At 40.3% G+C, this 71,820-nt stretch overlaps 3 protein-coding genes across 9 annotated transcripts in view; 1 reads left to right on the forward strand and 2 right to left on the reverse strand.

The window, feature by feature from the left end:
- LRCH1 (leucine rich repeats and calponin homology domain containing 1) overlaps window positions 1-3,242 on the forward strand; it is a 116,492-nt gene extending 113,250 nt beyond the window's left edge. For 2 of the 4 annotated variants that reach the window (XM_017815027.1, XM_017815030.1), the window contains one exon: window positions 597-3,242. In XM_017815027.1, coding sequence (XP_017670516.1) covers window positions 597-710 — 114 coding nt within the window. In that variant the 3' untranslated portion in view covers window positions 711-3,242. The remainder of the gene's footprint in view (window positions 1-596) is intronic. The other 2 variants (XM_017815026.1, XM_017815028.1) reach the window with 1 other exon arrangement.
- Window positions 3,243-5,136: 1,894 nt separating this feature from the next.
- Window positions 5,137-17,124, reverse strand: ESD (esterase D). 3 transcript variants are annotated; one of them, XM_017815031.1, is made up of 9 exons: window positions 17,074-17,124; window positions 15,467-15,542; window positions 14,649-14,737; window positions 12,783-12,881; window positions 9,973-10,097; window positions 8,861-8,980; window positions 8,285-8,383; window positions 6,421-6,588; window positions 5,137-5,362 (listed from the first exon to the last, which is right to left on the reverse strand). In XM_017815031.1, the coding sequence occupies exons 2-9, from the start codon at window positions 15,532-15,534 to the stop codon at window positions 5,282-5,284; spliced, it is 849 nt and encodes a 282-aa protein (XP_017670520.1). In that variant the 5' UTR covers window positions 15,535-15,542; window positions 17,074-17,124; the 3' UTR covers window positions 5,137-5,281. The 3 variants fall into 3 exon arrangements, with proteins under 3 accessions (XP_017670520.1, XP_017670522.1, XP_017670521.1); XM_017815033.1 differs by lacking the exon at window positions 17,074-17,124 and adding an exon at window positions 16,677-16,829; XM_017815032.1 differs by lacking the exon at window positions 17,074-17,124 and adding an exon at window positions 16,503-16,584.
- Window positions 17,125-29,554: 12,430 nt separating this feature from the next.
- Window positions 29,555-57,534, reverse strand: HTR2A (5-hydroxytryptamine receptor 2A). Of its 2 annotated transcripts, XM_017815182.1 has the most exons (4): window positions 57,436-57,534; window positions 55,960-56,632; window positions 51,716-51,916; window positions 29,555-34,113 (listed from the first exon to the last, which is right to left on the reverse strand). In XM_017815182.1, exons 2-4 carry the CDS (start codon window positions 56,372-56,374, stop codon window positions 33,314-33,316), a joined length of 1,416 nt encoding a protein of 471 aa, XP_017670671.1. In that variant the 5' UTR covers window positions 56,375-56,632; window positions 57,436-57,534; the 3' UTR covers window positions 29,555-33,313. The 2 variants fall into 2 exon arrangements, with proteins under 2 accessions (XP_017670671.1, XP_017670670.1); XM_017815181.1 differs by having other exon boundaries at window positions 55,960-57,459.
- Between the last annotated feature and the right edge of the window lie 14,286 nt (window positions 57,535-71,820).

Raw genomic sequence — 71,820 nt, forward strand, 5'->3', positions numbered from 1 at the left:
TAGGTTTCATCCTGGCTATGATTGCTGTGTCCTTATGGTGAATAAAGTTGATTCCTGGATATTTCTAATACAGTGGTAATACTTGGAATGAAACACTTCGCCCATTGAATGCACAACATTGCACACACTTTTCTGTAAATACTAGTGCATAGCTTTCAAGGTGCATATCCTGAGACCAAGCCCTACCTCTCTAGAGCCCAGTGGTAGAATGTTTTTTGACAGAACCTGCCTTCTGTCCCCAGACTCACACACATGTAGTAACAAGGTGAATGCTATGTTGTCTTGCACTGTAGGCGAAAGTTCGATGTGTGCTTGCTGGCCCTCGCCTTAGTTAATGTGTTTACACGCTGTAATGACCACAGAACAGGTTGGTTTCTGAGGCCCAGAATATAGCAGATCTCTCACTGACTCATAGGTGTAATGAAAGCAAAATCAGAAACTTTCTGTCAAAATCATAGGAAGTTCTTTTTAATTAAAAATAGGAAATGGTTCCTGCTTGCTGGGCTTTGTGTTCCAAATGTGATCATGTAAAGCAAGGGTTTGCAGTACGTATTGAGTATCCTAATCTTTACTCCTCTGTTGTTTTTTTTTTCTAGGAAAAGCTCTGCCTACCACATCACATCCTAGAAGAAAAGGGCTTGGTAAAAGTGAGCATAACAGTTCAAGCATTGCTAGATGTTACCACAGTGAAACAAGCTTTATTCACATGAAACTACTCTCTCTGCTGTTACCAGCTCCACTGTGCCATGAAAGAATCAAAAAACTGCCCGTCTGTTCAAACTGCATTGAAAAAAAACCCAATACTCCAAGAGTATTCTTACACTTTAAATTTTAAAACCATGTTTCAGACTGTACGTATGTGTCAAACTACAGAGCAGAAACGAAACAGAAACATTTTCTAGAAGAAGTTGGCGCTTCACTGCTTTTACACGTCACTTTGTACAGTACTTACTAAAACAACCACCTCTCTGCCACTTAAAAATGTGTGGAGCACACAGCTGTCTTGCAGCAAGATACCTTCGTATTATTAAACTAAGAATCGCTGTAATCATTTGGGGGGAGGGAGAAGGGAGAGTAAATCAGACTGCTACCATGGTAGGTTTTTCTGCAGTTGCGTCAGGCTATTGCCTTTTAAAAAAATCCAGACATAAAATATTTATATAAATATTATTTATTAGTGAGTTGTTATTCATCCTTTGGATGCAGAATGTAAATTAGGAAACTGTATTTTATTACTGCTTTTTTTGTGGTTAAACACTTTATTTTAATATAAATACTTAGTTATTTTTTATTCTACTTGGTGTGCAGTAGCTCTAGATCTTCGTAAATTGTATTTTCTAACGTAAGATAAAAAAAAGCAAACAATAGGTGCTTTTAATAAAAGAACAGCTAGCTGGAATGGAATTCTTTATTTCTTGAATCTGTGGAACATTGGTAAAAAATTCCATTCTGCCTTCCACTGAGTTTCCTACATTCCAGTAGCACTTCTCCCCTCACTCCACTAAATCGGCTGAAACTGAGAGCACACCCATTTTATTTGTATATAGATGTTTAAAAACAAACAAACAAAAAAAGGAAATATGTAAACTTGAACAATAAATGTGAACAAATATTTTTGATTGCTTATTTTACTATGCACAAGACATTTAACTTTTGCCACAACAAAATGAATGATGTGCATTAGGATCATGTGTCTTGAAATATAATTTTGCACTGTAACTCGATTTCTTTTAAACACTACAGCACTACAGAACGAATACAAAAAAATAGCACGAGACCATTAACAAGATTTACCAGGTAGACAAAAAATTAATTTGTTTTCTTCAGTGGTTCCTTCAAGAGGAGGTAAAATGACTAAAATTGCCAAAGGTAGTCTCAAAGATGGGATCTTCCAGATCTAACCCACTGCTGGGTACAGTGCTTCTCCTTAAGAGTCTCTGCAGAATTAAGCACAATGTTCTGTAGTGCACGTTTGCAGGATCAGACCTCTAATCCCACATCAGCAATAGGAAATAAGGAAGATTCTTCTTCTTTTCACCACTTTATGTTTTTTGAAGAGATTTTTAAAAGCATAATTTATAACTAAGACATCATGCATTTTAGATTAAAAAGATCCAGCACAGCGATTCTTACAGTATCTGCAACATCCATTTTTCCTTCATACGAGAGGCCAGTGATGGGACTTGGGCAAGCAGGATGGGGAAGCTGCACGTGGTGAAAGGCGAGCTGGTGGGGGGCACACAAGCAGGTAGTTGGAAATGCGGAGTGGTAAAAAAAGAGGCAATGTGGTGGGAGGGATTAAACATTTAAGCAAGAGCATGTGGAGAGAACTATCATGTAAAGACTTTATTGTAAAGAATGATACACACTTGTCACTACCAGATATCCAGGCAGTTTCATGCCCGTTCACAAACACTGCATTCAAACCCACCACTGTTCCGATGGCAGATTTTTAATGGCTCACATGGTATTTGAATGCAGACCACGTGCTTTGATACCACAAATTGCTGCCATGCTGGTGTGTGGTGACAGCAATGTGTTAGGAGGAGGAAAGTGGGCTCACAGACAATGAGACATCCAGTATGCATGGCATATCCAGTTACTTCAACCAAAGCAAAAGCATTAATTTTATAGAGGGAACATTGACTTAAATTGTAATTTTGATTGGCAGCTAACTTATTGTTTCCTTTAAAATGTACTGTGCACTTTAACACTAAATGAAAATGTATTTTAATATTTTACAGAGCTGCACAAATATCTGTTTTGTCAAAAGCTAAAGCAATGTAAAGAAAATTAAGTTTTCAAGTCAGAGTTTATCAAATTTTAAAAGCATTCAAGGATGGAGTATAAAAATAGGAATATTGATTTCTGCAGCTTGAGGAATAAAATGCAGGTTTCCTGAGTATTTTTTTACAATGTATATATGTCAACATGAAGCTTTGTAATTATTATTTTGACAAACCTTGTTTTTTCATAATTAAAATTTGTTTTTCTTCTGATAGTGTCTTTCTGTATTTGCTTGAAGTTGGCTGTAAATAAATAGCTCTAAATATTTTGTAATACAGCTTTTTTTATGCAGTCTTAACCTGTATGGCTAAAAAGAGAATCTTCATGAACCTTTGTACAATATTTATATGTGCAATAAAACATGCATGGCAAATCTATAATATCCTACGCAGTGAACATAATGTATATAGAAAATCTTTACTGTAGTTACAATTAAACTATATTATTTGCAGAAAGCCTTTAATGACTATCCCTGTGATTGATGGTTTCTTGTGAGAGATGGTATTTGGAGAGCTTAACATTGGGAATGATGGGTTTGGGGATGGAAAAGGTGATGATGTGATGCAAATAAAGGAATCTTGCAGCTAAACTAGGAATAGGATCCAGCTGGTAACTGTTACGTAACTGCAAACGTGGTTCCTGCACCTTTGCTGCTGCTGTTGTTAAGGTCTCCTGCCAGTCCTTTAGTGACAGTGAATTATCTGCCCTCTGCTTCCAGGGCTGAGTGGGCTCAGGGAGACTCCTTCAGTTTGTTCCTGCTCCCATTGATGTATTAGAGTTGTTCATTTTACTGCTTCCACTTCTCTGCACAGGGCAGTTTTTTCTCCTCCTTCCCCTCCTCCTGAAATGTAGAGATTATTCTGCAGACTTGTGCTTTGGCAAACAAAATCTGAGTTTATTCTGGCTAATTTTATCTGGCTAATTCCTTTATTCTACTGAATCCGAGCAATAATGCAGTAACACCTTCAGACCTGGGGATAACCCAGTGCACCAGGGCTGTGCTGAGCTGCTTTGTGCTGCCCCTGTCTGCAGAAACAAGTAGTAGGTACTGCTTCTTGTAGGTAGGACACACATACGGCCTTCTCTTTCCCATGCAGGTTTCTGAAGTCTCCCAAGTACAGATTGTGCTAGATTCTCATTTCTCTAATGAAGTATCTTTACCTTAACTAGGTGACTTCATGGCTTTATTTTTCCACATTCGGTAGTGGATTTGGGAAGGAGAGAATCTTTCTGCAGTAATCTCCTTTTGGAGAATTCTTGCAATGCATACACTTGCATATTCCTAGCCTTCAGAGCTCACCTCACAAATAAGTAGATGCAACACTGATAAAAGTCATTACATAATTTAAGCCTGTCACCAGCAGAGAAATGTAAGTTCCCAGCATCAGACTCCCTGTAGCCCAGAATCTAGAAGAGGCCAGAGACACAGAAGAGCATTCAGCACTGCTTAAAAAAGGCAACTGATCCTACATCTATCCTACTATTTCCTCTGGCAAGAGTGAGTCAAGGTTTGAGCAATGATTCAAGTCCTACTGAACTATGAGAAAGCAGTTTACAAGTGATTACTCGAACATATGATAAACAGCTCACTGGAACAATCTGTGTTCTTGTCCAAGGTAGCTGGCAAAATTATATCACTGGGAACTATTTTAGATCTACAACTGTCAGGCCTACATTCTGCCATCTTTTGTACAATAAGAACACACACTTTCAACAATGACATATGAGATCATCTAGACAGAAATTGCTTTTTTCAGATCTATTTAGTAGTTCCCTGTCAGTCCTGTTAAATCTAAGGAACACAGCATAAGCCTTTCCCACTCAGCAATAATCAAAGGAATGGAGAAAATAATCCTCCTTTACTACAGACTGCTTCCTTCACGTGGTTTATAAGAAGTCTTTTCTTTTAAGTATCATCCATTAAATACTCCAGATCATCTGTTTGATGTCGTAATGCACAGGACAGTAAACCACTGTGCACAGAAAGCTTCTGTCTGTATTCTCCACCAGACTTTGTCTTTGGAATATATTCAGACAGGCCAAGGAAAAATACACCTACCACTTCAGATTAATTAAGTAGCTTGATAAGTTATGCCGCTAATGACTTCCTTCACCATTAAGGGATGAGGTGAACCCCAGTAATTAATTAGCTGAAGGGACACCCTGTCTCTGCACAGTTGCACTAGAAACTGTCTTGAGGTCCCACCTACATACCCACACTCATAGCCTGAAGCTGACTCATCTGCTGAATTACATTTTTACCCAGAATGCAGCATGCACCTTCATGGTGTTCAGAGAGTTTTCCAAGCACGGAGAAACATTCCAAATACTTACTCTAAAGCACACACATCAGATTAAGGGGGACTTTTATTTTTCTTAGCAGTACAATCAGAAGAGTTCTATTTTACAAACGTTACTTCAGCAAATGATTTTTGTTTAGTTCATCTCTATCCCTTGATTCACGTTGGACAGGCAACACTCACATCCAAGTGGTTCAGGCATTGAGGTATTTTGCATGGTGTTTGATGTGATCATTAATAAATGTAGCAATGAAAAAATAGCTGTGATCATAACCCTAGAAAAGAACAACAACAAAGAAATCAGCAAACAACATAAGGTTTGTAATAAAGAAATCATGCTAAGCTCTCTTACAGGAAAGGTAATGACTCTCTTGGTTTGATCCATTTTAAGAAACACCTGGATTATGTCTAAAAATGGTAAAGAATATCCAACAGGTTAGGTATATATGGACACTAGAAAGCTAAACAAACAGAAAGTACCTTAACCTGCCCAAATCTGGGCCACTAAGCTAGAGAGGGGTGTCAGCTCCAGACTGAGATGCAATCAGAGAGAACAGTTCCCACTGTCCTACTGGTAAAACATAGGGCATATGGATAACACAGCCCGGGTCTGAATTACCTCTCCATCCATACTGCTAAAATGATGTCAACCTCTGAACCACTCCCCTTCATCAGCACTAACTCTAGGTGCAGGGTTTACGATAAATCAGAGAGGACAATCCCTCACTCTCCAGACCTGGGCCCCTCACTGGGTCTGGCTGGAAGTTGTCAGTGGCTTACAAAGACTCCATTGCTCTCAGGACAGTGTTGTTTTGGGTCACTGCACTATAGGAAAAAGCAATCCTTCCACCCAGGTCCTTAAGTGATTCTAAGATTTTAAGCAGTTCCACCCCTTTCCTGATTTACACAGACACATGCAAACTAAATCATCATGAAATTTTATGTTGAGCACAATACCCACAGCACAGAGAAGAGATCCAGCAAAAGGCCATCTGTCACTTTGCTTGTACAGTGACTGTGATACTTAGTAAAAATGACTAATGCTGTGTCTTCAGCCAAGCACTGGCAACTCGAGCCACCACCGAGGGATCGGCCTGTACAAACTGGAATTGTGACGGCACCTAGTGGTGAAGTGCAGCTAAATCAGGTGGATACTGCATCCCTTGATGGCCGATACAACAGAAAGTGTCACTTCCCACCCTCTTCCTTGCTTGGCCAGGGACAAGAGTGAGAGCATGTCCCGTTAACAAGATACTCTCTTCACTGCCTGCTGCATAGATCCAAAAATCACAAAGCAAGAACCCAACAATCAAGGGCTGCAGAAGCAACTTGCCTGCTGCAGTCTGAAGACTACTGGGATTTTTTGCTCTGTGCAGGCAGCAATGAAGTTATCAGGCAGTAACTGGCCTGCAGATAGGAACTGGTCATCTTTGCCCTGATCAATCAAGATGTCAAGACGAGGGCCTGAGTAGGCCTTCACAAGCTGTGTAGCATCATATGCCTGCAAAAATAAATGAGAAGCAACATCCAGTTACATACGTGCGGCTGGACCCACTTTGCTGACTTCAAGAAAAGAATGGCACGGAGAGGATACTGGGCAGCATGATCAGGACACCAAGTTACACTTTGGAAGAGCAAAAAACTAAGGAAACTCCAAGCAATTGAAAATTAATACCCATGGTCTAAAAAGGGCAAATTGTATGATCTACCTAATTTCCAAGTTGGTAGTTTGACTGAACAGAATCCAGCCCAGGAGAGTCAGAAAACAGCAGTATAATCAGTACTGATTCACACCCCTGTTCAGACACTAGATCCTGCTAAAGAAACTTGGTATCTTGATGTAACTACTTTGGCAGCACACATCATAACTTAAAGGCTCTAAACATACGTGTATCAAAATGAAATTGTGCGTGGGGAACATGTTTCCTTTGGGGTCCTGTGCTTGGTACATGCTCAAAATAAAAAATTCTTTTAAAAAGACAGCAAAGTGTTTAAGGCTGTGGAGAAGACTGGTCACCAACAAACAGCAAAGCTGAAGTCCTGCACCAAGGTATCAGAGCCATCCTTCCAGGATGCCTTTAGATCCAAAAATGACACTACAATGGAAATGGGAGCTTGGGCTCAACCAAGCATTGTGGCCATTGTATAAAATGATCCTGCACATATTTACATGGCAATCTTAAGCCAAAATACAGAAATCAGAGGTTGTATATCTGTGCCAAAGGCAGGTCTAAGTCTGTTCCTGATGACTGCTGTTGATCTAGTGGACTGGGTTTACAGAAGAACAAAGCAAGTTAAGAGGACAAAAAACAGGTTTTGTTTTGGGGGTTGTTCTGTTTTGTTTTGTTTCACAACAAATAAATTAAGTCTAATCAAGTCTAACTGGTGATTTCTAAGTATACAAGCTACTCTATTAGCAATTATAAAAGCAGCTAGCACTTTCCTTTTCTGTAGTGTTTTAATCAGATCTGGATGTCTTCCTAGCAGGTACTTCAATCAAATTTCCAAGGGATTTAACTGCAGCTTGTGCTTATTTACAAGGAAATCTGAGTACCTGGTCATGATGATCCCTTCATCTTAGTTCTAGAAATACAGTGCAATGTTTAATCTGAGATTACGAACACTGAACAGCTGCCCAAATAATGCAGTAGCATGCAGATAAAAATTCTTGTATCTCAGCCATTCATATATGACTACTTACATCTCAAAATTAAGGCCCGGGAGCTAAAACCTAACTTTGTCTAGTTTAATCCTGTTCTACAGGATATGAATTTCCAAGTATCCAATGGGCTCCTCTTCCAGCTGCCTCCCACAGGCTGCCCCTGAAGATGCCATGAGGCTCATCAGTCTCTGAACAGTTTGCAGCAGGCTCTTTTCAGGCTACTACAAAAATCAACTGATCATAAATCAACTGCTCACAATTCTTCTTAGCACAGATTTTTACATTTTCATAAACCAGAGAGGAATGTAGTCAATTTGATGAGAGACCTCTATCTCATTACATTTTTATAAGCACCATCAGGCAACAGCAAGTCATACCCACCAAAAACAAACAATGCTTTTCCATGCTTAGGGGTGTAGCAAAACAACAGCACCAGCTCAGGGGAACCCCAGAGTTTCATTCCAGACTCCTGCTGCAATATATTTACAGATCACTCGTTCATGTGTTATTCAAGAACTGTGGTTGCAACACATACCTCCCACTTGCTTGTATCTGGTCCCAGATATCCACCAAAGGCTTTCTTCCCCCACTGACACTGAATTGGGTTGCAGATAGGAGCAAATGCTGATACAGACTGCTCAGAAAGAAAGCATGAAAAAAATACTATGTAACAATGAACTCCTGAAACTGAAACTGTTGATACATTTAATGCTGTAACAGAACTCAGAATTATGTTTTCTTCTGCCACATCTACAGAATCACAGAATCACAGAATCAGCCAGGTTAGAAGGGACCTCCAAGATCATCAAGTCCAACCCCTGATCCACTACCACCATGGTTACTAGACCATGGCACTAAGTGCCACATCCAGTCTCATCTTAAAAACCTCCAGGAGCAGAGAATCCACCACTTCCCTGGGCAGCCCATTCCAATGCCTGATTACCCTCTTGTCTTACTGATAGCTGCCTGGGAGAAGAGACCAACCCCCACCTGGCTACAACCTCCTTTCACCTAGTTGTAGAGAGTGATGAGGTCTTCCCTGAGCCTCCTCTTCTCCAGGGAAATCTCTATAAGCATTAGTATACCTTATATAACCTATACTGTATCTTACTTTGTACTTTCCAGGATTCTTCAGAGCAAGAATAAGAGCTCCATGACCTCCCATGGAATGGCCAAAAATAGACATCCGTTCAGAGTCAGTTGGAAAATTGGCATTTATTAGTTTAGGCAGCTGTAAAGGAAACAACAGTGTAATAAAAATGTTAAAGCAATTTGAGTGTGTTTAAGAAAAAAATCACACAACGAATTAACTAACCAATTAACTAACACATTTTAATGCCATGAAGCCACTGAAACCAAAGGTACATCTGTGTTCCAGCCTGACATCTGTGATCATGGCCTGAAAGCAACCTGAACACGACTGTAAAATCAAAAGGAAACAATGCAACAAATAATAAGTAACTCAAACTATCTCTAGAGAAATCTATCATAACCTTGTAACACAAGATGTGGGAATTTCCTCAGAGAAATTACTTGATAGAGACATAAATATGCATGTGCTCCTGTAAGTGACCAGAATGGCAAATTTTTCTTGGGATACTATTTTTCCCCATATTCCCATTAACTCTGGTTTTATCCACACGAAACATGTAAGAGTAAACTGGACACTCACCTTTCTAATATACATCTCAAGGATCTCCTTTTACACTCAGTATAAGAACCACCTCCCCACCCTCTACAAGACAGCAAAAACAGTGTGAACAGGCAATACAGCTGAAGTACTGGTGCAGTGAAACGCAGTGGGTTGTTTCACAAGCAGCAGAGCAGAGATTTTACAGGAGCAGAGAATGCACAGGTAACAAACTAAGATCAGAAGCACAGGCCAACCCTGTGGCATCTCCAGCAGGAAAGCAGACTCAAGGAGTTCCTGCTCAAGCCCTGCCAGATGTTATCATCTCTGTGCTGTGGTTCTCTCTCTTCTCAGTTCTATGACAATATCTGTTTGGTGAGGAAAGGCCTAACAGCTGGATAAATCCAATCACTGAAACAATCAGGGATTCAAAAAGAAAAAATACATTCTTTTTATAACAGAGAAAAGCAAGAAAATGACAAACCATCCACAGGCTATCGAAATCACCTTAAGCAAACTTTGGTGCTAGGAACAAAGAGTATGACTGAACCGTACCCCTTTACCTTACCCAGCATCAACAGGAGCCAAGTTACCTCATCTTTTATGTAGGAATACATTCTATAGTTTGTTTTCCAAGGATCTTCAGTGGCATTCACATAAAAACCAGCACCAGTGCCAAAATCCCAGCTTTCATCTTCTCCTTCAACATTGCAGCCACCTAGAATGAAAATTCTTTCTACAGTTACTGTCCTTACTACATGTTCAGAATTGGAGAACCTGCCATACAAATCAGAGACTTGGGACTCAAGTTTCCCAGTCATCATATCTCTACCCCTCCAAATATAAAACAATTCAGATTTTCATTCATTAGTACAGTGTTTTCAACCGTTATTTCAACAACCCTTTCAAACAACCCTGTTACATAATACCTGCATATATATCAAACTTCTAAATAGTTTCAGTATCTCTTCATAACTAAATATGACATACAGATCTCTCCTAAATTACTTCTGTAAAGCTTTGTCCAATTTACCTAGGGACTTAATCAAAAGTTGTTATTTGTTAATTGGCCCTATCAGCTTATTTCAGTCTCTAGGCCTCATCCTATCAAGTACAAGAAACTACGTGAGAAACCGAAACTGAAGAAAATTCCCTTTCCCCCAGAACACGTATCACCAAATAGTGTGTCTAGGCCAATTTATGTGCTTCAAATAATGTCTGCTGACCTTCCTTTCTAAGATTCTAGAGAATATTAACACTGTTCCTGTAATTTCTTAAGTCTATACCTCTACTTTTTCTGCAATTCATTTCATTGCTTCCACCTATATCTCTCCATGAAACTTAAGTAGCTGCTTCTTTGAATAACTGCAGGGTTGTAACCTCTTTTCCAAGGCTACGCTTTCAAACTAAATTTGCAGATGTGTCCTTGAAAGTAATACATCCCATCCAGTCCTCCTTTTGATTAGTCTGTGATTTACCAGCCTGGTTTGCAGAACAGAATGTAATATTTCAAGGTATATGTGGTAGGAAAATAATGGCCTCTCTTTCTCCAGAATGTTCCTAGTTTCTGCAATCCAAAATTACATGGGTTTTTACCACTGTCAGATTACACTGCAAACCCATGTGTAATTTGACAGTGCCTCATACTTTGTGTAAAGATACCTGCCACGCTGTCACAGCGTGAAATCAGATTTGCACAAGGATTCAAAGTTGACTCTGCTCCAGACTGACATGCCCTTGAATGCTGAGTGATTTCATAACTTAACAGTCCAACAGCCCCAGGGACTCAGGGCGCTTACACAACATGTTGGATATAGAAAGTCTATCTTCGGTACCTCGGAGATAGACAAAAACTCAGTAAGTCCTGCCAGGCAATGAAGGCAATGCTCATTATCCTAAAAGAAACTTTCATGAAGCCTTGAAAAACCAGAAATTTGAAAAGAAATCTGCATAATACTGCTCAGCACACCTGCCTGGAAAAGCAAACCCCTTAAAAGAAGGAAAAGTAAAGTCTACCAAGGCCTGACAGAGGGTCTGTAATGACAGGTATTTAATGATTTCATGCAGTCTTTTTACCCACCAGGTACATTTCCTAGCTCCTGGAAGATAATTCTCATTTAGGCATAACTACACAGTTAAAAGGCATATGTAAGCATTTTCACTGCACGTGCTCAGATCTCTTAACTAATGATTATATTTTAATTGCTCTTCACTTGTTTCTCCAGACAGCTCAAAGAGACTTAAGAACATTTGGAGTCTCTGAGCTAAAATTTAAGAGTATAATATGAAACACATACTGAATTTCATCCAAATAGCAAAGCAATCCTTATGAGTTATTAGACTTAAAGGCACAAGAGAAGCTGCCAAAAGGGATTTTAAAAAAAAATGGACACAGCAATGAATATGCAAACACAGTTACACATTGATGGAGACAACTTACACAGATAACATCAAAAACAAGTTCCAGTATAATCACTCAATGTCAATAAGGCAAAGGTTAGCTGCCCATCTCTAGCCTGCAGCAAATAGCAACAATGAAGTGTAAAGTTCATTCATACACAAGTTTTGCTCTTCTGTCTCTCTTCTTCACTAGAAACATGTATTTATGTTCTTTGACCTGACACAACTTCAAAACCTCAATGTGAAAAATATTTTATGGACAGAATATCACATCATTTCAATATTGTCTCTATGCAGATCTGACCCATTAAAGCTTGGGAAACAGTGGAAGACTGCCACCTTTGTATATAGCACCCATGAGAGTTTAGCAGAATCCAGCAAATATGAAACATAAAACACTGAATCCCCAAATGACTCTATTCCCAATAAGTGCTGATCCACGATTTTCAGGTTTCCCATACTCAGCCTTATACAAATAACAGCACAACATTTAAAAACTCCGTTCATCAGTAGTCCATTGTAGTGGCAGGGGGGGAAGGGTTTCTGGTTTGTTTTTCCAAGTATGGAATCCTCTACAGACATGTGTTTAATTGGCTTTAGAAGACAGAATACGATAAAGAGCAAACATCACAGCTTTGTGTCACAACACATTTCTGCAGGTTTTACAGAGTCTCAGCAAGTCACAAAGTGTCAGCAAGAATTCTAATAACACATGATTCTTGTTTCACTTTTCTTTCCTCTCCTCATTCGTGCTGACTTCAATGGCCCCTTTGTTCTAGTTTTAGTGCCACAACAGCAAGAGAGTTTCAAATGTCGAACCCTCACTACCACGTTATTAAGCACATACACAATATGATCTAGCGAACAATGCAAGATACAGGTGAGCTCATATTCTGACTCGGGTGGGCAACACACTTTGTAGCAAACTGCAGCACTCCATTAGCCAAGGGTAGAGACAGTGCCCTTCAGTGTAACGACTCTTATGTCTCTTGCTAGAACTTACGTGGGCTTGTGTCTGGTGCAACCACAATAAGACCGTGTTCAGCTGCAGCTTGTTGAAAACCAGCTTTTGTTATAAAATTCTGTTCTGTGCAAGTTAACCCTAGAGAAATAAAAATATCATTGGTTACCCATCATTTACAGTATACCGGTTTCAAAACCCTTCTTGACAGAAAAGGTTTTGAAAAACAAGGGATTCCTATCTCCATAAACATGGAAAAGTCTTTTCACTAGGTTCAACAATATTTAACAATCCACAGGAACAGACACAGTTGCATGTCAGGTCTAGTAACATGTGATCAAAACCAGGTCAGTGTGTACTCTCTATCCCCTTGAGTCCCCACTGATAAAGCTTACAGTGCCCTCAAGTACCATGAATTTAAATCCATTAACCACAGACACTGTTGCTAAGATTGACATCCTTTACTTTTGACACCCAACCCTGTAACTATATTTTTCTGTCTACTGCCATCTCAGCTGTTTGCATCACAGAATTACACATGTGGTCTGACAAAGTTCACCTACTTTAGGCAGTATAAGGGCCTGTAAGCACTTTGCTCCAAACCCACAGCAATCCACGCCTTCTGTACTGCAGCAGGCCCAAATTAAGTCCAATTACAAATAAATAATACTCCACACTAATATTTTAATTTTTCTTCTTTGTGCAATTTGAGAGGGCTTAATGATTCTTGTTTTCTCTGAGGACAAGTTGCAAATAACCTCATTTGATGGATATACTAGCCAAGACAGCATGGTTTACATTCAGAAAATACATGTGCTGCATGGCTCAGAGCTCTTCAGATAATTTTGATGTTTCTAACATTAAGGATAAACATTTTTACGTAGTCTGCTGTCATTCCCAAATCAGACCTACTAGCTATTTTGTGTAATGAATACATACAAGGAGCATATTATTCACACTGACAGTCAAGTCTCCCGCTTTCTAAACAGAAGTCTCAATAAAGCAACTCCTAAAATTACAGAACAGAGTTTCTGCTTTTCATCTTGAATAATAGGAAAAAAACACAACGATTTAATTAATTTATCCAAGAGCCTTCACCAACATAAATCTGACCATTATTTATGCAATAAATAATGCCTTAACATTATTTATGCAGTTTTGGTGCAAGACCCAGCTCTATGGGAGATGGCAGAAATAGGATGGAGAAACAAAGCCAGGATAACTGGGAGCACATGTCTGTACACGCAGACTCATCCCAGCTTGGCTTACATCCAGCAAGATAGCAGCTGGATAGGAAGCTGCAGGAGCTGGAGAGACAAAGAAACGATGCTGTGGATGGACAACTTCACTGCTCTTGCACAACCTTGTTCAGCCCCCGGCCCTTTCTGATCCTACAGGTTTACCTTACTCTAGATGTGTATGCACTAAGGCAGCTAACAGCACCTCCCTCTTCAAGTTCACCAGCTTCCCCCTGCAAAACAGCACTCAGAATAAGGTGGAGTCCACAGGACAAATGTGCTGGCTTCCATGGGCTGTATTTCACATCCCTACTCTGTTAGCTGAAGCAGTCTGTCATAAAAAAACAGAAGCAGGAGGTGCCCCAGTGGGAAGGCCTTTCAGGAGAACCTTTAAATGTATAAGTTTTGGAACAAAACGTATGAACATTTTAGAACACAAGGGCAGAATATTTTGAACACTGAGCATTTAGAACTGGTAGGCTACCTCCAAGGCTGGCTGCATCCTAATGTATCACAGTACACTCAAAGTAAATGCTTCTTCCAGAAGATGATCTTTTGTAGACTTCAAGAGCTCCCACTTTAGTACCTCTACATTAGGTTTTCAGTAACCTTAGCTCAGTAGCTTGAACATGTTTATCTTTTTTAAATTACTGAAATTCACGTTACTTACCTGAGAGCCAATACAGCACAGGACACTTTCCAGTTTCTGCTTTTGGAGGCAAGTAGATTCCAAATTTCATTTTGCATTTTAGCTCTGCACTGTATTAATAAAAGACTCCTTGTTATCACCACTACTTGATTAAGAAGATCACTATCATTAAAAAAAAGAAAGGTAACTCAATGCATTTAATTCAAAGAGAGATTTTGTCAGTGAATTGTAACAGCTAAGGTAAATGAAGTGAAAAGCCATTTTTAAACTCAGCCTTAGACTCGAATTGGCAACAGCTGACTTTCCTACCTTGTTCTGAATATCCTTACAACAGAGGCTTACAAATAAGCCACGTTTTTGCAGTGCTGCTAACTGGGAACAGTTTGAAAACTGAATTCTGAACCCCCCCCAATATTTAACTTGAGCTTTGGCTATTAAATTGCAAAGTAATTTTTACTGAAGAACTATCTACTGCATCTGTCTGCTCTTTTCCTGAGTGCATAGAAGTGAAATATCTAGTAGAATGAATGAAACTTTGCACCCACAGTGATTCTCTGTGCCGCAAATAAGACAATCCAAAGTGATGGAGCTTCATTTTCAAAGGTAAAAATAGCGGCTTCGTTATCTCAGATCTGCAGCACTAAGTACACTAGATTATGTTAAACATTAACACAGAAATACAAGAACACAGCCAAAGCAGCAGAAGACATTATTTCTTACTGAAATATGGATATTAGTGAGAACATGCTATTTTCCTGTAGACTGAAAACACTGACAGCAATGACAGTATGTGTTTAGCCCCATGCTAAACATATCTAGGCTGCTTTAGTGGTGTTTACCTGTCGTGTTCAAACACCTTCTGGAAACCCTCAAAGCATTTGTTGCTGGAAACTTGTTTCAGAGCCATGATTTTAACTGCAAAAAAAGAGGAGCAAGTTAAATTTGAAAATAAAACATTCCTGGACTTACAGTGAGTTTTGAGAAAAGAAGAGTTGAGTACAACTTGAAATATCTTTGTTTAGTTTTGTAGTTTTTCAGAATTTCCTGAAAACACTTTCTGATCTTTCATTAACTTTTTATTTCCCCACAGAAAAGGGACAGGAGAGACTGAACTCTTGTGAGCAGGACGGGCAAAGCCTTCCTGATTTCCTACAGACCCACATCTTCAATCACCTTTACCTCTGGAGTAACTGTGGCTTGCTCTTTGCCTACCAACACTGCTACCCAACAAGCAATTTCATGTCCTGTGGTTAACCTGCAGCTGCCTGTAACATGGGGCCAGGCTGCTACCTCCACAATGACTGTACAGGAGATAAACCCGTCCCACCTTTCACTTGCTGTGTGTGGCCGTATCCAGCCACTAATTACCACAATACTGAGGACTGTTCTCATCTTTGATGGAAATTAATTACCATGTTTTAACACTCTGTGGGATGCCAGAAACAGAGAAGCAGAAGGGTTATTTCCATGGCAAGCAGTACGAAAAATACAAGCAAAGAAAGAGTAATGGGAGTTTTAGAATAGCTGGTAGTGCAAAAGTAGCAAATTTGCTAAGGAAATTTGGGAAGGCTCACACAGAAGTGGACACTGTCAGCTTGCACAGGCAGTAAGGCCAACCAGGCAGCTGAAAGTGGGACAGACCAAAAGTGTCACAGAATATACTGAGTTGGAAAGGGCCCACTAGGATCATCAAGTCCAACTCTTAGTGGGACAGCCCGAAGAATCCTACCATGTACCTGAGAGCATTGTTCAAATGCGTCCTGAACTCTGTCAGGTTTGGTGCTGTGACCACTGCCCTGGGGAGCCTGTTCCAGTGCCCAACCACCCTCTGGGTGAAGAACCATTTTCCAATACCCAACCTAAACCTCCCCTTACACAACTTCAGGCCATTCACTCAGGTCCTGTCACTGGTTGCCAGGGTCAGCATACAAGAAAATCCTGAGGAGAAACCAGGTAATATCACACCAGGTAACAAACGTCAAACCGAAAACGTTTCATCCCTAAGAGCTGTGCGCTTCTGTGAGGCACCGGCCAAGAAAAGACACCCACCACGGAGAGCCCTCAGGGGCTGATCGTTGTCTTCTATCACCCCGGTGGGGCCGGAGCCGAGGGGTGCCGACCAGGCAGTGCCTTACACCCAGCACCGAGCTAGAGGGGTTGAAGCAGTATCAAGGCCCCGGCCCCGGCTTGGCTCGGGACGCCCCTTTCCGTTTCCACACAGCCAGTCCTGCCCGCTGCCCCTGAGCGCTCTCCTGTGCCTCCATTTCCACCCTCCCGCCCTCGGAGACAGGGATCCCTCCCCCGCGGCCTCCTGCCGGCCGGGCCCGCACGGCCCTGCCGCTGCCGCTGTCGCCGACCGCTCTCCCCGCAGCGCACCCCCGGCCCGGCCGCCCCGCGCTCCCCACCCCGCACCGCCTGGCCCGCGGCCCCTTCCCCCCTCCCTTACCGCGGCGGGGCGGCGGGTCCGAGCGCTGGCGGTGCGGGGCGAGGGGCGGCCCCTACGCGCAGGCGGCCTCCCGGCGCCCCCGCCCCGCCCCCGCCTCCCGCCCGCCATGGTGCGGCGGCGGCGCGGCCGCCGGGAAGGGGAAGCTGGGTAAGGAGCACCCCCGAGCCTCCGCGCTGCAGAGGTGGCCGTCGCGGCTCTGAAGGAGAACGTATTGAGCAGTAAAAAAAAATTAAGAATTAAATAAAAAAATTAATCCAAAGAACCTGATAATAGTGGACTGTTCGAAGCAGCAAGTGTTTCTGTTAGTGTCATTGTCCCTCTTCAAGGGTAGACAAGAGGCCTGAGCTGGGACTGCTGCGTCTGTATGTTCTACATGTTTTACCTCCCCTCAGTATTTTAGAGGTCTTCATAGCAGCTGCCACCTGACAGCCTGCTAATTTTATAATGGACCCAAATTCTAGTGTAGGTATTTTACACCTCAACTGCAAGATAGCAAAGTAAAGCAGACAATTGGTAGTGTTTCCATCTTATTCATAACCCAAATTATCTCACTTTCTGCTGTTAGAGGGTCTGGTCTCTTCTTCTTTTATTTATTTTTTTTAAATTTCTTTCTTTCTTTCTTTCTTTCTTTATTTATTTATTTATTTATTTATTTATTTATTTGCAGTTAAATGTGCCTATCAGTTGTCAAAAAGTGTCCTCAGCAAAGCTCTCTCCCTCTTTGTAGTCTTGTACCATGTATTGCACTGGCAGCAACTATTTTTGCCCATAACATTTTGCAGTCTGTACTTTGCCAATGTGACAGTAATTCCCTTTGTATTTTTGATCCCTTTTTCCAGCGAGGCACAGTACCGACAATTTTGTACCCCCAGAACTTTGTATTGTTCCCTGGCAGACCTCTTTGGACTGCAGCTACTGGACCTTAGACCTGGGCCACACATTCTGCCTTCCAGAGCAGCTTGGCTATCTTGTCTCTCTACTTGGATGTAGTTGGTACAAATAGTCTGTCTCTGAGCTGTTTAGATTTCCTTTTCTCAGTTTCTCTTTGTCAAGATGGAGTTAAGTTGCCATTAATCAAATTAAATTGGGTTTCTTCTTGTATGTCTCTAGCACTCTTCAGGTTGTTGTCGATCTTGTCTCTCTCGCATTGGCCCCAGCACGCCTGTAGGAAATGTGGGTAGAGCCCTTCCCAAATCTTCGTTCACAAAGCCTAGCCATGATCATGATGATATGATGTATGCCCAGCTTGCATAAAATAAACTCTTTACAAAGATGAAAGGATGTATTTTCTCCAATTTTGTGAGTAGAGAATTGAGGCAAAAGAGGGGACCCTTTGCTTTCTGTAGCTGTTTGCATTTGTGCAAAGCACTAAAATTTTTAGTTGGTAATATAACTTTGCAAAGATATCAGTGACAGTGTACAGCAGATTAGATAATGAGTGACTCATTCAAGTTCACAGAGAAAGTTTTTTGGAAAGTCAGGAACTGAACTCAAGTCTCTTTGGCATGACCCAAAAATCAGCAATTAAAAAAAGGCATGACTGTGGCATAGGAAAAAGAACAACCATTCTCAACAGGTGAACTCTCAAGTAGTTAACTCCGTGTATGTGATTATGGATGGGGTATAAATATTAAACAAATTCTTCTTCTATGAGTGCAGTTCTTAATGAAGGAGTATGTGTTTGCTTTGAACATTCCCTGCAGTACATAAAACTCCCTTCAGTTTCTGGAACTGATGGTTAGATTTCTTGCTGCTAAAAGGAAGTGAAATGAAAAAATACCCAGCAAAACAGAGTTGTAAAATCATTTTGATTTTAGCGATCTGGGATGTTGTTAATAGCACACAAGGATTGAAGACAGATGAGTTTTGTGCTGATGGGTTTCCTTTGAAAAGCTATTAGTTGGAAAAACAAATTGTCGAGCAGGTCATATCTACAGTTACAAAACATATTTTGACATTTTTCTTACAGTTGTATGTATCTATAAATAAATACAGTGTATATTATCTTTGCGCTGCATGTTCCTAGTGCTGTATATGTTGCTGCGAGATAGACCTCTTTAGCCACCAGTGCGCTTGTAGCAAATGTGGGTAGAGTCCTTCCCAAATCTTCATTCGTGAAGCCTAGCCATGATGATCTTCGGGTTGTTCCTTCCATCTCGTTCTGTGTGCATTCTGTAACTCTCTTAATACCCTACTCTCTCTAGCAAGATGTTGCCTGGTTAGTTATTTGAGCTAAACTTTAGCCAGTTTGTTTTCTCTCTTGGATATATAGACAGCTCTCATTAAGCACATCTCCTTTTCCATGGTATCTGCAATTGTTTCTAGCTATTTATTTCTCTCTTGTCAGTGTAAAAATTGACTAACTGAGGCAGTGATACTGATAAGATTTCTATGTGTTCTTGGTCTTCCTGCCCAAGTCCCTTAGATAGGCTCTGTCCTATTTACTCCCATTTCAGTGACATATGCAGAAGGATACAAATGGCAGCCTGCTGACGGGTTTGCCTGGCCTCCCCACATCTCCATTGCAGGCATTATTTTTTTATTTCTTTTCAATCAAAAATGAGTGAAAGTAAATGCATAGGTATGTAATGTGAGAACTGTGTCACAGCCCTCCAGAGAGCTGTTTTCATGGCACAGAGCTGACACACCAAGGTAGTGTCAAGAACATTGTAAGGCAGAGGGAGCCAGGCTGGTACAATCTCTTCTGTGCTGTGGTTAGATCTTTCTGGTTATGTGCATTTGTTTAATATTAATGCCATTTCTGTACCCTTTGAGACAATATCTGCAGCTCTTCATTTTGTTAGCATTCTGCTTATCATTCCAGATTCTCTAAAAAATACCAGATGTGAAACAGACTTCCTTTCCTTCATCATTAAATGGCTTCTCATATGGTACAGCAAGGAAACCAGTAGAAATAAGAATATTAAAAGAAAGATATATACTCACTTTGGAAAATCTTTTGGCTTATGGATTCTTCCTTTACATATTACATTATTGTTGTATACAACACATACTACTCCAACATACTTTCTGTGAGGTCCTCCTACACAGACAGTGTTTTCTAATATTTTTAGTGCTTTCTAATATTTTACCACTGATCTAATCCAGTGATATGATTTCACATCATCTACCTAGAATTTCTGTTGGCATTAGTGAGAAAGTCTTTGCATTCTGTCAGAAGGGTTTCTGCCTTTTCACCATCTTTTCTGTACTTGGGGAAACATAGTGTTAGGTTCAACCCACTCGAACACATTTACTGTAAAGCTTCCAGCAAGAAACTTTCACATTGTAGGCAAGCAACCTATGTCTTAAGCTCATAGCACCAAATTCTTCCCTTCCCATTTTCTTTTCAGAAAGTACAGTCCTTCCCTCAGCATCTGAGTACACACTTTTCCAATGTTTTTGTTGTAATAGTCTGAATTAAGGATGGTAGTTACTAACTTCCTCCTGCCAGTGCTTTTCAGTACTATTTTCTCAGCTTTTTATATGTGATCTCATTTTCACTTTGGTTATTCAGAGCACTGAATTCACACTTCACAGTCCACTTTGCCAGGATATTATTCGTATGTTGTTTTTTTCTGTTAAGAACTTTTCCAGTGTTCTTGATAGCAATTGTTCATAATTTAGCCATTTATGATTCCAATGTGGTATTTGTAAAAGTTCTTAAATTGTCTTGTTAGCTCAGTTGGTTAAAACTTGATGCTAATTACAGCAAGGGTTACAGTTTTGATCCCCTGTACGGGCCATTTGTTTAAGAGTTGGACTCAGTGATGCTTGTGGGTCCTTTCCAGCCCAGAATATTCTGTGATTCTGTAAATCTATGCTTTATACCATGCTACTGGTAATTTCCAAGCAACATATATTGGTGGTAACAGTATAATCTCTCAGTATTTTTTCAGGTGACTGTATTGACAAAACCTGTTTTAAGCCTTTAGCTTTTCAAGGGAGAAACTCTGCACAGGGAAGAGAATTTCTGCCACTTCATTGTTATTGATTCTTTTTTCTGTTTCCTTTTCTTTACCATATCCATCTATCTTACTTTTTGTCTTAGATAGAAGATAGATCTTCTGAAGATTCTTTTCTTTCTTCCCATACCATCAGGACTTCACCTGGGTGCAACTTGTCATGTCATTAACTGCTGTCCCTTCAAGGCAGTTCTATATTTTTTTCAGCTTGCCCAACGTGCGTCTTATTCAACAAAACCCAAAGCAGAGGCTAGAATCTACACACACTCACTTTATCTGCAAACATTGAGGTCTTTTTCTCTTTTGCTCCACTTCTTGATTTCACTACTTCTTTTTTGTTCATTAGAGACTTGTCATTTGAGTCCATAGGTCTTTTTGGGAAACAGTATTGTCCTTTGGTCTTGCTTGCACTGTAACGCAAGTTACACAGCTCCCCTGACTTCTCTTTAATTTGGTCATATCTTGTATTGGTGTTTCTGCAGCACTGCACTGGTGATCTGGAATGGCCTCGATAGCTCTGAGCAGCTGTGAGGTTGAGCATGTTCATGAACCTTCTTTGCAGAGAGACTGTGGGAAATATATACGCACAGAAAATTTGCAGTTGCAGAAACAAGTAATTTGTGAGAAGAAATTAGAAAAAGTTAATTTTTTTAAAAAAAATTATTGGTTCTTGGAGCAGTTAAAGTACTAAAATCTTTTCTGGGGGAAGGTGGATGGTGGAAAACAAGCATGCTTCTTTTATTACAGTAATGTAAGAAATATTAGTAATACTTGCTTATTACAACTAATACTAAATCCAGTGTGGAATATGCATCTGATAATTCTGTCAGAAAGTTTTTTTCTTTTAATGCTTTATAATTAAAAATTAAGCAGTCTTGCTTTTTTATAGTAAATTAACTGCATATATTTGCACTGTCTTTTGTTTTCTATTTTTTCTAGTAGAGATTAATTTTGAACTTATGAAGAGTCTGCTTGTTTGAGAAATTTTTCTACAGTTTTAAATATCTCATGTATTTACGGAGCCTTTAAAGCTGTTATTTTGAATTGAGATATTCAAGTAAAATTTGAGGTGTAATTGCAGCTAAGTAAAGATATTGGCTAACAGGAATATAAGAGTTAATATCTGACTTAGCAAATGCCAAAAGACAAATTTAAATTCAACTTCAGCCAATAAATAATTTAGTAGAACATTAGGACTCATCTTACTAATAGGAGCCACAAGGAGAGGTGGAGGCATAAATGCCATTTGTTTAGGCTTATTGTTGTCTTTCCAAGAAGACATGCTATTCTTTAGGTCTTAGGGAACAAATTAAGATGAGCAGCACCAGCTGGCATTCCTAGGATTTCTTGATCCTTACATAAACCTTGAATTAATACAACTACAGTAGACTTTCTTTCTTGGTCTTGGAGTACAATTCAGGCCACAGATTTGAAGAGAATTAGCAAAAAACTTAATTGATCTGAATTTAAAAAAATATAACTGTCTTCTGAATGTCCTCATTTAATTTGATTCAGGCTGAGTAACTGAAATTTCAGAAAAGAATAAGCCTTGAAGGAAACAAGTTTTCAGTCACTAATACACGGGATTATTTAGTTATACCTGGTGTCTAAAAGTGGGGAAAAAAAATGGAGTCACAGCCTTGATCTTCAGGAGAGAAAACAGGGGTTATTGGTCAGGTCCAACGGGAGTCTGCCCTAGCAGGCAAAGGAGAACCCAGGGGAGTTGGTTGATCTTCAAGGACAACCTCCTCCAAGCACAAAGTGAGTGCATTACCTAGGCAGAACACTGAGCACAGGTCAGCAGGGATGATGAAAAGGCTCCTGACTGTGCTGACTGCAAAAAAGAAGCCTATAGAAAGTGGAAGTAGGAATGGACTACTTGTGGAGAATATAGAAATATCTCTAAAGCATGCGAGGATGGAGTTAGGAAAGCCAAAGGTCAGTTGGGAGTGAAACCAGAAGTGAAGGGCAATGAGAAGTTTCTTCATGTACATTGACAGCAAAAGGAAAGTTAAGGAGAATGTGGGCCCACTGCTCAGTGAAACAGGGGAGCTACTGTCAAAGACCATGGAACAGAATGAGGTAGACAGTGGTGCTTTTTTGCCTCGGTCCTCACCAATAAAGTTGTCCCTTCAGGTGAGTACTATCCAGAACAGGGCATGTAGGAAGATCAAGCAAATTAAGGGCAGGTCAGCCTTACAACCATCCCTAGGAAAGTAATGAAACAGATCCTCCTGGAAGCCATTTCCAGGTATAAAAAGAACAAGAAGGTGATTTGAGATAGATGACATGGATTTACCAAGGGCACAGCACACCTGACCAGTCTAATTGCCTTCTGATGAGAATTCCATCTCAGTGGACAAAGCAGGAGCAGTAGAAGTTGTATACTTTAGCAAGGGGTTTGAAAGAACTTCTAATAGTCCCCTTGTCTCCTTTTAACAAGATTGGAGAAATATGAGCTCGATTAGTGGATAATAAGGTGGGTGGAAAATAGGCTGGATTGATGGGCTCAGAGAGTATTGATCAGCAGTACAGAGTCCAGCTGGCAGAGTGACACCCCTGAGTGATCGATACGAAGGACAAGACTGTTTAGTGTCCTTATGAATTACCTGGATGATGAGATGGATCATCTCTACAATATGATATATGTAGCTAAGAAAAAAAACAGTTTATTGCACTCCTTGCAGTAACAGAAATAAAGAGAGAAGGATAAGAGAACTTTATGAAAAGAAGAGACTTCAGTTCAAAAACATATTTTGGAGTTTAGGAAAAAAATCCAACTTGCAGTAAGGAAGGGAAAAGTTATTCAGCCTTGTTGATAAGTCATTGAAAAAAAAAGGAAAGAGATTATTGCCATTGGCAGTGACCAAATCCACAATGCAAAGCACTGCACAAAAACCTGTTGAAGCAAACCTACTGATTTGAAGGGTTCACTGTCTACAAGACAAAAGGGGGAAAAAAGTATTTTCTATACTTCTCTTCTGTGGAGAACAGAGATGCAGATTTTCAGAGTGCAGCCATGATGAGTATTGCTCATGTGGAAACTTCATCTATTACTTTATGCAGTTACATGCAGCAATTCCAAATACTTTGGTGGAGTAACTGTTTACTAGTCTGCCTCTAAATCATGAGATTTCCCACCTTTGTTTCGTTCTGAATAGTTCCATCTCTTTCACAAGCCAATTTCTAAAGTACCTCAGATTAATTTTCAGGCCCCTGTGTGCTGCTTCCCAAATGATTACCTTTTTTTTTTCTCGTGGGAAGTGTCAAAGAGGAATTTTGGGATAATGTGGCTTTCTTTGGGTCATTCAGGGTCTCAAAACTGCTGTAATTCATCTCAGAAAGTGTCTTTATAAACCACTTGTGTTCCATATTTTTGCTGGTTCTAAACCTGACTCATTTAAAACACATAAATCTTAATTGTAATAACTGTGCATTGCTAGGAATTTTTTTTTCATGTGTCAATAAGAACTGCAGATTCCCAGATGTCCTCTAAAAATCTCTATTTCCCAAGCATTGGAAACTAGAGACTTACAGGGAGCATACCTTTACTCATGTCTTTTAAGTCCTGGGTTCTGCTCCTAACTTACTGAGTGGCTTCTTTTGCCAATTTTATCTCACTGTATGCTTCAGTTGCCCATCAGCAAATAAGTCCCAGCAGTAGTTGTCTTTTCCTGAAAAAAATTGTAAGAATAAATAATTATAAATGAAGTCTGACAGTGACTGCAGTAATCTGTTTAACATGTTTCTCTTTCGCCCTTCTTTTTTCCTCAGATGTAGGTCTGTAAGGTGAAACCTCACTTAAAATGTTACACTATGCTCCTCTTTCATCAGCTGCCAGCTTTTTGGGCAGATTAGAAGATGGCACAATTCAGTCTTTTCACCTTCTCCCCCATAGTTGTTGTTCAAAAGCTCCATTCAGCAAAGAATCTGTGTTTTTCTCAAGGACCCCAAATGTGATTGTTAATAGTCCCTGTACAATGGGAAATTTATTCCCTATACCACATCTCCAGGCTTAGCCTTAGACCCATCAGCCCCAAGTATTTAGTTTTGAAAAGCACTGTTATGTGGCTACATTATAGCTGCTGTTAATTGTGAATGGAGCTATTTTATACTCATGAGATTTCAAGATGAACTTCAGCAGGCAATTTCAAAGAGTGATTCTTTCCACTTCTCTGAAATATTAGTTTTAGACTGCCTTTCTATTGCCTTTAGGTTCTGGGTCAACTGGCTTAGGTCTGGACACTTAATGGGGTGACCCCAGCAGTCCCAATCTAAATGACTCTATGAAAAAATAAGTTTTTCAACTTGCACACTTTTCACTTTTTCTGAAAAGAGATGTGGATCACCCAAACATCTTTGTCATTTCAAATTATTCAGCAGCAGAGACTTTACAAAACAAGCATGTTGTAAATTTGATTGGAAACTCAGCAATCATCATTTTAACTACTGTTTTCTTTGCTTCCACTTTCTACAGCAGTTGTATAGTTGCAGGAACATAATTTTTATTATTGGGTTCCTGAGAGCAGTGAATAAGTGTTTAAGGATTTTGTGACTTGCAATCTTTTCTACTGCTACAGAACACTTAGGAAGAACAACAGTGAACTCACAAAATGCTAATATTTGTATTGCCAGTGAATTGTGACCTAAGAATTTGCAAATAAACTCCTTGAGATTTTTTATGTCAATTGCAAATGCACTTGCAGAAGTATATATGGAAGAGTAGGAACAGAAAAATGGGGAATTACTTAATTAAATTCACATACAGATCACTTTTTCATTTGAAATCTAATAGAATAGCAACAGTAGTGGGTCAGAACAAAGGTCCATGCAGCCCAACACCCCATTTTGAAATGAACTGGTAGAAGGAAGAGCACAAGCATTTGGCAAGTAGCTCCCACTAACATCTAGCAGTCTGAGATCCCTTCAGTTCTCTGACTAGAAATGTCTATCACCTCTATGTTAAAGAGCTATCAATGGCTTCAGGAACTGGCCTGATTTTTTAAGAGTCCTAATCAATTTAGATATTTACCAATATAACTGATTATCCTTGCTGCCCTTTACAGTTATCCGCAGACTTTTCTAACTATTGCTGATCATTTTTTTCCACAGTACCATTACACAAAAATCTTGTTCCCATGTAATAATGTTCAGCTTAGAGCATATTATTCGATATGAAAAGCTAGAGTTGATTTTTTTCAAAAAAAAAAATAAAAAATCACCTAACTTTTCCTACTTTGAATTTCACCTGCCATTTTGAGAGCCATCACAGAGTATTACATGGTCTTTGCAATCAGTTCTTCACTATGTACACTGTCACTTTTGATATTTTTTTCTGGAGGTCCCTGTAAGATTCACTGGAGTTCTGCCTCCATGGTGAACACTGATTATACTGACAAGAAACTGTCTTAACTTCTGGTTAGTTTCTATCGAGCCCTTGATGAGGGACCATGTTGATGCACATGCATGCTGACTCTCTTCAGAGAATACATCCATAGGTTGGTTTATGTTATTTACATAATCTTTGTATGGTTTTCTCTTTTGCTTCACTATCTCACTATCTTTTTACTGACGAGTTAACTTGAGGCAAAACTTCTGACATATGACCATAAGAAAGTCTGCTGACATAGGACCATTCCCACATGTCCCCAGTGAACACAGATAATAATAATACTTTTTAAAAAGTATTTCTGCTTATATATTAAGATCTTCTAAGAAAAGATCCCAGATCTGATTCTCTACACACTCTTTTCACATCCAGGATGGCAAAGTAGTCATATTTAAAATATAATAACCTTGCACATTTTAGATAAAATGTAAGCAAGTCCAGCACTTAAAAATTTATAGTACATGGCCATGATGAACTCCAAATTTTCTTCACAACCACCTAAAATTATTTGTTAAATTTTTAAATTTTTCATTCTGATACTAATTTGGTAGATAAAATATTAACACAACTATAACCGTCACCTATTTTACATGGCTTTGTACTGTTTGCACAGTGACATACCCCAAGCAATTTAGATGCAGTTACTCACAACTGATGTCCTGCAAATATTAAGAATATGCATAACTTTACAACTGTGAACTGGTACACTGAATTTGAATAAAACTATTGAGCTTGTGAGCTTTTCTTTATCCTATAATGAAGATTTCAATCTCACTGAAAAATTTTAAGCTTATATGTAGTCAAATAACTTTAGACATAATTGATTATGGTTTGCAGAACTATTTTTTGGGTCAGGTAACATGGTATGTCTGTAATCGTAATTTAATCCAGCACAGTCAGATTCCATCAAGGAGGTTTTTGAATTGCTGTGCCTATTTTCCAGGTCTCACATGTCAAAGCTGCAGGTATATCAAAGAACTCCATTGTGCTACATAAATTTCCAAAGACCTTTTTGTCATATTTCAAGGAGTTCCCTCAGAAGATTATACTATGTAGACTAAGTATCTTCTTTTCCAAATATCTTTGCTTTTATGTCTTGAAGTGCCAGATGGATAAGCTAAATGTATCGCCTTTCAATGGTCAGTGAAAATTTTGTAGAAATAGGTAAATCTGGCAAGGAGTTTTCAAAAGAATATAGGAAATCATGATACACTGGACCCTACATGCAGTAGTCTAGTGTTATTGAGGTAAAACTGAGTGGATTTTCAATTCAGGGATCTTATCTGACACATTTCACCCTGTTGGTGCCTCACAGGTTTGCAGCTAGAACGATTTGTTTCCCTTCATTTGATAGCTTCTGAAAAATATGCCTTTGTGTGCTTTTCTCTACACATTATAAAGCTTGATAAAACCTTTAGATTAGAGCAAGGTTTTGAAGGGATTACTTACTAATGGTTGTACTACTTTGATATGCATTGAAATTGTAAGCAAGAGCGAGTATGCTGTATTCCTCAGTTGGAGGAATGTATTTATTTTGTTTTTAAGATGAAGAAAATGAAAAAGTATCAACATCCATTTGGGGTTTCTGATTTCCATGCTCTCCGTGAGAGGAAATACCGCCCATAGATGGCACTGTGGTCCTGTGACCCGGGGCTTATTGATGTCTGTGCAGCTGTGCCGCGCTGTATGCGCTGCTGTGGCTGTGAGCTGGCCCTGGCAGGGCACGCTCACTCTCTTCCTCAGCTGGACGGGGAAGAGAACACATAACGAAAGATTCGTGGGTCGAGATAAGGTCAGGGAGAGATTCACTCACCAGTTACTGTCGTGGACAAAACAGACTCGACTTGGGCAAATTAGTTTAATTTATTGCCAATCGAATCAGAGTAAGCTAATGAGAAATAAAAGCTAAATCTTAAAGCATCCTCCTCCACCTCCCCCGCCTCCTTCTTCCTGGGCTTGACTTCATTCCCGATTTCTCTACCTCCTTCCCTGCAGTGGTGCAGGGGGACGGGGAGTGGGGGCTGCCGTCAGTTCACCACAAATTGAGTCTGCCGCTCCTTCCTCCACAGGGGGAGGACTCCTCACACTTTCCATGCTCCAGCGAGGGTCCCTCCCACGGGAGACGGTCCTCCAACATGAGAGCTTCCCATGGCCTGCAGTTCTTCATCAACTGCTCCAGCGTGAATCCTCCACAGGGTCACAAGTTCTGTCAGCAAAACTGCTCCAGAGTGGGCTTCTCTTTCCACTGGCTTCCCACAGGTCCTGCCAGGAGCCTGCTCAAGTGCAGGCTTCCCACGGGGTCACAGCCTTCTTTCAGGCATCCACCTGCTCTGGTCTGGAGTCCTCCACGGGCTGCAGGTGGATCTCTGCTCCCCTGTAGACCCCCATGGGCTGCAGGAGCACAACTGCCTCACCATGGTCTGCACCACGGGCTGCAGAGGTATCTCCTCTGGCTCCTGGAGCACCTCCTGCCCCTCCTTCCCCACTGACCTGGTGTCTACAGGGCTGTTTCTCTCAAATATTCTCACTCCTCTCTCCGGCTTCAGCAGTGCAGTTCCACACACCTCACCACCACCCCTGCCGCGTCTTAAGTCTGTTATCCCAGAGGGGCTATCAACATTGCTTCTGGGCTTGGCCTTGGCCAGTTATGGGTCTGTCCTGGGGCCAACTGGCATTGGCTGTGTCAGGCATGGGGGAAACTTCTGGCAGCTTCTCACAGAAGCCACCCCTGTAGCTTTCCCACTGCTAAAACCTTGCCACGCAAACTGATACAGCTGCTTATTAATATTAAACTTATCGTCCTACTTCTTAGTGAAATAAATTTAATTGGCTTATTACTATTGCAAATGTGCTGTTTCTGAGACTGAAATGTTTTTAGCTCTTTGTACTTACCTAAAGAGTATACCACTTTAGTAGAAGAATGGCTGTCCTTGGAAAAAGAGAATTATTACAATGGCTCATTTTGGACCAGTTTAATGAGACAGTTAAATTCTGCAACATGCAGAATTTCCTTTTGTCCAGCAGAATATTTAAAATTACTTTAGCCTTCGGCAGATATTGTACTGAGTATTTGTGGAAAAAATAAAACCAAAACAAATTAGCTACTTAAGACAAACCTCCAGTTTATAAAACAACTGATGGCATTTAAATATTTTAATCTGCTTTACTAGCAGTGGGATCTAACAAAACAATAAAGCATTGGAACACCATTTTACATTAACATTACAAAATACAGCAAATGTTTTTCTCTATGTATTTACATAAGCAAACATATATGTATTCAAAATAGAATGCATCTCACTGTCTGGCAATAATTATATAAGTACAGTGCATGGTTGATTGGATGGGATAGATACATAGGAATTTTTACCCTGAAGTGTATAAAGGATGCACACCAGCTTAGGAGATACATGGTGAGCTTCATGTCTTTGGACATTTTTCAGATACAGTCTTAACAGTAATAAAATGTCAATCTACTTGAAAAATTGTTGGTTAAAATTTTTTTCAGATGAAGTGGGGTTTTTTGGATGCAGATATGGCAGACTGACTCAGCATGCTTTTCCTGTGAGGTAGGGGATGGCCCTAACCCTCTGAACTAATCTGTATGAATGAATGTTTTCTCTTTTTTCTTTTTAACTGAAAAATTATAAAAATTTCCATTCCAGTCTGATGCGTAATGAAAACATTCACATTTTTTTGCAAGATAGAGGTGTTGTTCTGAAGCTGGTCATACTAAACTGTGGTGTTCATCCCAAGTGTGGGCCCAGTGCTGTAAATCCTGGTTTAAAACAGCTGAACTTTGTCATCTGTCTGCAGCATAATGAATCTATTAATTGCTATCTACTGATGAACAACCTCCTGCAGGTCTGGTATGGCACCTAGAACAAATTCAGATCCTGACTGTCATCCTCACTAAGGCAAACTGCACAAAAATCCATTAACATTTTGGTGCAAGATGGCAGAATCAGGCCTCACTAAACTGTCAAAAATGTCCACAAAGAGCTGGAGATATTGGTCTTTAACTGCTGTGCATTCTTGGCTTTGAGAGGCTTCTCAGGCAAAAGCTGGTGATCACTCAATAAAACCTCCTGAGTGCTCAAAGAACCAAAATGTCAGGCATCAGTTATCCCTGTTTCTAAGCAAAAGATAAGTGTTACGTTATCTCCAGCTGTCAATTAAAGAAATGCTGTCAATCCTCTCAGGTCCAAAACATAGGTTTTATTTTAATAAGCTGGAAAAAAATGATTGTTCAGAGTCATTTTCTAATGAAACCTCAAGCCAGTAATTGAAACTCTCTCTGACTGTAGTGAAGTATTCCCTGTCAGTATTTGCAACCTGAGCAATTTGACATCGTGGAAGAGGAACAGAAGGTGAAATGAAAGAGAAACGGTGAGCTGATCTGCTCTGCCACATGGGTGAAATGCAGACAGTAAGTGGAGAGCATAAGCTGTGATTGTTAAATGTTCAATAACAGTTTACCAAGTGCAAGCTGGTGAAGGAGGCTGCTCAGACCAGCAACTGGAGCCTCAGGAGTCTTGGGAGGAATTAAGCCCTGGAGAAGCGCAGGGCCATATGCATCATACAGTATGCAGGTAGGCTTTGTTCCCTGGCACAAATGGGCAGTAAGACACAAAAGCTGGCTGTCCCATCTGCTTCTTTCTCTTGCAAGGCCAGAGAAACTTGCATCAAGACAGACACAAAATGTGGCAATTCCCTCCACTGGTGGAAGCCTCTGTGTTTCCTCTCCTCTCACACACAGGTTTAAAGGCCTTCAATCCCCTATCATCATATGAAGGCAATCTGGTTTGGTGGCAGATCTTGAGCCTCAGACCTCTACTCACAAAAGACCTTTGGTTTTATTACTTCCTACTTATTCCCTGAGGTGCCTGTTCCCAGGGGAAAGCCATTAATGACCGCGAGCTGATAGATGACATGCATCACTGCAACGGGGCTACAGCATGACACTTAGACCCAGAGATGGAGGCTGAGGCCTGTGGAATGAGTCGGTGTCACCACAGGCATGCAGAGCTCCTGTATGACCAGTGCATGGTGGCTCTGACTATCCCACTTTGGAGGAAAGGGCTCATAAAACTATCCGATTTAGGTATGCTGTGTATATAACAACAAAATCGGTTTCTTTGAATTTGGTCAAATACCCAGCCAGCTTTTAAGACCTTGTCTCCCACCGATCAGTATCTTAAGCTAAAAATCTTCTTCCAAAGACTCCCAGCTAGTAGGCTACAATCAGATTCAGTTTCTCTCTGTCCTTCTCTTTCTTTGACTTAGTGGAAATTTAATTGTTCTGTGAAAACTGAAAACTTCAAGAGAAGGTCTGATAAAGGTATTGGAGTTTGGTTTCGGATGGGCAGTGTTTTTTCCAGAGAAACTGGAATACATCCTGGTTCTAATGAGATTATGGCTGCAAAATTTATGGAATGAATCAAATGCTTAGATTTAAGTTTTGTCAGTGAATGCAACATTTATATTTCTTCTCTGCAGCAAAGTCCCACTGGCTTCAGTGACATTGGCTGTGATGCCCAAAAGAAAGGAGTTTCTTGACTAGGCGTGTCTGTCAAACAATGTTCTTTATGGAATGTATTCTGCCCTTGGAACTATGCAGGTGGAATACAGTGCCACTTAAAAGTCCTGTTATATTTCAAGAGAGCCCCATTTGCCCATAAATATTTCATTAAGGCTGAGTCCTAGTAGTGCAAGTTACTGACCATTCCTGAGCAATCTGCCTTAACAGCAATACAGCAAAACTAGGGAAAACAATTTTTAACAACTAACAGTTTTCTAATAATTCTGGCCCTACAAATCCTAAAACAAAACCAGGAGGACATTCTTCAAAATGGCCTTTTTAAACCAAAAACAATGAGAGATGATCTGCTGCAACCTTTTACTGAAAGCTTTACTCATGCAAAACTTCCTCTGACATAACTTAAATCAGCCTTTGTTAGAATTGAACAGAGGCATGGACCTGGAACAGTTCCTGAAATTATTTAGCAATGTTGTGCCTGGTTTTCCAGTCTTCTCTCACTTTACTTCCCTGACAACACCAGTGGGAAGAAGCAGGGAATCAATCCAAATAATTACTTTTGAAAATATTACTTTCAAGTTTTAAGCTGAACACATGAAACACGAACACATGAAATTTTTGAACAGAAATAAAGTACAATACATAAAATAAAGATTACAAATGGTGGTAGAAACAAAGGATCATTTAAGTATAATTTCTCTCTGAAGATTCCTAACTTGAAATACAGAACAAACGGCAGAAAAGCCCAGTGACATTTCAGAATGTTTACTCAGAAGGAAAAAATATCCATAAAACAGTTAAAAAAATGCCCATATAATTAATCTATAGCAGTTTTAATAGATTTTTTTAAATAGTTTAAAATTTATTTTAAATATATATTAGCAAATTAACCATAATTTTATTTAAAATTTGGTAAAGTGCTCATTCAGTTAATGATAACAAAACTTGACTGTAGCAAGACAAACTAGCTGGAGCCTATTCTGCAAGAACATCAAAGGACAGCTTAGCTTTCATTTGCAAAGAGAAAAGAAAGGCATAAGTTTCTTCACAGCCCATATTATAGTACCAGAAATTGCATTTTTTCTTTAAGAAATATATCCTTTAGAATATTAAAAAAATAAGTTTAATAAAGCCTGTGCTTAAAACAGCCAAAGTACTGTATGAAAAAAAATTGCACATTTGATACCATTAAAACCCTGTTTTTCATCCACAGGGTAATATGAGGAGTATATGATGTTATTGGAAAGTCTCTTGAACAGGGCTGATTTTCCTAAGCTATCAGAGCTTCTTCCAGCCAGGTGAAATTTTCAGCAAACGCACGGTGGTTGTCATGGCAGCTGCCAGCCATCACACACCACTAACCTTTTCGTTCCCTGGGCTGATACTTCCCTTAGAGGTACCATCCAAATGATGTATTCCTATTGTGACCATTGAGTAATCCTTAGCCATCATTTTTGCCTCCTTTTTCAAACTCTTCATTTGTGCTAGCTGGAGCTGGCTGGAATCATATGCAAGTGCTGGGATAGTGTTCACTAAAATCAGCTGGAAAGGTTTCTTCTCCTCCTTGTAGCGACACTGGATGTAACGAGAGAAAGCTGAGCGGTAGGTTTTATTGAACAGTGTATATACGAGTGGGTTGACAGCTGAAGAAAGGTAACCAATCCAAACAAATATGTTAAGGAGTCCTCCAATGACTTTTTCATTGCATGACTCCTTGCAAATTACAGCCATCACATTGGTGATGAAAAATGGACACCACATCACAACAAACAGAAAGAAAACAATGCCAAGAACCTTGGAAGCCTTCTGCTCATTGCTGATGGATTGCATGGTTCTTCTCCCAGAAGTCCCCATGTCTCTGTTCAAGGAGCGCTGAAAGAGTTTTTCTGAGGACAGGGAACTCTGAGGGAGGAAGCTAAATGAAGCAAACTTGGTCTTTGGGCCAATGTCATTCACACATAGCATAGCTTCCTTCTGCAGCGACTTGATGGTTAAAAAGTAAGTGACTACCATGATGGTCAGAGGGATGAAGAATGCCACGAAAGAGCCTACTAGAACAAAATTCTCATCTGCAAGTAAGCAGCTGCAATTCTTAAACACTTTAGATTTATCTTGTAGTCCAAAGACGGGTATAGGCATGGAGATACCTGAAGGTGGATCAGAGAAAGAAGAGATTAAACACAATAATGAAAAACAACATTTCCGGTCTCCAAGAATAAAATAAACAAACATCTACCTGTGTTTTACCTCTGGCTGAGGTGATCTTAGCATATTACCTCAGCCACAGGCAGAATACATTTGTTTACATCCAACTGTCCCATGACACACGGTAGCCACAAAAGCATAACTCCTTAAATTCTTGGATTTTGTCCCCTTATAATGATCTCCAGACTTGTGTCTTGGTTCCTGCCACCTTTGCAAAGGCTTTTATGAACTATGATCAAGATGATACTGCCTTTCTTTTCTGAAGTGACTTAAGAGTGATCTTGGACTGTTTCACAGTAGAGAATTAGAACTGTTCTGGCACTGGTTTCTGTGTAGGTTGGGAAATTCTGGTGTCAGGAAAAAAGATAAATTTTTATAGTAGGTCTACAAGTAATCTTTCATTGGGTCTTTCCCTTCTCTTCCTGTAATCTCCATACAGTCAATGTAGTCTAAATGCTAAAAAAACTTTCCATGGCAATGGAAATGGCAATGAACAATGGGGACAAGTTAAGCCCTGAGAGACACCAATATGAGGCAGCCTGAGATGTGGTTTCCCTTCAGAACTGCAAAAGTCCAGCTGCTGTTTCTTTGCTTGTTCTTTTGGGCTTTTTTCAGCATTTGTCTCTTTCCCTCCACACTTCTCTCGATGAGAGGCAATGTTCAGACAGTTACAGGGATGATGTGCTGTGAAGACAGCAGAAGTGGAGTTGTGAAGCAGGGGGTGATAATGCGGCCCTGTTTGGATAAAAGCAGCTAGGAGTCTGATTCCTGTGGAAAGTTAGCATAATCTGGGAGCTTGAGTTCGATTTGCATTTTTTAACAGAAATCCCAGTCGCTGTATTTGGCTTATGAGGAAGAAAAACATTAATTAGAGAAGAATTTCTTATGATGTGAGGAGGATGATGAGGCCCTACTTTGTTCAATGTATGCCCAAGAATGTCCCTATTGGTTCACAGATGAGTTCTGAAACATCAGCTTTTCAATGGAACCTCCCTCTACCTCTCTTTCCCTTCTTCCCACTCTGGTGCTTAGACTGGGAGCCCTTTAAAAGCATAAGCTATCTCTTAATTTCACACACTTCCAGTGCCCAGTGCAACACCTCCAGTCCTAGAGGAAAGCTGTGGAGTACAGGCTCAATACAAAAAATAATAATAACAGTAATAATAATAGTAGACTATTATTCTCTTCAAATGCTTCAGTCTTTTGGTGCTTCTGGAACTTCTACAAAGACCTTTATTTTTCTAAGAACACTGTAGCTTAATTTATCTTTGCAACTTTGAACTGAGTCATGGCAATGTCTCAGTCCAGTTTAGAAAAGTGCTGCTCTTATCTGCCCAGGGCAGAAGCTGGTGGAGAGCCTGTGGTATTACCCTTTCTGCTCCTGCTGCACAAGCTCTAAATGCTTGAACTTGCACTAGGAGAAGCCGGTGGCTAATATGCAAACTTGTGCAGTGTGTGGCACCTTCTGAGTTGAGCTGACAGAAACTTAAGTGACTCCAGGAAAGCTTCTGGCTAAAAAGGTCAAGTTAATCTGACTGACAGCATGGAGGAAGAGGTCACCTGCAGGAAGCCAGACTGCCCAGCTGCAGCTGAGTAATCTGTGTTGTTGAGCACCTCCAGGGAAATGAGGAATGCTTTGAAGTTCCTTTTCTTTTTTTAGGATGAGTTGAAGGGGTGATGAAGGCACACAGTGCCTTCCAGCATTAAACTTCAGCTGCATGAAGACACAGCATTAGTCAGAGCAATACTACAAGTTTCCAGTCTGCTTCTGCCCTGTGCTGATAACAGCAAGGCTGTTTTTATATTTCAGTCAAAGACCTAGTGTGAACTGCAGAGATAAAATAAACAATGGTATTGACAGAGTTAAAAGATGCCTTTCATTACTACCTTATGGTTCAGCTGCATGAGGAGGCGAGTGCAGAGGCAGCAGCACTAGAAAGGGGAAAATTTTAGCATAATTGCATTCTTTTTCAAGTAAAGGGCCTAAGTCAGTTCAACTCCTCACCTGAAACACAAGAGCAGCAAATCCCCAACTGCTTTGTTTTGTTGTTAGCAGCTTCTGGAGACAGGCATCTAAACCCAGATTTCTGGCTTTAAAAAATGGAAATGAGCTTCAGCTTGCAGCTGAAGTTTCCACATTTCCTTGTCATTCCATTAACAAGCACAAAAGTGCTGCACCCATCAGAGCTGTAGAAGGCATTGCTGGTCATGTAAATTTTTCAGAGTGACCATTCAAGGCATCTTTCCCCTACAGCCACAGGTAAGAGGACCATATAGTTTGAAAACAGCAGAGGTACCACGTTTCAGTGGCAAAGAACATTAACTGCTGTAGCCTGCTTTTTGTATACACCCCAGTTTAGCTGATGCAGGGGATCCCACAAATTATATTCCTGCATGGAATAAATAAACTTCCAGCCCATTTTTCTGTTTTCCTGTCTCTACAGGGACTAAACTTACTGCTCCCTTCCTGAAAGGAGAAGAGTTTGTCCCTCTTCAAAAGGTGGTCTTTGGCTTCTGCAGCACGAGTATAGCAAATCCCATGAGGACCAAATTCAAAGGCAGTCATGTTTAAACTGTAAATAAAGGAGCTTCCATGTGCAATCCACATCCACTATTATGATAGAATTTTTAGGAAGCATTACATATGGCCAAGAATATCACCCACACGTCACTGAGGTTTGATCAAGATCAAACCTGTAAATCCGTAACAAAAAGTCCTGGTATAAGTTGCATTAACATTGTTGCAGCTGACCAAATGAATTCTTTGAAAGTTGAAGTTCAGTGATGTATTTCATCTTGTTGTTTCAGAAGTATAATTCCTTGTTGGTTTATGGTCCTTGCTTTCCAACTCCCTGCTCTTGGTGACTGTGGATGTTTAAGAAGATACAGATGGTGCCTGAGCATTCAAATGTCATAAGAAGGAAATAAGCTTCACAAGAAAGGGTCATGCAGTGCTACCAGGTAGGGACAAACACATATTTGGGAAATGGAGCATGTGCAAACAGAAGATCTGGATGAAAGAACTTGATAGGGCTGTAACAGAACAGCTATTCCACACCCTGCCCATTCCATGTTCCCAGCTCCCCCCAGCCCAAAGTCAATCTGGAAAAAACCTAGTTATCCCCTGAGGGCTTTTTTACGGTTTATCTTTCTTGGCTTCCAAAACAAACTAAACTGAGGCACGAGGAAGCATTCAGCGCAGAATGGGAGCATCCATCCAAGCCCTGAAGGTACATTAGCCACTCCATTTCCAGTTGACGTTCCCACTTTAAACTTTTTCCCTTGTGGACAAACCCTAAATATTATGTTCCTCTGGTACAAGGTGGCTTATTTATACAGCTTGATTTATACAAGGTGGCTGTCTCAAACTAGGGATTTTAATAAACCACACAACAGATCCCAAACAATAAAGAGCAGTAATAAATCCTGCATTAAACCTCAAGCATTTGGGCACAATTTCAGAACCACAAAAGGCTCTTGAAAACACCAAAGGTTACGAAGTAAAGCAATGGCATCCTTCTTTTTGTTCTCTCAAAAAGCCTGGTAAAACTGACAAAGGTTGATTTAGTGGAACACATTGCTGACTTCAGAGGTATACAACAGCCATAAAACCACTTTAGCTGGACAGGTAAACTGGGTTTGCAGCTGCCTTGAGCTGCTGAGGCTATCAATAAATTAAAGCTAGAATTTACAATATGCCCTGCAGGATGGCACACTCATGTTACTTAGGGTGAACTGATAAGGTCAAGGTTCCTTCTGTGAAGTCTCCTTCAAGCAGAAACTGTCAGTCACATGCTTTCACCTCACATATATCCATTTCAAATTATTATAATTCAAATGAGCCTTAATACCGTGTGCCTTAATACCATGTACCTTGATAAATGTCCAAGGGATAGAAATCACCTTTTTGAAACGTCATTACAGTTTCTCAATAAAATTTGGCACCTTGGTTCACCTTCTCATGAAAAAAGAAAAAAACCTCCCCATCTGAAGTTTTAGCACTCACATTGATTCAGACATACAGGTTACAGGCCAGCTCATGGGCCACTGCACAGAGATGTGCTGTGACACTGAATCTGAAAGGATTTCTGCTTGGAGAAACCAGTCTCTCCTTCAAGCAGCTCAATGTGGCAATACTGTCTAATTTCTTTATAAAGGCCCATGCCCAGTATCTGATGCCTTTTTGTGGTCAGAAAATGTCGTCCTTTGGTACATCTACACATTCAAACAACAAACAGTAGTCCATGTACACTCGCCTGCTACATCCCAAGTCATACAAGGCATACTCTCAGTTTCATGTTGTATAAAAATTTCCTTGTTGAACACTGCCATCATATTATTTTCGATATTTTTTACTTAAATAACCACCCAAAATAGTATTTATTCATTTGGGCTGCCATGGTGTGTGTTTGCTTGCTCTAGGAACACAAGCCACAGTCAGTCACTTGCAGAGGGAGGACCATGGACCGTGTTCTCTCCTGAGTATCCAAGATGTAAATATACCTGAATCTTATATCAGGAGCTGGAGTTTAACCACAGCTACTTTCATTTAAACATCTGCAGAAGAGCCACTCAATCTGGCTCCATGTCTCTGCTGGTGTTTGGCACTCAATAGTGTGGGAGTCATCATTTCCCTAGAGCTGCAAACACTTAGCTGTTTTTTTCTGCATGCACCTGAAAATGTTCCCAATCAATTCCTTTCCAGTCATGGCAAACCTTTCACTGTTATAATTTTTTGCTGCCAGAATAGTACCAGCCACATTTTCAATAGCAAGGTTGTGCAGTTTGCTATTGGGTGGCAGTGCAGAAGCAGAAATTTCCACCCGGGGAGAGGGGATGTTGAAAAGCTCTGGGTGGACTGAGAATCACCATCTGAGGCTGCATCTAGTTAGCATGAATGTTAAAAAACTTCTGCCTTTCCTAGTCGGTGCAGCAGTGTCCCCAAAGTCCTGGGCTAGAATTTCTTCTCACGTGTGAGACAAGCATGGAATTCTTCCCAAACAGTAGGTACATTTGTTGGTGGGGGCAGGAGTGGGTGAGGAGCTTTCTCTCACAAATTCCCACATAATACTTATTTCAGATGGATTTCTTCGAGAGCTAAGTGACTCATAATGCTGGTGGAGTATCGTCTCCTTTCTGCATCCTGAGAGGCTGTCCTCATAGGATTGGAATCAGAGTGGGTCCAGACATTTTCCACATCACTGTTTATAAACTAAATTTAGTCCTTTATTCAAGGGCACACACAGGCGATTTTCTATGTCTTTTCCTTGGAACACTTTATTTGGTCACATATCTTCTATTTAATACAACTGAAAGAAAAACTAATTTAAATTTAACTTCACATAGGGGGTGCCAGGTAATACTTGGATTACTCTATTAATTTTAAAATGGTTTTGTTCTTGGCAGCTTGGAAAATCTCTAAGGAAACATTATTTAGCCTAGTTGAAGATAGATTAAATTCCTTTTATGTGTGAAAATTATTGTAATTGATCATTTATGGCATAAATCATCTATTTCACTTCAGAAAAACAAAATCAGAGAAGTCTGTGTCTTCCTAATATGTTTCTCATTTATGTCCTCACTCCTGAAGCCTATTTCTTACAAGAGCAGAGGTGTGTCTCTCCAAATTAATTTAGAGGAATGTGATAATAAATTAAATAGAAATGGGATTAGAGGAGAATTACCAGGAGGACGGTGCAAGAAATGAAGGACAGGTACCCCTTTTTTGACCTAAGTGATTAGAAATCCAGGGCTCAGAGCAGGGTCAGTTCTGAGAGAGGCAACAGCTGATGGAGTCACTTGCTGCTTTGGTATAATCCTATTCACTCATAAAATGTGCAAACAGTCCAAAGGCAGCAAGAATCCAACAGCAGGAAGCAGTCTCTTTGCTTTTGACTTTAAATGGTTTTCCTGCTTATACACACCTCAAATCCTCTTTGTTAGTTGTGCTGCAGGACTTGTCTACAGTCTGATCCTTCTTATTTTCTCATTGGATTTTCCAGACCTTTTGCATAGTAGTTTCCAGTCGAGCCTCTTCACAAACATAGTCTTTGCTTTTCAGCTAGTGAGATTATCTTTGGTTTGGGTTAAGGCTTCTGCCGTGCTTATTGGCTTCTCACAGAGATCTCAAAGTGAGAGAAGTTGTTATCCCTCTGTGTAATATGGTTACTCAGTCACTAAAAGGAGTAGCAGAGGCATATAGAAGTCTACACTTATCAAACAGTTAGAAAAAAAAAATAAAGGTTTATAAATGTCCTGAAGAAATTTCTTTTGAAAAACGATCCAGGGACTGGGGATTTCAGATGATGCCATTCATGTGTGCAGCAGAGAGCAATGGTGAATAGATCCCAGCATTTTCAACTGAACGAGCTGAAAGAGAAAGTCTTGTTATTGCAACCAAACCCTCTTAATTTAGTGCCCACACAGGTTGGCACAGGCTGCTTTCACTGTCTGCTGACTGCAGTGGGCAGAGGCGAAGCCTCCAAGGGATAAGAAACTGCTGGACAAAGCTGTGCTGCCTGGTCTGGTGTTTCATAAGCAGAGAGGCAGTCGCACGTCTGAAAGCTAGTCTTGGTACCTCATTTGAACATTAATTATTTTAGTTGTTTCCTAACATGCTCGTAGTTATTCCCAGGTAATGACCGTCTCGACATGTGACTGACTGCCTGTTGCCTCATTTTAACTGAAGCTCTGCAGTGATTCTGTCTTTGTAGAGTAAAAGTCTTCCTTCTTGGAGTTAGCATACTGCTTGTATGAAACACCTGCAGGTAAAACCTTCACCTCTAGGGCCAGCAAATAGAAAGAATATGTAGAAACTCAGAAAATTAAAAGACTTTCTCAATTTATACAGAAATTTTCTTTTAGATGACACATACTTGCATTCAATCTGCTTGTTTACTATAGCATTTATATCTACTGAGGGGCATATAACTTTTCTAAACAAGTCAGAAATACCAAACTGCCGAGTAAATAGAATTTTGTACGATATGGCTCAAGAAGAAAATAATGTGTAATACACGCCATTTTCTTCTCCAGGTCTGCCATGGATTTGATTAATCTTCTTTTTACTATTCTTGGTTAGACCTCATGGTCTTATTATGAATATTTTAGTGATGTTAAACCTGGAGAAAGATGTCAGAAAACCCCAGCCCTAGACTCAGTAAGGGTGTCAACCTTTCGACAAGAAGTAAATGTCTCTGCCTTGTGTAGATTATTGTGTAAATACAAGACATTATAAATGCATGTACAGGAAAGAAGAGGCAGACAAGAAGGTATCCGCGTCTGCTTTTGCAGCAGAAGGCCAGATAGAGCGGTTTAGCTTCAGGATGTCCAGGAGGTTAAAAGCCAACAATAGAGACAGCCTAAAAATCCTTTTCCTCTTCACTGATCGAGAGGAACCCACTCACATTGATCCCCAGTAAGGAGCATACTATCACGCCATATAGAGCCAACTTGTTCACCTGAGAAAGCACCATCTCTGTGTTTCCCATGTGAAAACTTAGCCTAAGCTTAGAGATGGGACAAAGAAATGTTTACAGGAGTCATTCAGCAGTGTTTTAGTACCACATCGCCACATCACATCTGAGATGAAATTGCTCCTCTTGCAGTCTGGTCTTTGGTGAGATTGAGACTTATCACTGTCCCTGAGCCTGGAAAGAGTAGATACTAAGATGGTGTCTGGCTAAGCCTGGACCGGAGGCCAACAAAGCAGCTTGCCCAGGGGATGCTGGCTGAGCAGAGCCCAAGTCCAAGAAAGACAGACAGCAGTTACAATCCTGCCATCAGCTGGGGGTTGGAAGGGAGATGGGCTTGATATTCTCCTCCAGGGAACATAGACTGATGTCAGCTGTGTAACCCCTTCATCCGTGGTGATTAGAAGTAATGAGTAAAGAGCTGAATATTTAGTCTGAAAAACTGCAAGAGATTCTGCAGGTTTTCAGCCTAGCTCTGTGCAGAAGGACGACGTGCTTCTCATTCTATTTAAGACTGCTAGTTCTGTGGCTCAGCAAAATGAAGCGAAGCACGTTAAACACCCTTTTTCTGTTCTGTGTACTCAGTTAATGTGGGTTTTAAGTTCTCTGTAGCAACGGTTTAATTTCTACTCAAAAGAAGTTACAAATTTATGGTTGTCACTGGCTTAGGTAAATATGTTAATCTGAAAAGTGCCTCTGTGTGGGATCAACTCCAGCCACCTGTCATATCCCTTCTGTTTAGTGTGGGACCTCTCTGTATTCTGTGTTGGATGGCTTCACAATGTTCCCTGTTCTGTCTGCTAGGACAATAGATTTGGGAATAATTGTGCTTTGAGAAAAAAGAAATACCATATCTTTGTTACAGGATCCTCCTAGATCACACACTATCAGTCTGTCTTTTTAGCTATGAATCTCCTGAGGGGTCCTCAGGGCTAATTTATTATGTGATATACATGCTGCACACACAGTAGAAAACTTATCGTAGCAATAAGCTAGAAATTGTGGAAAGATCTTAGATATTCCACTACCATAAGCAACTAACGTGATGCCTCTTGGAGCAGTCTAAGTGATAAGATCCTCTACTATCCCAGTTTTTATACTTCTGGGCTTTTAATTATTACATGATGTGAATTGTTGAGTGCTGATAGTTTACTGAACTCTGCCTTAATCCTCCACTGAATGGAATAGATTTCTGTTGGTATCTCTGAGAGTTCTTCAACTGTGCTACTTGGCCTTGTTTTGTAGTTTAAAAGGAGACTGAATGTAACTATCAGATAAAATTTTTAATTATTTTTTTTCACAACAATTTCACACTCCATCTGAAGGCCACAGATAACCAAAACTGTAATTCTTCTGGATTTTGTAGACCTCAGACCATGTCCCAGTTTTTTCTCCATGCCTTTTTTTGCGGTCGCTTGCAGAGGCTGCTGATTGGGCAAATGGTCAGCTTATCACTAATTACACAAGGAGACTGAAGCAATGGCTGGAGAGTTATCGGGGTCGATGCCCTGATGTGATGGATAATTTGGAAGGAAAAACAGAATGAGAAGCATCTTAGAGGCCTGCACTGGTCTGCAGATCGTGATTCAGGATGCTGTACTTTATGTTTTACTGCCCACCCTGTGGCTAATGCCCTTCAGCCTGACTGAACTGCTCTTCTGTGGAGTCAGTCAATGCCTTGGTCACATTTAGAAGGCAGGGTTAAAGAAGAGATGAAAAAGGGATAAATCATATCTGCCCATATTTCCCATCTACAGGTATCTATGAGTGCTATAGCATGATTCCTAGGGTTATCTTTCTGCTAAATGTCACAAAGCACCTTGAAAATGAAGAATTAATACATAAACTCTCCTTGCAACAAGAAATGCAGGAGGGATCTCCTCATGTCCTGTAGTGATATGCAAGGCACTGCTGGTTTTAACTGGTGAACATTCAAACTAAAACTTCTGGGTACTTCTGTGCTTGTAAGGAGAAATTTACACTGCTTACTCAGTGTACCTGAGAACTAAACCCAAATAGTATTTCTGTCAGGATACTCACAGTTCAGCTCAGTCTGTGATCCTAGCAGTAGCGGTCAATTTGACATTTCGAAACTCAGATCAAATACAAAATGATAACAAGGGCAATGTTCTGCCAAAAAGAAACAAGTCTTCCCAGTGGGTGTGATTTACTTTCAACATAAAAGCAGGATTGAATGCTGTGAAATACACAGATTCCAGTTTTGAACAGCCAGAAAAGAGAGCCCTTATCACAATGCCACAGCCTGCTTTCAGAACATCTTAGGAGTTCAACAGGCTATCTTCCATCAATGACTCTGGAGGATATCATAGGAGAAATCAGCTGGCAGGTATTTCTAAATTTGTTGCAGGTAATTAGAAATATGTTGTCTCAGTTCTAACAAAACCCCTGACTCTTATTTGCTGGGCTTCTGCTTAGAAAGGATGCCAGTGGTCCAAGCCAGGAAATGCATGGGGAAAGGTAATTACAGCCTTGGTGTGTGATAGTTTGCAATATTCCTGCTAATTGGGATAAATGTAAGGATTTCATTTGAAAGTAGAATTCTGTGATACATGTATCTTTCTTAATATCAAAAAATGCAACATCTGGCTTAAGTCAAATTTAATTCTTTAAAATGCATAAAAGAAGTTGTGAAATTGCTCTGTATAATTTTTAAATGAATGAAATTTTCTCTCTTCTTGACATTTTCTTTTATGCGACACAGTGCTACTTTATCAACACCATTTTTTCATTTAGAAGATGATTAAATGCAATTACAGTGTACAGATGACAGAGTTTATAATTCCCAGCATAATTCCTTGCACACTTCTTTTCTGCTCATTTGTATTGTATGTGGCTTCTGCTGTGTGGAAATCCCAACTCCTGACTAAAGATGCTCAAGTAACTTCTTGGCAACATGGAATCCCCTTTTGAGCATGTACTATTGTACATACCTCCTGGGAAAAGACTACAGCAGCCTGTGAACATGTCCTTTCTGCATTTTGCAACACCTCACATTGCACTTTCTGCAGAAAAGGGTATCCTGCAATAAGACCCAGGCTCATCCTTCCCCCTCCACATGGGAAATCCATTATGGATGCTTGTATGTATTGTACACTGGGCTGGGAATATGACTGGCTAAAAAGTACATCCTTTCAGAGGAGGGGGAGTAATTTATAATAGATATTATGCTGTTATTGCCTTTTTTTCTAAACACATTCCATTTATGGATATATCTATCTCTGATATATCCTACGAAGAGGGACTGGCCATACTGTAGGTCATATTGCCACCCAGCAACTTATTCATTTAAAGAAACCTGAAATAGAACAGGCCTGGACCAAGTGAAATTAATGTTTCTTTGCCTGCAGCTTCAAGAGGAAGAGGATCATGGTCCTTGTGGTCTTCAAAACAATGACAAGTTTAAAAAAAAGACAATTAGCAAATTCTTTCATCAGTACCCTAACTAACCAGGTTCTTTCCATATAGCTCTGCTATTAAAAATACAGCTCTATTGTTTACAACTTGCCTTTAAAAATAAAACCAAAGCAGAAAGAAACACCACATATTAATGCTGTAACCACTCCTCATTCCTTTTTTTACCTGTAAGGCAGAATGTTTCTTGCAAAAGAAGTGCTCACAAAATGAGTGTGTGCCTTTTTCACAGGCAATAACCTTCATATCATCTTGATGTAATTACCCAAAGAATACTGTAAATGTATACATAATATTCTTTATTTTTATATTTAATTATTCTTCATTTAATGATACATATCTACTGGTATAATGTGTTCTACCCATCCAGATGTATGCCAGGTTGCTCATTGTGTCTAGTTTGGAAATATATCCCTATGGACATATGAACCTATGTTGTTTCTTAATCTCTGTATTTCCAAATCCAGAGAATTCAGAAAGCATTTCAATCATTAACATTCCTTTGAGCATTTTTTTCATAAAGAAAACAATAAGGTTAGTAACACATCCATGTCAGATAATGAAAAAAACATAAACAAGTTTAAAATGCAAGCTTTTTGAACCTTCATGGTTATGAGAGGGAGATATGGGTGGTAAGCTGATGGTCTGGTGGATGAGATGTGTTCACTCTTCTGGGAACAACAAATCAAGTAAAGGATTCTGTTACATGGGAAATACAGGAATAATTGACATCAATGAGGAAAGTAAATAGGATATTTATGTCTCTTTCTCAGAACTACCTCAAGTAATGTCTCATAACCAGAATACATGTGCTACTCAACTCAGAAATGTGCATCACAACAATAAATGTCAATTGCGTGGAACTGAATTTTACCTTCCCTCAGACAACATATGTAGGAAGGGCTTGTTCATTCATTAGTTGCCACTACTGTTGGAGTCATCAGTACAGCAATGAACTTTCTACTGAAAAAATTGTTGCTGACTACTGAGCCTCATACACTGTCTCTATCGAGTAATAGAACGAAGATTCTATTTCTGAGTTGATTTGAATCTCTAATACTTTATTTAAGAAATTTCATGCCATTTAAAAAATTTCATTATAATTGATGCAAATTTCTCTATTTTTGACAACATCATTATGGCCTTTTATTTTTATGGTGGCATAAATGTCACCATATGTCCACAAATGTCACCACTATGTCCACAAATGCTAAAGGTTCCAGGGGATTGCCCAAACAAAAAAATCTACAATGTTTGCCCTTGAGATCCTCCAGCTGGAATGAGCAAACAGTATATTCACTCTCTGATTATACTCAAACTCTGATTTAAAGACTATGATAAAAATAAAAGACCTGTTGACCAAGGAAATGATTATAAAAACTGCTAAGAATGCAAAGTCAAGTTTTCAAAAGAAGAAATAGAAGTGAAGTGTATGACTACATGGGAAAGAGGGTAGTGTAGTAGGTATTTCAAGTTTAGCTGCAGCACTTCCAAATTTAGGTGCTCAACTTTAAATCTATATTGTCAGAGTACAGTTCAGTGTGTAATTCTTTGCAATTTTATATATTTTGGCAGTATATTCCATTTTATAACAAATTGTCTTTTCCTATGCCAAGCCATCCCTAAATTAGACTTGAATGAAATGGCAAATTATGTTGTCTGGAAGAAATGGATGTGTAGCAAATTCGGGATGGGGATTCCCAACCTGCCACCTCTTGACTGTTTGTTGCCTTTTGAAAACTGTAAAGGGACTTTCAAATGAAAGCTGTTCTTGGCAGAAGGAGGAGTGAGGCAGAAGGAGGTCAAAATTTTCAGCAAACCACAATCCAGAGACACTGGTGGTTGTACTCTCCCAATCCCTGCTCCTTCCCTGGCCCTTCATACTCCGTAGGGCAACAAGAAGTCACGCAGAGAAATTGCAGGCTGCCTGTGGAGGAGGTGTAAGCCTCTGTGTCAGCAAAAGCTGCCAAATTATCAGGGGCTCAGTTGCACTGGACTTGTTTGGTATACCTGGAGGTAACTTCACCCTGCACTTTGGAGAATGTTGCTTCACATGCTACAGTATTTCTAATTTTTGAAGTCTCAAAAGCAATGGCAAAATTTTAGAGTTATGTGGTGGGAGGTATTTTACCAGCTGCATCCAGCTCGATGTTGGAATTTTTTTCTGCATGAGAGGTACTGAATAAATCTAAGTTGTTAGTGACTGGGGAGTGCAGAGACTGCCTGAAGGCAGTGAACAGATGTGTAGGCTGAGTGAGAAATGATAAGAGAAAACTCAGCTTAGGGTATTTGGGTTTCATCAGAATTCACATTACTTAGACCATTAACAGAGGAATAGAGAGAAATAAGAACTGAGGAATGTTATATATATAACGACTTAACATTCATGACTGTAAGTCTTTTATGCAACCCTTTCAAGGATTTTTGGAAGAAGGAATGATGCACTGTTAGCCTCTCGCAAACCAATGTGTTTGTTAATCCCGCTTAGGACTCAAAGGTATTTTACCCATATTTTTAGCATAGGCTCTATTTACAATTCTATAGATTCCAGTTCTATTCAAAATTCTAATTTTTCTAGCAAGGGGAAATGCTTTGGCTTTTTACACCTATTCTCAGTAATGACCTCTGTGCTTTAAAACAAATGGAACAATTTTCAGGGTTTAATGGGCTTTTGCCTTCAACAGCTACAAATAATCTAATTATCTAGCCACCGTGGGTACTGGATGATTTAAGAATTAAAGACACGATTAGAATCTGTTACAGTAATTAGAATCTATTTTAAACCAATTGCCTATGGCATTGTATGGTCTAGTGAAAGAAAGGCTGCTGGCTAAATGCTTTTCTTCCACTAAATGCAAAAACAAATGTTAGCACACATTTATTTTTTTTTAACTGAGAAAGTCAAGATTTCAGAACTCAGGTCAATCAAACTATTTGTGCTTTTTTTCTGCTGTTTTTAAAATGCTTCATATGTCACTGAAGCCAATGAAAGGAAAATCACTGATTGACTGGTCTTCGGATCAATTAATTGAAAAAAATTATGAATGTAGTGAATAGAAGGAAAATTACAAATGTAGTGAACAAAAGTGTAATTACTTAGGTAAATTAGAAGTCATAATGAAGGAGATGTGGGTAGATAGGGAAGCACTACAAGAACTTCTGCAGGCCTTACAAATCATCTACAAGTATTTGCAGGAGTCAGTGAAGCAAGAGGATACGGGTAACCCAACTGATGTAATGTTCCTGGATTTCTAGAAAGCTTTGACAAGACTCTTTCATCAAAAGCTGTTAAAGAAATTAAACTGTAATGTCAGAAGAAGAAAGATCCTCTTGTAGAAAAAGGATGAGTTGAAGGACAGAAAACTGAAAAACAAGAGGTGGGATTAAACAGTTTGTTTCCATAGTGAGAGTGGTAGAAGGTAGCATCCAACAAACCCCTGTGTTCATCAGTGCTGTTCAGTCCAGCCATGACCTATTTGCATGGACACTGGAACTTATTAAATGTGCTGGCAACACACAGCTGTTGGCTGTTTTCCCCTCTTCCTCTGCTAAAATGAACCTCTGCACAGGAGAATATAACATCTTTCATTTCTTTCTCTTGCTTTTTACCCTCCATCTAATACATCAAAGAGTTCACAGGGCACCAGCTGAGCTGCAAACTACAGAAGCATGGGGAAGTCAAAAGATATCTATCTGAGGCTGGAGAGCAAAACCTTGGATCTGAATTTGTAGGTCAGATGTCAGCCACACCATGCACTGTGCAGGTTGTGTTGTTCCCAATACTGGCTCTGCCTGTGCCAGCTATCACAGAATCACAGAATGGTTTGTGTTGGAAAGGACCTTCAAGATCCTCTAGTTCCAACCCCCGTGCCATGGCAGGACACAGTCCACTAGACCAGGTTGCTCAGAGCCCCATCCAACCTGGCCTTGAACACTTCTAGGAGTGGGGCATCCACAACTTCTCTGGGCAACCTGTGTCAGTGCCTGACCACCCTCACTTCACCCTGGGGAGAGTTCTCAGCCATAGCTATGTGAAAATGCAAAGAGTTAAATAATTTGTAGCCCTGTCACTCTAAGTAGCACTGATAGTCTAGAAAGTGGTAAATGATGCATAGAGCACCTCTTTGTTCAGGAAGCCTGTCCCACTAGTAAACAATATAGAAAGAACCTTCAGAAACCCATTTCCTACATATTCTGAGCTGGATGGTGGCAGGTCAGGAGGACAGGGTTGATGAATGAGTCACAGCAGGTTGCATGGATGATCTGGGATCTGTCAAGGTTCCTTAAAATAATGGCTTTTTTTTTTCCTAATAATATAGTGATGTGCCATGGCGTAAACTCAGTCCAGCCTGGCAGTGACTAGCTCATCAGCTTTTTTATAGCTTGCTATGTGTTTTCTTCCCTGTCTGTACTCTGGAGTGCACATCCCACTTGCCAGTTTATCCATGACACTGTTCCATGCTGGGAACTGACCTGTCTTCCTTCAACTCATCTCCCCATGCCCCTTGCTTCCATAGGACTAGAAACCAGCTCAGCACCACTTCATTTCTGCCCACCTCAGTGTGCTTGCCTGCATTCATTTATATCTATTTAACCTTCTCACTCTTTTGATGACAGGCTATGTGTGAATGAGATGGAGTTTAGCCTATCAGCCCACCTGTTTTCCTGACATCCACTGTTCCCTTACATGTGTCCTTAGCCAGCTTCAGTAAAGCAGGACTCCATCCCCTTCACTCATGCCACAGCTGAGTAATTTCCAATAAAATAAGGAGTTGTACTTTTCAGAGTTATATAAATAGGAACCTTGCCATAGTAATAACAAATATCTGCATCTTATCTTATTGCTGTTAAAGTTCTCTAGAGAGCTAAAAAGGTGTTTTTACAACGGGTAAGTTATCAGTTATTACCGCAAAGAAGTTGTAACTTTTGAAATTAAATATTAAGCTATGTTCTGCTACAGGACATAAACCATTTTCTAACTAATAGGGCTTAAATAATATATTTTTATGGATTCATTTGAATAGGGAGCTAATTCAGATACTCTGGCAGTAAGCCCCTGTCTGAGAAAAGATACTAAGCATGCTGGACCACTGGTTTGCCTCTGGAATGGTCATTCTGATCATTTGGTGAATTCATGTTTCAAAAGGATAGTAATTTCACACACACTAAGCATGAGGTACCACACATAAATGCAGACAAACACAGTACATACAACTTTAAGGACTGCTTGACTTTTTCATGGGGTTTAAAGACTGAGAAAACTGGACAGAATAATTAATATGTTTTCTACTTGATTGATAAAAATGTGACTGTAGAGAGACAAGGTACGATTCATCTAATCTAAATGAAGATATCTACATCTGAGTTGCTATAGGTTTCCTTTATAGTTGAGAGCAAGGCATTTTTAGGGTGGGGTTCACCTGGCCTTTGCTAAACATCTGCATCTAATCAGCTGAACTATGTACCCAGAGGCACACATGATGCAGTTGAACTTCATTAAGTCTTGGAGATCGCAACATCCTCCTGTTGAGTGAGGGCTCATACTATTTCTTGCTGTGCAGCAGAAGATACAGCTATTTTAAATCATGTAAATCCCAGACCGCTATTTCTCAGACTGTAGGAGTCAGGGGAGGTCAGGAGATGATTTAGAGCAGCAGGCAGGCATCAGTGGTAGACATCATCTCCTTTCCTTCCCCTCAGAAGAATGGTAAGGGATCACAATTACCACTTGCAATGATTTGTATTAGCCAGGGAGGCAGCTAATTACCTTTGATTGCTGACAGCACTCATTTCTTTCAGGGTGAAAGAGTGAATGTTTCCTGCCTCTGAATAAGTGAGCTGCCAGTGCTCAAGGGTCTACAAAAGTAGAAGAGCAGAAAGGGAGCTGCATTTTCAAAGCATTTGAGAGCCTCTGCCCCAGGTATGTGAGGAAATCCCTGATGGCATCACACATCAAACTTCCACCTCCCATGCCATGAGACTGCTCTGCTCCTGCTGCCACCATGGGAATGGAAGAACAGTGCTCCCATGCCTAGTCTTGGGGATGTGGGTTTTGCCAGTTCAAAAAGAGATTGATGTACTGGGTCATTCAGAACACTGATTTTAGACTGTAACTCTGAACTGTCCTCTGGAGAAACTCCTCTCATTCACACTGTATACAGAGCATTTGTTGTCTCCTAAATAGGGCGCATAAATTCCCCACCATATGCACCAAGAAAGGCAGAGAAGATCTGCCCATAAGAAACATCTTTAAGCAAATTACCCTAATAAGAAACTGGGAACAACTGACTTACATAAAACAGCAAAATATTTTTTTCAGTTGATATACCTTTTTTCTTTTCAGATGTTAGGGGAATGATGGATAATCAAAATGAGAAATAAACACATCTTTAAAACAAACTTCAGTGCAATAGTCCTATCACTGATGTATATTCTTTTAGTGACAGTGCTGCTCAGTCCTCCTCCATTTCCCATTGTCGTTGATTTCCACTGCAGAATTGCTACATGACAGCACTTCTTAGACTATTGAAAGCAAAATATTGTAGGGAGAGAATAAAAAGTTTTTGACTGCAGTATATATGTAAAATCCTCTCAAAAATTAGAAATCTGCAATTACATTGTGAAATATTACCTCACTTACCAACTGATATGGTCCAAACAGCAATTATTTTGGCAAAAGCCTTAGTTCTTGAGTTAAACCGGCTGTGGTGGATGGGGTTTCGAATGGCAATATAGCGATCCAGTGAGATGGCACAGAGATGCATGATGGAGGCAGTGGAGAAAAGCACATCCAAGTAGATCCAAATGGCACAGAGCTTTGTAGGTAGAGGCCATGTGTATCCTGCACAAGAGAAAGCTGACATCAGAAAAAGATGTAGCATACATCTTTTGTTGTGACACATATGTCTTAGGGGGGAAGGTCTTTCTAGGAGGACAGTAGTAAGGACTAAGTAGTGGTAAGTGGTAGGTTCAATAGAAGCTACCTGACACTGTTTAAAGAAAATACTTTCATTTGCTTGCAGCCTTCTAACTCTGTAGATTCAGGGTTAACTCTGCCTCTTTCCCAGGCTACAGGCAGCATATGTTTTTTATTTTTAATTCTATTTGTATAACACTGATGCTTGATGCTATAATTAACCATTTCTGGCAGCAAATCTATGAAAAGAGAAGAAATTTTCTCATTGTAAACCTGCAAGTTCTCAATTTTTTTTCAGGACTTTTTATGCACGTAATTACTGCATTATCAACACCTGCTGATATGCAAAGCTGCCTGAATTCTGAAACTGAAACTTTGGATTTAGTGGCAGCTGAAAAAAAAAATATTTTGTTGCATATGAGTGATATTTTTCTCACCTGTGTTTAAGCATCAACCATATACTTGACTAAGGATATTCCCTCTATCAATGATTATTGATAGGCTTCTCCAGGAAATGCAATGCAAAACCGACGCATTAGTGTTTACCAATATTCAACCCTACAGCTTCTTTGCTGCACATTAAGCCTTTCCTTTTTCCTTGTTCTTTCCACTACCCATGAAGATTAATTGATTGCTTTCCTTTCTGGAGGCTATCAGGAGATGGCTATCATGTCTTGTTGAGTTTTGTGTTTATTTTTTTTTGTCTTCCAGACTAAGAAAAGCCAAGTACTTTATCTTTTTATTACAGATCATGCTTTTAAAACTCTTGTCCTTCTTTTTTCTCTGCCCTAGAATCTGTTTAATTTATCTGCGTCTTGTGTACCATTCAGTGATTAAAACAGGACTCTCTACTCTTGCAAAGGCCTCCTGACTGCAAAGTGAAATACAAGGTTGCTTCATGGGTGTTGAAGGAAATGTCTTTACTTATGCAACCTGGAATGATGAGTGCCTTTTGTATGAAAATATCATGCCAGTGATGCATGTTTAGCTTATAACACATTTTGACAGCTAGATCTTTTTCATCATTCTTGAAGCCCGGACAAATTTCCCCAGCAGAAGTTGGTTTGCTTCTTTACTTTTGCATTTATCCTCACTAAATGTTGTTTGTTGATTTCAGACTTTCTCTTCAGGGGTCAAGATGCTTGTTGATGATTCTCATTCTGCCTCTCTGAGTGCTTGTAACCTCTCCCAGCTTGGTGCTTTTAGAAAGCTGTGTAAGCTCAAACTCCATACACTATATGAGTTGTTAGGAGCAGTACTGAGCAGACCCAGGCTAAACAGAACCCCGCAGGACCTCCGTTCAAAGGCCCTTCTATTCCTGCAGGGAATCACTAATAACTCTCCTTGGAGCAAGTTTTGCAGTTATCCATGTCCTTATCTGATTTAATTTATTGATTTAATTTAGAGCATACTATTCAAGCGGCCTGTGACAGTGTGGCATGGGGCAATGGCAAAGCTCATATTGTGAGAATATGCTAGTATTTTGGGGAGTGCCTGTCTCCTTTGGAGGCATAGTATAAGATTTGCAACAGCAGGAATGGAGGGAAAGGCAGAAGAGCTCTGTGCCTACTTAAATTTAGTTTCAGTGGGCACTGAGGAGACATCTTTCTTGGTGCTCTTGGATTGCTCCAATATGAGCTGACAAGCCATACAGCTTTTATGGATGTGTTTTATCATGATTTCTGGTCTTTCAATGGGAAGTCTGGTCTCCAGAGTGTGTTACATGATGGCTGCCTTTCAGGGGCATGACTTCCCAGTAGCATCCCTCTGTCAGGCCAGGCCAGTTTACACAGGGAAAAGCGTTAAAGTATTTTTATACTTGACAACATACATCTGTTCTCTTGCTTCAGTGACCTTCGGGAACATATTTGTCACATCCTTCTAGACCTCTTGTCCTTGCTATAAACGTGGATGGTGCAGGGATAAAACAGCATCTGCCAGATAAACTTCTTGAAGTCTACATGTTCAAGAGAGGGGAAAGTATGAGGGAGAAAACTCTGGATGCAGTAAGACTTTGGAAGGGTGTAGATAATATCTTCCAGGCAATTTTCTGCTCTGTGGGCACGTCCATCTTGGTAGGACTTGCTGGGTGTCTTTTTTTCCAGCAGAGGCTGGTGCTGCTGGGTGGATGGAGAAGTCTGCCTGGCCCAAAAGGTGCATACTGGGGCAGGCACATAGCTGATATGGCTGGGCACCAGAGCCAGAATTGCCCATGGTAGCTGTAAAGCTCTCAAGAAGAAAATCATATCTCTCTGGAGCAAAACAGCCCCTTTGAGGGGCTGTGGAAAGGGTGGTAGAGCACCCTTGCTCCACAGCCTCTGAGGTGCCCTGGCAGAGTAGGTGTATGCAAAGGCTGCCAGTTTGGGTTCAAGACTGTCAACGTGTGATGTGTTTGAAGTTAAGCAGCTGAGGCCAAGCAAATGCTGCTGTGTAAGGGGAGGTTTCCCTCTGTGCCATCACTGGTCATCCTGGAGGTTGACAGTGCACCACACCAGACAGCTCTCCTGGTACCTGTGTCCACCATCAGATGATTTTCTACTCCAAGTTACGCTGCAAAGGCCTTCCATTCCTGGTCTTGCAAGGGAAAAAGCAGGAAGAGAGGAGGCAAAGTCAACACAGCCTCTCCAGTACGTCTTTAGGTGCCCTGCTGCTCCTCCGCGCCGGCCGTCGCCAGAGAGGGCGGTGCTGCCTTTCCCCGCGATGAGGGCTCCGGCTTCACGGCGTGTGGGAAGGACGCCCAGCACCCCAACCCCCAAATTCCCTCCCAAGCCGCGAATTTCGGGCGCCTCTTCCCTCGGCAGCGGAGCCTGGCCAGCAGGAGTCCCTGTTGCTTGTCTCAGGGAATCGCGCACGGCTTAAATTGCACTCATCGGACAATTTCTGTTTTACACTCTTTCTCCCACCGAAGGTAATGGCACACTAATACAGTAAATCACAGCGTTACACCATCACTGATGCTAAATACAGTTTGCAAATGCTACGGAGGGCAATCTGTGTAGAAATACTGAAAATGGAAAGCAAACTCTCAGTTTGCTGGATGAAATCTCCGTTGAAGTCACAGGTTCATGCTTAGACCTTTAGTCCCAAAATAGTGAAGGAATAGAAATCTTTCAAACAATCTCACTTTCCTCCTGATGTTGTCTAGCTTCTTCTTGAACTGTAGAAATTCAGTTGTGGCACTGGAAAACTCATTTCTGAAGTTTAGAGATAGTAGCAGCCTAACAATATTGTTACTGAACACATAGGGTGCTGCTTTTTCCTATGTGAGCTTGCTGCAAGTGATTGTGGTGAAAATGAGAAGAGCTGCTATTAATCACCTGCAAGGGCGTGAACTGTGAGCCATTATTAACTTAATTATCAAATAACTTCTCTTAAGAAATCACAGCTTTGCATTTGTAAATGTTACTGAAAAAATTAGGTAGAATTAATTCTTCCATCCATTTTTTAACTCTCAAAATATTTATTCCAGCATTTGCTTGTAAGTAGATGTCTAAGCAGGGTCTTGGGAATAAGAAAATTATTTACATTTGTATTACTTAATTAAAAATAATTGAAGGGTTGCCTACTTTGAATCTAAAGGTGCTTCTGTGCATATTTGCAGAGCAAAGTAACTGGCCGGACCCTATATTCTTATTAGGAATATTAAAATTATAAGCTAGGGTAAAAATCCTGAAAGCAATAAAGAAAACAAAGCATCTTCATATACACTTTGAGACAATTCATTTAGCAATTGAGTAATAAACTAATGTTCTGGCCTGTGTTTAAATGCCTGTAACTAGAAATATAAAGTAGGAAAAGATTCAAGTACTTCACCTATTCCATCCATCAACCAGTTACATATATTTCAACTTACATGGAATGATTACAGTTTTCTGTAGTGACAGAATAAAATAATAATTACAACAGGATGTGCATGCAATGTTTAAAGCTTCTCAATACATGCAGTAGATTATACAGCAAATACTCACCGTACAGAATAGTTAACATTGACACAGGCATGACAAGGAAACCCAGCAGCATATCAGCTATTGCAAGTGACATTAGAAAATAGTTAGTGGCATTCTGTAGTTTTTTCTCCAGTGAAACAGCCATGATGACAAGAATATTTCCAGCAATGGTTAAAACAATCACTATTACTGTCAGCAAAGCTGGCCAGTTTTTCTGTGAAAGCTGAATCAGGGAAGAGTAGCACGGTGGACTCGTGTTACTTTCACATGAAAGATTGGTTAGATTTTCAGAGTCCACAGTCAAGTTAATGAGATGCGATATATTAATCTCTCCAGCTCCATAAACATTTCTGTAGAGTCTTCTCTCCTGATTTATTTGTATGAAGGAGTTTGCTGTTGGGTTCACAGAGCTCTCCTCATCACAAAGAATATCCATTGTTAAGTCCAAAACCACAGAGATAAATAGTGAAGAACAGGAAATTATCACCCTGTGTCACCATTGGGCATTATATTCCTCAGCTGTCCATGCCAGAAGTTGAGGGACCACAATCTTTTGTTGACTGTATTCTTGCCACTAGTGTGATGTAGAAAAACATACCAGAATTACTCCAAAAGCTGAAATGTTTTGTTTTCAGTTCCATAGAAAGTCCAGTGTTGGCATACATTGAAAATCCAGCTGAAAAGCAAAACCAGGCTGTAGGATAGAGAACGTGGATTTGAGGCTTCAGAGAGCAAAGATGTTGGAGAAATAAAAGAGAAAAAACTTTTCCAACCACTAGGACTCCCCTCTGGAGCTACATCTTATTGCTATTGGTAACTGTAATCACACAATTTTAAACACAGCAGTATTAAAATAGCTTGCCATATTAAACAGCAGAGCTCTTGCTTCCGTATTAAGAAAGTTGATTAAAGATTCCATCCAGCATCTTTCTGTTGAAATAATTCAGTATGCCCTTATTTATAGTGCATCTTCCATAATATGGCTGATAGTCTCTGTCTTCTGTTGTATTTCAGTATCATTTTCAGCCTCATATTAGAGATTACACATTCTGCTCCATGCTGATTTTTGTGGCTAATTGTACCTTTTGGCCCAGCATGGTTTTGGCATGGAAATTAAACAATTAGATACTATTACAAAAGAATACAATTTAAGGAAGACTTACATTGCACTTCAGAGCCCACTTTCAAACTGCAGTTAGATGCACTTTGTACCCTGGTTTACGATATTCTTCACTATATTTAGCCAGTTTTGTGCCCTTTTTCTTCAGTCTCTTCCATAATGCTGTAATTTGAAATAGTTTTTTGACTTCTAAACTGCACACTTGAGTGAAGCCAGTTCCTGTGCTGCGAGCCTTGCTCTTTTCTTCTGAGAGATAGGCTGCTTGCCGGCTCTTTCCCTGTGCATTTCCCCGCCCCAGGGCAAGCTATATTTAAAGTAATAACAATATCAGAGCCCTTCTTGAGGTGACACAAAAGAAAGCACATGCACACACTCACGAAAAAGCAGCCTCCTCCTCGGAATTACTGATTTCAACAGGAATGGAATTTCTTGCTCTCTGTCTTGTTCGGGTTGTCAGACCTCCCACTATCTGGATGTCATAAACTACAAGGTAGTGACAGCAGAGGAGGGCAGGGGAGAGCAGACCAAAGAGGGTCTTTTAGGTAAATCAGCAGCTTTTTCAACTCCTCCTTTTTTAGAGGTTCTCTGCTTTCAATTTGCAGCGGATAGCTCACAAACAGCTGCATGCAATTACAGGGATTTACAGGATGCAGGCTTGAGAGAGAAAAAAATCTAAGGCTTGGTAGATTAGATCTGGTAGTATCTACATTAGATATGGTAGATAATACTGAAAAATATAAATGAGAATTTTTTCCATACAGAGAGGAAATTACACCAGCCTTAAAAGAAAGATGTAATATTCAGTCTACTTCGGTTTTAAACTCCTGGTCTGTGCTAACATGTTAATGAAATTGGCAATATATATTTGCAAAAAATTAAAGTCACTCTGATGTCACACTCATTTGTCAGAAGGCAGATGTAACAGCAAATCCCAGTAGCCTGTCCCAAGCAGGTATCCCAAATGAAGCAGTTCAGTAAGGCAAAACGGTATACAGCAGAGGGGAAACAAGACAGCCTGCCACTGCTTCTGCCTTGTATCTCTGCTGCCAGGACATGGATGAAGAAATAGCCAACTCTTCAATTTGCCACCTAACACAACACCTACTTCCAGATTTCCTGAGACTTATATTTGTCAAAACTTCAGCTGAGTGGGTCTGCTGCATCCTGAAATATAGTGCAGACTTCCCTCATGTGGAGAGCAATGGCTTTATACAGGTAGGCTCAGGGAGTTTACTGTAAGAGCTCAGAGAGATGTGAGTGTCGCTGGGCACTGATGGGTCCAGGCAGACCCTTGGGAGCTACAGGCTGCTCCCATAGCTCAGCATTATGTACAGCATCACTAACTCCCCTGAAAATCCCAGGAAGCTGCAAACACGTGAAACATTACTGCAGCTCACCTGACATGTGCTAATCTCTTCATGGACCAAAACCTTACCAAAGTGAGTCTCAGAGCACCTGCCAAAGTCCATTCAGATAACTGAGACACAATTACAGAGAGCATGTCGCAGTAAAGTTCCTTTGGAGCCAGTTTTATTCCCAGATGAGCTCAGCAAGGTGGGACTGACAGTCAGTATCTCTTACTGATGCCCATGTGGGATTTGGAAATGTATCATTGCAGTACTAAAGTTTCCCAATCCCATAGGTGAGGCCAGAAGACTATCAGGCAACACAAACTGGTAAAAAAGCTGATCATGCTGAATTTAGAAATGTTTCAGCCCTTGTAGTCCTGTCCAGGATCCAGAAGGGGCCCTTTCCTTCTCTCCTTTAATACAATAACCAAATGGGTTACTGTGCTCACCAAGTGAATTTGTCATCCCTGCTTCAGAGGGTTGGGCAGCCATCCTTGTGAAGATGCCCTCAACATGAGAGTGCAGATCTGATGCAGAGTGGACTCTACTTCTGTTGAATGCAGCTACTGTGAAAAATAGGGCACAAGACCCATTGACTGGGACTACATATAATCCTTTGTGAGGAAACCAAGTGACCTGTTGTTTTTTAGATGGCTGCCTCTGGGCTCTGACAGCTCTAATGTAACAGTCATGGATGTGTCATGGATGGACTTCACTCGTAAGAAAGAAGCAGCAATATGTTTATAGATATAAACCAGCGATTTAACAAAGCTTGATAGTAAATGCAACAGTGTTTTAATCAGATTTGATGGCAAGGTACACTTGATTATTTACTGCACAGAGGACAAGGACAGACAAATTGTCAGGGAGACCCTCCTGTTGAGTCATGAGGTTCAGAAAGGGCACCCTTGTGTTCTAATCACTTTCTCAGGAGGGAGTTTATGTGTGGTTAAATTCAAACTTGGTCCCAGCCTTGGTCAATAGTTTATGTCTCAAGAATTATATGTGCACAATCCATCCTTTATATCACTTAACTAAGATTTCACAGTTTAACGTATCATTAATCACTTACTGAGAATCTATTGAGTCAAGGAATCCCTTAGCTTCTAGGAGTAACCTTGAGAGGTGTCCCTACTCAAGGGAAGTTCCTGGCAAGCAGCCCACTGTCCTGCAGGAGAGCTCAATGATCCCTGGGCTGTTCACTATTTATGAAGTAATATAGTTGACTTATAGTCATATTTGTGTACCGACGATAGAACTTAGTTTCTTCCAAACTTGGCCTGAGTTGGACCTTGACAAATACTACGGTTGTGGGGGATACAATGACTCATTTAAGGCTGCAACTCTGCTCTGGACTACAGGAACATAAAAGTGAAGTGCAAACAAGTTGAATGTTTCCTTGTCTAGGATCTTTGCAGGTACAGTCATAAGCTCTTCGTATAAGGACTGCATTGTTTACTTTGGTCTAGCTGTAGACCTATGACCACAAGGTCTGAGACCTTCTGAAAACTAATCTGTCCCCCCAAAAAAGCTATTTGACATATATGAAACTGAGGCACAAGTATATTAAATAGTTTTTAAGCTTTGCACCTGAGACCTGGATGAATCAGAAGCCACTTTTGTATAGGTCAGTATATCAGAGACGAATCCATGATCCTATGTCTTCTAGCAAAATATGTTGGATATGTCACTGATCACAAGCTTGTTTTATCATTTATCTCAGGATTCTTGTTTTTTACTGCAAAAAACACTACTCCCACCTCCCCCCAAGAACTCAAAATTATTCCTCTTCCATATAGTATCATTGCAGGGGTCCAGTGAAAAGAGGGTACCAAGGCTTCCACAAGTGCTCTCATCCCTTGGCAAAATTAAGCCTGCACCGCACCTTAAAGAGCAGTGTGGTACAACTCCTAGGTGATTAATCATGTCTAAACCCAGCCTTGACCATTGCTTTTCCTAAAGGTGGAAAGTTCTGGAAACCTATAGGTCCCATGATCTTCCATTTTTAAAAAAACAAGCTTGCAAGCTGATAGCAGCAGAGCCTCACACACTGCGACCTGAAATCCCAGGCAGCGAGTCTGCACTGAAAAACAGACAGCTGCAGTCGGTCCCAGTCTATGTAAATTAAGTGAAATCTTAGCTTAAAATGGCGATAATGTGGTCTGCATTAGACAGAAAGCAGTCTCTAGAAACACAGCTGGCATGGGAACAGTCTACATATTGCTTTTTAATTTCTGGAAGGGACCAACGTATCAAATTCAAGAGAGCCTCTCCTCTGTTCCCCAGCTCTGCTTGGAAATTTTTTGTAGGACATTAATCTGTTCTCTTGGCCGGGGTTTCTGTGCTTGGCATATAAACACTTCCTCGAAATGCTGCTTTTCAACGATTTTATCTAAAAGACTGGAAATAAAAAACCTAGTTTACATTACTCAAATTTGGTGGTCTCAGGATTATTTCAGGTGTAAGAATCCCCTGTTTCTGAGTTTGCCATTGTTCTCTGATGTTTTGAGTACACTGTGTAATCAGTAAATGTATAAAGTGCAGAAATTAATTGTTCACTCTGATATTTAAAAGTGAGGGAAGTAGAATGTGAATAATTTATGTTGTGGCTGAGACTACTACAATTTGGTATGTTTGTTTGCATTCACTGGGGGCTGTTGGACATGAATCAGAGGCTGGTTATTACAGATCAGAGCAAATAACTATGTACTTTGCTCTCTTTTCGATGTAGTTGAGCTCATTCTGCATCTCTCAACCTTCATGACCCCATGCCGTTGCAGTGAGGTGAGAACAGCTTGACATAACCTTTCTGAAACCCACACAGGAGCAGTATCCCTCAGCCTTGCTGTCCACAAGTGATGATCCAGAGCCAGCTGGGTGTTGCAGCACCAGCACCCTGTGTCCTGATGACTGTAAACCTGAGGAGAGTAACTGGTGTGTTGTTGTAGGGCTCTCTGCTGTGAAAATGGCTCTCTGTATTGATTTGGTCTGGATTGCTTTTGAATAACAACCGAATATTAGAAGTTAGGGCTGAAGAGGAAGCTGAAGTAACTCAATGTAAGTATAATTTCTGAGTGCAATATATTTTAAGCAATCTGTAAGAAATAAATAGATATCATATATGTATCTATGTATCTCTCTGTATATCTATATAAATAACTGAAACTCTCTAAACTTTCATGTCTATCTTACACACAAATGCTAGTTTCAGTCTCTCTTGAATCCCAGGAGAAGCTGGGCTTATCTCCTACATTTAAAAGCCTGATTGTCTCATTTATCCATGAGTTTTGGAAAGATGTGCAGTATTCCAGGTGGTTTGTAGGGTGTCCTCCTTTCTAACCACATGTTATTGTTTCAAGATCTGCAAGATCCTCAACATACTTACAGTCCCAAGGAGAAGCTAAATATGAGAGAGAAACTGGAGCACCTTAAGACACACCTTTTGTCTGCCTAAAGCCATGCACTGAGGTCAGATCAGTAACATTGCACCTCCAACCCCTTTAGGTTGATATGATTCCAGTGTCATTCCAGAGGAGCTCAATGGAATTACTGTGGCATCAAACTGATGTAATGACTAGTTGCTTGGAAATTAGAGTCAGAATTATTTTTTTCTTCTTGTACAATTTTTACTATTTAAACATTCCTTTCCGCATATCAGTTTTTTTCATTGCAGGAAAAGTTATGAAGAACTTCAGTTTGGAAGTATCCAAACATTTTGCTTCAGTCTTGCTGATATAAATGTAACATTTTAATATTGTTGAATTAATAATATTTTCTTATGAGCCAGCTAACCGGCTGAGATGCAAATTGACCTATTCCAGATTCTCCTGTGCGATTCATATCCACCATAGCAGCACACCCAGAGGCAGTTTCAAGTTGAACTGAGTAGAAATAAAATATTCTTGTTCAGTTAAAAAATAAACTGAAACATTTGGTTTGGGTCAAGCCCACATGGTGAAAGAAATATTTTGTTTTTATTTTCCCAAAGGAAACCTGAATGCTTTGGGCAAAATTGATTTTTTTCTTGAGTTGATTTTGTGGAAACTTAATTTCCCGCTAGAGGCAGAACTGCTGGGGAGTGTCCCTAAGCTTTCATTCTGAAGCAATGAATGGCCTCTTAATGTTTTAAAGAGGAACTCTGCAGCCTTATTCAAAGAAATCTCTCTAAAAATCTATTTTAGCTTTATTTTAGTGAAATCTGAAGGGATAGTTTTTTCTCCATGTCTTGCTCTCAGCTGTAAACATTAACTATTTGTGTACCTTAAAACACTTTTTATATCACCAGAGGCATCTGCATACATTTGATTTACTGGAAGATATTTGGCTTTAGATATTTTCATTTCATCTCTGCTAGGAATAAACTGACAGGTTGGCTTGCTCTGAGACAATATTATGCTGTGTTCTGATCACCTGAGTTACAAATGGGCCAGCTTTTCTGTAGGTAAAATTTTATTGCGTCCAGACACACATCACTGCAAATCCCATGACATAAAGATCTGTATGCCAACGCTAATACCTGAATCTCCTCTGCTATTTTTTTTCTTGGTTTGAGCTGCCAAGCAGTAGTGAGCATTTTCCACTAGATTTGCTTCAGCTTACTGCTTAAAGATGCACTTGCTGCCCACAATTAACACTGGTCATCATCCAAACCCTGTATAACATCAGCTGTTACCCAGCGAAAGAATGTCTTTTTAATAAGGTGATCAAAACCATACACCATATTACAAAGGTGGCATTGTGGGAAATTTTGCTGGCATCGTCTGTGGGGTGTCTTATATGTCTGTTAAAAGTTGTGTTAGCCTTTCATCAGGTGATAGACACTGCAGAAGAAGGTGGGTGCATTTCATCCTTCCTTCCTTTCCCCTCCTCAAAAAACTTCCATCACTTTGTAAAAGATGACAGAGTTTTTACTTTTTCCTGTATTCACCACTGATGCTCGATTGTAATTTTAGAGCCTGTGGTATGCTAATTAGACATTTCTCCCTCTCGAGATGAGTACAATATTACAAAAGGAAAACAAAAACTCTTTCAACTTTTTTTTTTTTATTCCATGTACATTGCCCATATTTCTCTGGGCTATTTTTGTTTGCTCTTTCTTCTCTAGTAGCGCATAAGCACAAAAGTAAGAATAAAATGAATCCATAAGGACCTTGCTGCATTCATGCTTTGACATTGATGGATGGAGAAGCATTTAAGAGAAAAAAAAATCAATATTGAATCCAAAGAGGTGGGTCATCTCTTCTGGATTAGAGACATTCCACAATGACAGAGATTAACCCAAATATGTTTGTACTTCCCATCTCCCCAGAAGCTCATGGGTTCATCAATATATGGCAGAGAGTACCAGAGATCTGTGAAATAGGTGGGGACCTGCCAGACCACAGGAGTGACGCTTACAGTTATTTTTTTCTCTACATACCTTTCTTGCTCTCTCTCTCTCTCTCTCTCTCTGCTATTTGTTACAGCTCTCTATTACGATTGGCAGGTGATGGCTGTTATGTTTTCCCTCTGTTGTTCCTAGGATAGCCTGGTTTTCCTAGTTCTTAAGTTTCGGTATGCAATTTATAACCATCAAAGTAGAAAACATTATGCAGCGCATGAATTTGCATCAGTATGAATGTCTGTTATTGAATATGTGCTATATTTCTAGAAATATGCAGTTATTCCTCCTTGGCAAACCTAAGATTTTTACTATCGGGTTTTGCTTAATTATATTTAACAGAGTAGAACAGCTTTAATGGATGCATGCAAGAGTTCTATAAAGGGCAGTCCCCAGTAGGCAATTTAGTGTGAAATAAGCAAAGTTGTAGTCTCTATGCAAACATAGTCCAGCATTAAATCAAGATTGTTTGGGCAATATGGACTGACAAGATGGTGCAAATTAGTCACACAGATACACTGTCTGATTGAGCCCTTAAATATTAATCATGATATTGTGACTATGGCTTGTCAATAATGCTTGGCATTTGGTCATGATTGGCATTACAGGCTGGGATCCAGTCTACCTGTTTAAGATAGATATACACCTAAACTGTAGATGCATAGAGAAACAGTTACTTTAATGGAAAGCAATTGCTTCCACTGATTCTGCAGCAGGAAATTCAGGGCTACGCATTCAGTGGGTTGCTGCTGGATCCCACCCTCCAATCATTTCATTGATGGTGGTCTACATATGATGCTATTAATTGTATCTTCATAGCATCTGGTTTTTAAAACAGCGGAAGTCGAGACAGATCTACAAAATATAGTCAAAGAATTACATTGTGTCTAAGTTTTTACTCGGCTCCCTGCCAAGTCCCCAGACCTAGCACAAAAAAAACCTCCGGCAGAGACCTAAGAAAAAAAATTATGAAAAATCCGAACTAGCCGAACTATATTAAAATAAATGTATTTACCTATATTACAGTTATATACAGTTGAAATACTATGTACAATTCCAAAAGGAAAAGGGAAAGGGAAGGGGGAAGGAAAAAAACCCAAAACCAAAATAGATATACACACAATCAAAAAACTCAGGATCTAGCAAACTAAAGAATTAGCAAAAGAATATCTCTACAGAGAATGTCTCTACAGAGAATCACTTAAGGAAACAAGTGGAATACTACTAAAAGCTAAAATATTTTTTCAGCAGGGTTTGATATCTCTGTAAACATTTTTGATTTAATTTTCTTCCTACTCATTTTTGAGTCCATCAAGGGTCCAAATATCAAGTTTTCTATCAATTTCCACCAGGGAGGCAAGTACTTTAAATTGGACTACAAGTGAAGAACTGATCGTTTTATGTAATTTAATTTATACCCTCTCCCATTCTAACATATGGCTGAACACCACTGTATTGTAGAGTCCAACAAAAGATGGTCTTATGTTAGAGCCTTTTAAGAATATCCACACTCACTGAGCATCTCCATGTTTTACACACTGATATCATGCAAACATGGGCTACAGATGAGCATTAGAGTCACGCAGGGCAGGCACAGGAATCCCTGAGGACCACTCTGATCTGAATGTTAAATTAGCTTTATTGAAATATCTCTTTTAAATGAACTGAGCCTGATGTCTTTCTTGTACTGGAATATGCCGCCTTAATGATGCTTCCTTGAAAGCTGTTGATGAGAGGCAGGAATGAGGGAACAGGCATTATCATTAAGAGTATTAAAGTGTTGAATGGTAAAAGTTATTGCCTTTCTTCCAGCCATGAGTTTTGGTAGTGTCTATTGATACAACACAGGGCACTGTAGCCTTCTGTAGTACATGAAGAGTCACTGAACTAATGCATAGATCACCCTCTTTCACATCAATAAATCCCAGTTATCTGCTGATTTGCTCTGGCCATCTGTGAGAAAGTACTGAGAGACACGCTGGCAAGGAAGATGTGCGTGAATGGGCACAGGACTAGGACTGAGGCAGATCAGAGTACTTCCCACATCATGAAGATGGCTGCTAGCATGTTATGTAGCCTTGGCAGCTATTCCATAGGTGTCCTTGCGAGACATTATCAAGGAAAAACTTTATGAAGATTACCAGTGCAGGGCAATGACTGCAAGGGCAGGGAGGATGCATGAGCATTTTTGGTCTGCCCATAGGATGGACGGGAGCCCTCCAGGCTGACAGCATTCCCTGGGACATGCTGGCAGATACAGGGTGGTGACAGCCCCAGTGCTCCAGTGACTAACTGGGACCTGCACCACAGCTCTCACACAAAGAGCAGAGGCATGGGCAAAAAGGGACCCACTTCAAATGCAGATGTGAAAGTAGATGTTCAGGTTGATAAGGAGAAGAAATACTAGGAGCATGGGCTGCTGCAAAGTGGCAAGGCCCGCAGAACAGGAAGTGCAGGGTGTATAGGAAGATGGAGAAGGATTTGATGTTTGGTGAGTGAAGGAAAAAGGGGAGGGAAGGAGGATTTATGAGTTATGGTATGCAGATTCATGACTCAGGTATCAGGCATGCAGAGTCAGATGAGTCTTTGGCAAAAACTCCCTTGTAAGCCCAGGAATAACCCTTTCCGACATCCATGGTTTGAAGTTTGTTACTTCAAATGCAAAAACACTCAGAGAAAAAAAATCTCCAAAAGAATCTTCAGTGTCCTGTAGGGCTCTCTTTAAAATTTTAGTCTTTTCTTGGCTTTCATACACTCTCAAGTACTAATTTTAATGTACATTTATTCTTCAGTGTTTCTTAGACTGTTTTATTTCCAGTGTTTGTCAGGCATGCTGTAGAAGAAAAACTTCTCCAAGTAACTTAAACCCATGTTACTGTTTGTACTAAAAAAAAGAGAGCTTGACAAGGGAGCATGGTGGTTTTCAAACCACTGGTAAATCAATGTAAGTGGAAAATCTTGTTTTCACTCTAACATGTTTTCAGGTGTGGGAGGGAAACAGCTTATCTGAGCCAGGTCCAGAGTCTGGTACTTAGTGATCTTCTTACTGCCATTTCCCAAAGTACTGTGCTAGTATACCTTCCTGTCTGAGACTGACTTTTAATATCTCTAACAATGGAAATCCAGTAACCACCTGAAACAAAACAGTGAAGAACCTGCCTTTGTATAGGAAGGCTGGGAATGAACAGGTGAGCTTTCAGTAGAAACTATGTGTAGGCAAGAAGTCATAATTAGTTGCACCGACTATAACGAGGAGCAAGTTTAGAACAGGGATTCATGATCTTTGGTTTGCAGAGGCAGCCTTCTAGTGCCACTGGAAGTCCCATCACAAACTGCTTGGCAGAGGTTAAAGGCTGCATGTTTGATGTGTCTGGTTTTATTTATGGGAAGTTTTGGGATTGCAAGGGAGAAAAGGCAGTGGGAAAAATCCATCTCCTCTCCTGGTTGCCTCGTAGAAAAAGTTATTATGAACACAACTCGTTGCTCAGCAACATACTGTTCATGAAAGTCAGAAGTTGTGTGAAGTTCTGTCCTGTTAAAAGGACAGAAGTACCTAAAGCACTTTGGATAGACACTTCTGTTGTAAGGCCTGTTGTGGCTTCTACCATGTCCCCAGTAAACATATCAAGAGGGGAACAGAAATCAAAATGTTCTGTGGTACTGGAAAATTTCAGGACAGTGAGATAAAACTGGCACACACTAGGTGGAATCAATACATCACAGGAGAGAGCTGAATTGCTTCCTTGATGCCCTCTGTGTAGTGTTTAATGTAACGCATGGCATTAAAATGCAAAATTCAAACCAGAAGTTTTGTTCTGAAAGTAAACTGGGCATCCATCCAAATGCCTGACAGGAGAGGAGCCTTGAATTCTGTAATGGTTGAACCCCCTGGGCCCTGCCAGCCTGGCAGAGTCCAAGCCCCAGGTCAAGGGCTGTTCAGGGAATGACTTTTTCTTGTAAGTATGTGCTTAAATACCATGCCGCTGAACTGTTACATTCAGCTTGACTTATTCTGTGCTGGTGATAGGTGAACGAAGAAAATGGCATGATCCAAGACAAATAAAGGAAGACTCTGTGAGAGCAAGAACTTCTTTCTCCCAACAGTGAATTCTCTGGAATCATTAATGTGAAGTTAATGGAGAATTGAGGTCCCACAAAATATAAGCTGGAAAATGTGAGGCAGAAGTTCCTGCATCAAAGTGCATGAACTATCTCAGTGAATCTAAAAAGATGTGATCCAGACCTATTTTATAGGTTGCACTCTGCAAAGTGCTTCCTGGTATGGGGGCACAATACTTACTGGGACTTGGAGGTGATTCTAAAAAAAAAACCTGCTACCCACCTAGCTGTTCAGGCTATGGAAAACTAATTATTATAGAGACTCATGAAAACTATAAATCAGCCTGTTGCTTTAGGAATGCCATCCCATGAAGCCCCGAGCTCCAGGAAAATGCAAACATGAAGCTGAAGAATGGTGAATCTCCTGACTGAAACTGTCTGGGACAGGACTCCCAATTTCCCACCCCACTGCTTCTCTTTAGATATTTAGATATGTTGTTTTAAGTTCCCTTAATGTCCTTGGCATCCATGTATGCTGGCAAGGGAGAGCAGTAAGCTAGTAAGCTCTGTAATGTCCAAACCAACTAGCAAATTACTGCCTGAAGTTTGCTTTCTGAATGTCTCCCCACCCAGCTTCTGGGATGAGCTATTGATCTGGGTTCACATACACTGTGTAGCTACTGACTTCTACAACATAAAAGGCTCAGTGCTTGCACACTGTATTTCTGTCTCACACATGCTCCCTGGCAAAGAATAGGAATGAACCATTAGATTCAAAATTTGAAAATTGGAAATGCTCTGGTGTGTATCATCAGCTGGAGAAAAATCCCATCATTACACAGCTACTACAGCATCCACCTCATTTGTGCCTCCAACTCAAATGTATTAAATTTAATTACACAGTAGTACAACTCCAAGACAGATTTAATATATTGGGATAAGAAGAGCTTTAAAAAACCCACTTCTTCATTAATAATTGAAGCAGTGCTGTACTGGCAACAGAGGAAAGCAAAGCGATGACAGCCTGTGGGACACAGCAGAGAAGCAGTCATAGAACCATAGAATGGTTTGGGTTGGAAGGGACATTATGCAGTGACAATCCCCCCTGCCCTGGTCAGGAACACCTTCCACTAGACCAGGTTGCTCAAAGTTTCATCCAACATGGCCTTAAACACTACCATGGATGGAGCATCCACAACTTCCCTGGGTAACATGTTCCACTGCCTCACCACCCTCACAGGAAAGAATTTCCTCCTAATATCCAATCTAAACCTACCCTCTTTCTGTTTTAAATACATTCTCTTCTGTCTATTACTACATGTCCTTGTAAAAAGTTCCTCTCCAGCTCTCGTTGTCCTCCTTTAGGCACTGGAAGGCAGCCTTCTTTTCTCCAGACTGAACAACCCTTACTTTCTCAGCCTGTCTTCATAGTACAGTCTCAAACTATTTTAAAAAATACATACAGATATTGAGTTTGTGATCATTTAATCCAGAACATGGAGTGAACAGATGCAAAACCCCCATTAGGTCATCTACTTTTTGTCCCTGGAAGTGTAGGACTACAGCAAGCAGTGTGCTTCTGTTGAATCAATCTAGTTCTCCATGCTCCAAGCAGTGGGATGCCTGCTTCCTAAAATATGTTCCTCTGTAAAGAGGTTTCGTTTTTTTACCCATAACAATGGGCAGTTTAAATTCACCTTGTGATTTCATCCACTGTTCCTAATTGCATGCTTTCCCCTCAAGGAGGTAACTCCCCTTGGTGTGCAGACCCTTCAAATATTGATAAGAAAATCGCTATGTCCCTTTTCTTTTGCAGATATGTTTAAGCCCAGTTGTATTCATAGGTAGCCTTTTAAATCTTTCCTGCTGCAGCCCCCGCATCCTTTTTGGTGCTCTACTTTTGCTATTTCTCGCTGGGCATATGTCTTAACATTTCAGTTTTGATGGTAATACAGCAGCCAGACAGGTTTGCCAAACCCTTGCATACAAAATGGAAGATAATACAATTGTTCTTCCATTTTACAGTTGGAGACAGACAACTTGCTTTTGCTTGGAGTCTCTTCCCACCATCTTCTGAGCTGGAACAGATTGTCCCTTCCAGTGTAATTTCAGCCATATTCAGTCCTTCAAATTGCTTTTGCATTTTTTTTCCCCCTTAAAAACAGTGGAGGGGAGGGGTGGAAAAGAGGAATGAATGAGGAGGTTTTGCCCTTCCCATTTCACAGCTGTTTCATTCCATCATTAACCCTATCTGTGCTAAAAAGGTTTGGGGAAGGTTAGGTGGAGGAGGAGGCTGGTGACAGGTGAAGGGGATAAAGCAAGGCAAATGGTTTGGAGGACTGGGGAGCATCAGTGGAAAATAGGCAACTTTTGAGCAGGGCAGCTGCAGAGGGTATAGCAATGATTACATCGGAAGGTTGAACTGGGGAGGCCAAGTAGGCAAGAGGTAGCAGAAGGAAGTGGTAGGTCAGTGGCAGCTCATGGGATAGAGGGGAAAAAAGAAATGGTTCAGCATCACTGTCAACTGAATTAATCACCTGCTGCACATGTAGGGTGAAGAAAGCAATCCTTGTGGTGCAGCAGAGACCATGAGAAAGCTGGATTTGTAACTTGAAAGAAAGTTAATGCTCTGGGAACATCTTCTTTGCTGAGAATATATCTTGATATATTGGTATTTCCACACCTATAAATATCCAGGACAAAAAGTGAACATAATTTCCCAAAGCATAATCGTAGAAGTTCCCAAACAGTTTGTACAATTCTCTCAGGCGCATTGGTGTGAGTCTTGGGGATTGTCCTGTGCAGGGCCAGGAGTTGGACTCGATGATTCTTGTGGGTTCCTTGTAACTCAGCATATTCTGTGATCCTGTGTGATTCTGTGATTTGAGGTAGGAATTTACTTGATTACTTGATAGCCTGCAGTCATTAGTCACTGGTGTAACCATCCCCTGCTCCAGCTGCATGTGCTTGGGCAGGGTTTTGGGCAGTGCAAGCAGTCTAGTTTTGCACACAGTCCAGCTGGAGGCCCCATGGTATACGGACAGGCATTTTCCTAAGGGTTAACTGTATGCCTGCTTGATCACAGGAACAAGGGGTTGGGCAGTACCTTCATGTGAAGCAATTCAGCAGACCAAGTGACTGATTACTGTGAACCAGCAAATAATCCCCTTCCTGTTCCAGGCAGAGAAATATTTGTAGGTGCTTACCCTGTCCTATACATAAAAATAAATGAGCAAAACAAAGTAGGACTGCCCCTGAGTGTAATTCTGACATCTAGTTTCTGTCCCAGTATCCCTGGAAATGTTAAATTGTTCTTGACTTCTGGGAAAGATAAAGGAACCTATGCTTGGGCAGACTTACAGGGCAGATTTTGCCCTACCCAGGTGCCTGGCCTGTGGTATGTTCTTATCTGTATTTGTTACACCTCCTGATTTCAGCCCTATCAGTATGTTTTATAAGTTACTGAATATGTTTTCCTTGCAAAAGTCTATACATTAGGCTACCCTAGCTTTGACTTCTCTGTTCATTCAGTGTGCTGATTTTCTGACCGCATGTACTCCCTGCCACAGAAGGGTCTTGAGAAATGGTGTTTAACAACTGATCTGAAATTTCAAGGAGTCCTATGTCTCTGCTTCCCAGATTTATTTACAAAATATTGTGCTGGATCTGGTACTATACTTTACATGCCACACTGGAACAGCTTAATCATTTAAGCTTTGTCTTACGTAAAATTTTAAAAATCTTCTTTTGGTTTGAAAAACAAGTCTTTTTTTCTCACTAGGATGAATAAATCTCTCTGCAGCAGTGACTGGCCAAGGTACAGAGCTCTGATAATAACAGATAACACCTTTCAATCTAAAGGGAAGGTTAAAATTCCCAGTCTCTTCACTCTAGGTAGCAGCAGCAGACAGAAGCCAGGCTAGGAAGAGGCAAGACCTTTAGGTGTGATCGGTTTTGGCTACAGCATTGTTGGG

Source organism: Lepidothrix coronata, unplaced genomic scaffold (assembly GCF_001604755.1).
Source record: "Lepidothrix coronata isolate B3197 unplaced genomic scaffold, Lepidothrix_coronata-1.0 Scaffold48, whole genome shotgun sequence".
In the NCBI taxonomy this organism is placed as follows: domain Eukaryota; kingdom Metazoa; phylum Chordata; class Aves; order Passeriformes; family Pipridae; genus Lepidothrix; species Lepidothrix coronata.

Bases quoted from the DNA above. Each gene is read 5' to 3' on its own strand.
- ESD (XM_017815031.1), bottom strand. From the start codon at position 15,534: ATGGCTCTGAAACAAGTTTCCAGCAACAAATGCTTTGAGGGTTTCCAG. The intron at 12,882-14,648 runs GTAAGTAACGTG...TTATTTCTCTAG, and splicing joins TGTGCTGTATTGGCTCTCAG to GGTTAACTTGCACAGAACAG. The intron at 5,363-6,420 runs GCAAGTTGCTTC...GTTCTTTTCTAG, and splicing joins TAGTCTTCAGACTGCAGCAG to GGTTATGATCACAGCTATTT.
- HTR2A (XM_017815182.1), bottom strand. From the start codon at position 56,374: ATGGATATTCTTTGTGATGAGGAGAGCTCTGTGAACCCAACAGCAAAC. The intron at 51,917-55,959 runs GTGAGTATTTGC...TCTCTTGTGCAG, and splicing joins AATGTTAACTATTCTGTACG to GATACACATGGCCTCTACCT. The intron at 34,114-51,715 runs GTAAGTGAGGTA...ATCCACCTTCAG, and splicing joins TGTTTGGACCATATCAGTTG to GTATCTCCATGCCTATACCC.